The following is a 71720-nucleotide window of genomic DNA, read 5'->3' on the forward strand; positions in this document are numbered from 1 at the left end:
TGCTAATGAGATACCTCCTGCAGAAAGGAGTAATTCTTGAACTTGGGCCCTTGAAGAACTTAGAGAGAATTAACTGTCTACCTGGTATTCAAAATTAATAGGCTTCGCTCGAGACAAAACTAGAGACAGCTCTTTTGGCTGAAAGAGATCTAGTAAGACTTCAGCATAATTCAGAAATTTCACATAGAATAATTGAAGAGGAGACCTATAAACTCGCCTCTCTTCTTGACACTGCAGACTCTTCTCAAGGCTTTTAACGTATTTGACAGACTTCCGCTGAAGAAATGATGTATGTGGAAACATTTGTGGTTGTGACACTCTCTGCACGGAAGGACCCATTGACTGGGGAGCTGACATTTATCTACCTTTCCTTCCGATTATAATTAGTGTGCTCTCTGGCTGTGTGCTGCTTTAGCAAATAGCACAGCCCGCTTCCTCTCATCCTAATAAAACACGTGTTGAAGGGATAGACATTGCCCCTAGGGCTAGCAAGAAACAGAAGCAGAGGGAGTCACTCACACACACTGAGCACTCTCCCACCCCTTTCTGGCATTTTGCTGTAAAATCCACCCTAATTTCTCCAGAAAGAGGCCAGTTTGTCCCTAGGTCAGCGATGGGAGGACTCAACCCCAGCTTTGCTCATAGCCTTTCCTCTACACGATTTCAAGACTTCTGACAAACTTTGGGTCTCGCCCTCCCTCTTGCCTCAGTATTTACAGCTAACCCAGTAAAACACAGATGTGCTTGCATACAGATGCATTTTAACTGCTTCTGCCTTGTTTTGCTGTCATCATGAGACTACTTTTAGTCAACAGTGGGATGAGCAGAGCATGGGCACCTTCCCCAGGGTCTATCCCAGAGGCAACACTGTTGCTGCCAGCATCTCATCAACAAGATAAACTTATCCCAAGCCCCCTGGGGAAACCAAAAAACATGTAAATATTGTAACACATGATGGGAGGAGAGGACGCTAGAATTATTTTCCATCTCTTCCTTTGCATGCACTTCAGCTTTAGGGTATTCCATAATAGTTATTTTATTTATTTATGGCCTATGCCAAAGGCATATTTAGCAATATTTTTAATTGATTGATGTGTATTAATAGAGGTCTTCTTAGAAATTCATTATAGAAATCATAGATTATTCATAGACCAAGTGTATGGGCTGCCTATACAGATTACAGAAACAAAATTCTTTTAAGTAAATGTGGTCCATTTATATACACACGCATGTGTGTGTTGGTATGTTAGCAAATAGAAAATTCACTGGAACTTGGTCTTCAGACGATTGAAAGCCTTGAGAGTGATATCTTCAAGCTGAATCTTGCAGATCATTTCAGCTGTGGAAAAAAAAAGTGGATAGCAGCAGAAATTAAGAGCCCTTGCAGGATCCCAGCGTAAGGTGCTAATTTTCCTAATCTTGTTTATAGAAAGGGATCTGTTGGGTGGTCTTAAAGAGGAGGAAGGTTGGTCTCTCTGGAGACTGTGACAGAAAGTCTTCTACCCACCTCCCTTTTGCTTTCTCAGTGTCTTGTACTGGCACTAAAAAGGTCATATGAGACTGTTGGAGAGCAGCATCAGTGCTCTGGGAAGCAGAAGCTGTTGTATTTACTCTTGACAGACAGTGCATTTTGCCTTGGATTTTCACTGTGGCTGCAGTAACTTTTGTAAAGTGCAGAGAGAACTGCGAGGCCCCTTTGCTTCAGTGACAGGACAGGTTTAAATCTTAAAACATGTATTTTGATACATGCTGTGCTTTTACCAATGTGTCACAGTCATTAACTGGAGCAAGCATAGGTATAAATTACACAGCCTCTAATTATTTTTTTTAAATTACATACAGTTTAGCTCTAATGTCAATGCTCAACACTAGTAATGACAGCTTTATGCAGCTTTGCATTCAAAGATTTTGAACTTTGCTATTGGTGATTGTTACACATAAATTAATTACACAGAAATATGTTTTATGGGTATGAGTTTCTATACATGAAGAAGAATGCTCTATATAGAATCTCCTAAACTCATTTAAATGTTTTAGGAAATTTGAGAAATTTTAAGTAAAAATAAATAGAGATTTTTTAAATAGTGACAAGTGCATTTCAAAGTGTTCTGTCTTCCTGTTTTTCTAGTCTTTCAACATGAGAGGTGTATATGTAATACCTCTATATAGTACTGCATGCCTTAAGGATTGTCCCATCAACATAAACTTGCTTCCACTTTAAGAACTTATTTCTGATAGTGCTTTGCATGTTTTTCTAGGGAAAGAAAATGTGGCTAAATGTTGAAGAAGATGCTGCTTTTCTCTACGGGCTTTGCTAATCACTGTGCTAGAGCAATGGTGGAGGGTATACCCGCTGGGCACCTTATCCCTGGTAATGTGTCATCTCTTCAAGAGGAGATTAGTAGTCTTGACTGGGGTTCCGGGGTGCTCTGAAGATCTTCCTCTGTCCAAGACTAGCCCACAGAGCTCGCATTCCTCGAGCTGTGTTTTTCTGGAATGTTTCTTTACTCTGTATCCAGTGCTGGTATTGTAAAGAAAAGATGAAGATCAAAACGAAAATTGCCTGTGCCCAAAGCCTGTAGCCCTGGGACAGCTGGTTTAAGTGACATTGAATCAGGAAGATTATTACTAGTCAACTGTCTTTTTCTTTAGCAGTGCAAATGCAGAAGACATTGCCCTCTTTGGGCACGAGGAATTTTTGACTCTCCAGAAAAAGACAAAAATTTGCACCTTCTTTCTTTAAGACACGCTAGGGCAGAGGTGAACTGTCAGATTAATGGTGTCTCTGCAGAGATAACATAGTGCAGTAAAATGAAAAGCCTTTATAGAGACTGACAGGGTGTCTCTGAAAAGGCTTTTTTAAAAAAAAATAGAAAGAACATCAAAAACATCTTAGAAAACTCCTGAGGCGTTTGACTTGAAGAACGGCTGCAATGAGAGATGCAATAGTCAGCCATAACTAGCGCGGCTAGAAAGCAAAATAGACTTTGTAAAAAGCTTTCTTTACACTTCCATGAAAAGTCTGGAAGTCATTTCCCTTCAGGGAAGTACCTTGCCGTAGGGCATGGGGGACTCCAGCCTCTCCAGGGAAGTGAATTCCCTGCACGGTGGAGGCAAACCATGCAACATGTGGTGTTCCTGACACTGCCTTCCCTGGAGATGGAGCCCCACACATGGAAATATTCCCTCACTGCAAACTTGGCCACCTGATAGCTCCATGCTCACTGAGGGCCCTGCTTGAGGGATGCTCTGCAGCTGGAGACCAAGGCTTCCCCTGCTTGGTACCTTCTGCTGCTCTGATAAAGAGTCACTCCTGCAAGGAGGTTCCTGTGGACACTGTGTTCTTACCTGAGACATTATGAACATGCTGAAGTGATTCATTTTCCGAAAGGCTGCTGCTTACTTCGGCTATGTGGGAACAGTCTTAACCATGGTTTTACTATTTGAATATTGCCTTGACTTCTCCTGCTTGAGCAAGAATAATCCTCCATCAGAGATCCTCAAAACTCTGTCTTTGAGCCAAACAGCAAGTCTGGTGTGATCTCATGTTCTCCCCTCTAGACTCTAGACTACACCAGTTTGGACCCAGACCTAGATAGCTCTCATTAGCTGGAAGTAGGATGACATTTTATCTTAGCAGCTTTACTATTTGAAGTTTCCTCTCTGTCTGTGTATGTATGTGTGTCTGGCACAGGCCAATATGTCTTGGTATCCTCAGCAGAGGTGCAAAGGAAGCAGAGGCAGTGAGCTTCCAGATGTGGCTCTTTGCAACCAAGCCTCTGTGCTTTAAAGGGTCCTCTGTCTGTTGTAGGTCGGTAACTGCCATCAGCAACTACAACCCAGGACTTTCCCTCCATGTCTGCTGAGCTGTCCTGGAGAAGCAGATCTACAGGGAGGATGAGGAGAGTGGTCGAAATGAAGACAACAGGGGTCCTGTGATGCTGATTTTGAACAGTGTGAGACTGACAGGCACTCCCACCTGCATCCCTGGTCTGAACTGAGAAGCATCTTTTGAGTCTCCTGCTTCAGTTACAGGCAGATTTCAGCAGCATAGAAAATGTCCCTTTTTCACTCAATTCCTTTCCTCTCACTCTTTTATTTATTTCTCTCCTTGATACATGGCATGATCAATATTTAATTTCTCTCCTTAGTATTCCTTCCCATCCCACTCTGGCTTTGTTACTGTTATTTCTGTCTTTTACTCCTACTCAGAAATCAGGGGATAATTTGAAAAAAAAAAAAAAAAAGATGTTTTTGAAAATCTCCATTCTATTTACCCTCTTCTTTCCCTCAATGCTTTGAAAACTTCCCCTCTCCTGGATCAAGAGGGGCTGGGGCTGCTGCCTCACTGCGAAGCCCAGGCAATGAACCATGATGGCCAGAATCAGGGCAAAATTAACACCGACCTCAGTTTATTGCAATGTTTCTGACAATTGCAGTCATGACTTGACAAAAAGAATGAGGCTTCCCAGGCGAAGGGAAGGGTGGGCAGAAACACTTGTCTGACACGGCTCAGGCTGCTGTCTGCCTGTTGGGCTAATCGCTTGGAGTGCAGCTGGGTGATCATTATTTACAAGAACGGCACAATTCTGTGACAAAAGGGCAGCCTGTCCACGCTTGGTGCTTCCAGGTGGCCTGCTGGGTGTCGGGCTCAGGTTTCTGCCCTGGGGAAGGTATCCTGCTGCCTGGTGCTGACTCACTTCTTTTTCCCCTCTAGTAACACAGGGAGAGGTGATTTCTTTTTTTTTTTTTTTCCACCCACTGCTTTGGATTTCTTTGACCCTTGCTAATTGTTTTCATTAGTTGTGCTCTGTAATTATGTCTTTATAAACAAATGTGCTCATAACTGTGTTCACAGTCTCACTCCATCATGCACAGGTTATTTGCATACTGGGATTTCAGGGATTTTTCCCCATCAAAGTGTGTTTTTTTTTTTTCCCAGGGCTTATCTCTGGATGAACTGAGCTGTGGGGAGATGAATAGTTTATTCTGTGCAAGCTTAAAGGAGTTTGGTTAATCTTCTCATAGGCTTTTAATGGCCTTTTTTGCATCAACATACTGATTTAATTCTGCAGCTAAGCCCCATGTAATTCTTTTTCAGTTTTGAAATACGTAAAGTTTCTTTATTTAATAAATAAAAAATATGAGCAATAGGGAATAATGGAAATGCATCCAACTTTTTACATTGTGTTTTGATCCCCAAGAGATGTAATCAGAAAATGCATTGATCTGCACCAGCTAAACCGTTTGCTCCATTGGATGCCTCCTTGCAAGAGCCTAAACTAACAGCCCAGCAGCTCAAATCAAGAAATACAGAAAATGGGAGAGAGAAGGGAAAAAAACAAGCTGATAAGAGGAGAGAAAGGGTCTGAGAAAATGAATTCTGGAACACTGAACAGGAGCAGTGGAAGAGAGGATTGCAATGCCCACCAAGCATCAAGAACTGGCACGCACAGGAGCGGTGGGGAGAAGCGTGTTATGGACCTGCAGACTTCACCAGCTGCCTCCACAGTGTTTTTCTCAGGTTTCCTGATCTGCTAGAGGGTCTCGCCTCTTTTTAGTGAACTGCACACATGGAAAGGCTTTGGGATACTACTCTGCCCTCACTTGCTTGCTGAAATCCAGACACAAGTTAAATGATGGGAAACGTGACTGCCCAGCAAACCAATGCCTGATCCACCAGGAACATCTTGAATAGAGACAACTCAAGCACAAACTCCCATGTCACCTTTCTCAGCTGTGAACCTGGTCCTGTCAGTTCTCCATAGCTTTGGTATCACCTTCGCACTTTAGTTCTCTCCTCTCCTGCAAATCTCTCTCTTCACTCATTTCATACTTGTCGGCCCATGACCTTCTGCAACTGAAGTACTCTCTTGTTAGTCTTCTTTTTATGTCTGCTCTTCAGCTTACATATCCACTTGAGAGAGATGTAAAAAAAAAAAAAACTTAGATGTGATGAAAGTTCGAAGCTCTGAGGTCTGAAGGGAAATAAGCAAAATGAAGGAAAAGGGTAATAAAATAAAACATAACAATGAATTGAATTTGCAGAATTTCTGTCTGCATACGCTGTCACCTTTCTTCAAGATCAGACATGGGAGGCCCACGGGACCACCTTTAAAACTGGTTGTTTTGGATGGAGCCTGTGGTACTCACTGCTACAAGAAATTGAGAATTTAATCAAATTGAATGGCTGCAAGTCAGAATATTTTCATGGGAAGATAGGACAGCTGGAGAACGAGCACACATCTATTTCCATTGAGGGAGGGAGGAGAGGTGTCAAAATCCTTTATTTTGAGATTTTCATTTTCCCCTTTCTTTCCTTGACCTCAGTGGAAGTGGACGTTTTTTTGAAAATTCAGATGTGTTCTGGTGGCTGTGCTTTAGTCTTCTGATGATAAGTGTTTAGTGATGACTCTGAGTTTAAAGAGTATCATAAAGAGCTGTTACACTGAGTATTTTTGGAGTTGGTTCATCACATCCAAGGAAAGGACAGAGATTACTCTTCTCAAACTTCAGATGGCTCAAAAGCAACTTCTGTCACAGGTTGTCTTCAGGATACAGGATATCTTCATTGAGATATTGAAGCTGAAAGTTAACATTTGCCCCAACCTACGGGAATTTTGAATTCAAGGTTCAGTCCACCATCACAGGATCACTAAAGTAATTGCTCAGCTGTCAGGTAGGAGCTAAAGTTGTCATCTCTTTAAACGGTTTTCTGTGACATTCGTTCCTCTTGCTTATTTCAGGAAAGTCTTGGTGAATCTGACATTTGAGCTTTGACAAATGTCCACTTATTTCGCCTGTTTCACCCTCATCATTGACAGCTCATTTTCAGCCACAAAATAGCCCTAAGTTGCCAGAATGTCAAAGTCTTCTCTTACTAGAGAAACACAGAATTGAAAGATATTGAGGAAAGTCTCAATTTTGGCATCTTCATTGAAAGTTGACACATTCATTCCAGATGATTAAGTCATGGGAAATCTCAGGAAGGGAAGCAGTTCAGCACATCCATCCTTTGTTTTTTGTTTTGTTTTTTGTTTTTTGTTTTTTTTTTTTCCAGCTGATATGCTGTTTTAAGACTGGTTGAAGGGGCAGGGGGAAATGCTCTATAAATTTCTGACAGCAATTCAGAAAAAAAAAGCCCAGATATCTTGTGTTTCAACAGTCCCTGCACCTCAGTAGGAATAAACTTCACTTCTTTGTTGTCTCTTTCATTATCTGAAGAGGAATACATGTATGAGCTTTAATACACTCAAGCATTTATACAACATTATCTGAAACAGTAAACCTTAGTGATTACTGTGTGAATGAATATGACCAATTTCCTCAGATTTCCCCCTTAATTCCCACTGAGCTTAATTCCCACTGAGCCCTCCAAACACTTTACTCCAGTGCTTTTCCGCATTTACACTAGCTGTGCAAATCCTGCACTCCTGCCTGCGTTATCTTTCCGCAGGAAGCCAAGCAGTGAGTATATCATCTTCAACCATCTCTTAAATTCCAAAATAGGCATTGGGTCAGCTTTTGGGACTACATTTTAGCTCACTTTTGCTGCCAATGTAATGACTCCTTGCATTGCAGGGAGAAAGACATCTCCAACAGCGTGTGAGGTTTTCCAGCTTTAAAGATCTGGTTGACTTGCCCTGAAAGACATGTTTTAGCAATCATAACAAAAAATGAATGGATGATTTCCTCTGTTTTTATCCAGGATTTCAATTTACATGCCAAAATTCAGAAGATTTTTCTTCCCAATAGGAATTTTTTGATTCAGAAATTTCCAGAAAGATTGGCTGGTATCATCCATTCGTTAGATATATCTTTGTAAAAAAACTTCTTTACTGTGACAACTGTAACAGAACTTCTTTAACTGACCAGAACTTCAGAATTTCTAACAGAACCTCTTTCCTGTGAGGGTGACAGAGCCCTGGACAGGCTGCCCAGAGAGGCTGTGGAGTCTCCTTCTCTGGAGATCTTCCAAACCTGCCTGGATGCCACCCTGTGCCACGTGCTCTGGGTGTCCCTGCTGGAGCAGGGGGTTGGACTAGATGATCTCTAGAGGTCCCTTCCAACCTCAACCACTCTGTGATTCTGTGAAAACACACAATGGGATCACCAATCAACTGGTCTCATGAACCTTTTGGGATGCCACGCATGTTGTGCCTTTGTGCTTTCTTTTGAAGCTGTGTGACACAGACACTTGTCCATCCTTTTGAGATTTCCTGCTAACTGGAACTTTCAAGTCATTTCTTCTGACTTTTTATTTTTGTCATCAGCTGAATGTGACAGCTCTGACAAGCTCTCTGAGCTTGGACTTCCTGCTTCTGATCTTAGAGATCAGAAGCATTAAAATCCCATAATTAGTTTTTTTTTTTTTAAGGAATTTATTCCCTGGGCTGTCTCAACACTGTGAGTGTATCTAAATTACAATCCATGGGCATGGATTTCCGTGCATGCTCCACAGGAAAATATTGCAGGGAGTACAGCAGGCTGTAAAGCACAGGGAAATTATTCCTTTCTTCATCATTTTTTTGTGCACATGACAAGATGCATTTTTTTTGCTGTTGTGTGAGTGTATCCTGAACCAGGCAAGTGCTAGTCCTAAGCAGGAAAACCTTAGATTTTGAGTCCATTTTTTGCCTGCCCAACAGGTTCTTTAGGAAACACCTCAGGGAAAAGTCAGCGGGACAAGGAACAGTGCAGCTTTTTTGTGTTAATTATGTTATATCCAAGGCAGCAGAGATACTGCTCTTTCAGCAAAGCTGCAAAACAGATCTGTGGTTCTGCCAAAAGGCCATAGCAGTTTATGTCTCCAGAAGTGCACACAGTGCATTAATAGCAATTTTTCCTCTTTACTTTTTAGATTTTCCTTTGCAATTTAGTAGTCCAAATTCATAGAAAAGTTAGGTGGTTGGCACTGCAGGCTAGCTAAAGGAACAAGCTAAATTCTTACACTGTTTTCATGGGAATTTATGCTCCTAAATCTTTTAGGGGTGAAGAAAATCTGACCTGGCTTTCATGGGAAGCTCCACAGAGAAAGGACTGCATTATGGCCATGCACACCTGGGACAGGACAGTCTTTGCAAAATCCACCCAGCACAAAGATATGGGGCTCTCTGTGGCTGTGTCATTGTGGGAACAGTGTTAAATCCTTGCAGTGCTGTTGTCTATATTATACTTTTACTACTATTCAATACAGCATCTTATTCCAGGAGCTTGTAGCCTCTCCCTTGAGAGAAGACCAGCAAGCAGCATTTCAGCACAAGCACTTACTTTACCCTCATGGCAGTGAAATCACTGAGTGTTTTACTCTTGGGATCAACGGGAGGAGAATTAGGCCAATACTGAGCTCTTTTGAAAATCCCGATCCTTAATGAAGAGAAAAATGGGATGTTGATGACTCTGTTCTAAAAGCTCTTCAGAGAAGACAGAATTTAAAATGCACTGAAGAGAACAGAGTGCTGCAGTTGCTTGTCTGACCTGCCATTTCTTCCCCGAATGATAATATATGTTTTTCCTCTGAGAATGATACCTCTAATTGCCTGAGAGATACTATGCCTTATCTGTTGAACATTAATGTGACAGAGCAGGCACTGCAGAAAATCTGGTAATCGGCAACTAACTGAATTCAGTTATTGTGAAGTTGTCTTTTTGGTGTAGGGTGATAACAAAAAAAAAGGTTGTTTACCATTTAATATGAAGAGAGTAATTGTCCTATTTTATGTGTACATTTTGTTTAACAAAGGTTAAAGAAACAGTCAAAGCTCTCAGTAAGCAGAAATAATAATGAAAGCGAAGGTATTATCTCTTAAAATGAACATGAATGGTGCATGTATCATGTATTGATTAAGAGAAAAACTGTCTAGGTGAAACTGTCCAGATGAGTTCTGCAGGACTTTAGACTAAACCTAGTCCAACTTCAAAAATGCAACAGCATCCTGTTCTTCTATTGTGAAACAGTGAACAGAAGAACCATGCAACAGGCTGGACAACCTGGTAAGGAGAGCTTTAAGTTGGGAATGCTGGGAGAGAAAGACCAGTGGTCACGTACAGAATCAGTGGATGGTGCTGGCAATCCAAGGGTCTGGATTTAAACAGAAGGGACTTATTGACCAATAAAATGGGGCTAAAATACAATCATTTCAAGTGCATTCTTGCAAATATGGGACCATATTATGGGGAGAAACTCTTGTGCCCTTTCTGGGAAGTTAGCACAATGTGATGCCTCTCTGAAGTACCTGTACATTAATGTACAAAGCATGGGAAGCAAACAGGTGGAATTAGAGGGCTTTCTACAATTACAGGGCTATGATCTCACTGGGATTATAGAAGTTTTCATGACTGATGTGGTGCAATAGACAGATACAGCCTGGCATGGTAAGGGTGGGGGAGTTGCTCACTGTGTGACAGAGCAGCAGGAATACATGGAGCATAGATGAGGGCTCAGATAAGAGATGATGGCTCAGGACTGGTGGGCAAAACAACGTGGATGACTACTAAAGACCACCTGATCAGGAAGAAGTAGACCAGGCCTTGTTCAAAACATTGGATGAAGCTGCTTTTTCAAAAGCCTTGGTCATCATAGGGGACTTGAACCACCCTGATATCTGCTGGAAGGACAAGGCAGCAGAGCATGAGCAATTGAGGAGGCTTCAGGAGTGTGTTGATCTCAACTTCTTAACACAGGTCATCAAGAAGTCAATGCTAGGAGTTGCTCTGCTGAACCTCATTCTTACTAGAAAGGAAGAACTAGTCAGAGACATAAATGTCAGGGGCAGCCTGGGCAGAAGAGACCACAAGATCGTGGTTGAGGATGGTTGAACATTGGAAGAGGCTGTCCAGACATATTTTGTACTCTCCATCCTTGCAGATGTTTAAATCCAGAAGAAGATAGTCCAGGGCAATCTGATCTAGGTGTTTCTTTTTTTTTTCTTCTTTCTTTTTTTCTTCTGGTTTGGGGAAGATCAGTGGATGGAGCATCTTTGTCTTCCTGGTCCACTGAGCAGATATCCAGCTCTGCCTTGAATTCTTATGGTAGGGTCTTCTCATGATTTCTTTAGGTAAGTTCTATTTGTGGTAACTCTTAGTGCAGTGGCAGCTATAATGCTTTTTAGCTAGTGGTGTTATGTACAAAATATTTTGTAGTAGACATGAGAAAGAAATTGTTTGTGTGTGCATGTATGTGCATGCACAAGCACATGGTTATTTGAAGGTTTAAGTAAAAAAGCTGTACAAACTAAGAAGAGCACAGATTACTCATTACCAAAATAAAATGCTCTAGAAAAAGAATATTTTGCCACTACATTTCGGAAATTTGTTATAATACATAATGTTGTGTTTCCTGCTGTAATTCACCCTTAATGAGTGATTTCCTAGGCTGTCCCTGATCTTGCAGAGAGAAGCAGGTAGCAACTTGTACTGAGTGTGAAAGGAGCGTTTAAAAGAGAGTTCTTTGCATGGATTTTGATGAGTGTTTTTCCTGTTTTCCAACATATAACAACTAACCATACCTCTCTTGGCAATATTATCTTGAAAACATATTTCCTATGCTGTTCTTTGTTTGCATAACAGTTCTCTTAAACTGCGTCGTGTCACACCACCACTGCATGTCACTGTTAAGACAGGCTGGCAAAGAAAATTGTTAGCAATAGTTAAAAAAATCTGGTCAGGATGGACCCAGGGTTAGTTGTGTAAAATGTATCAGCTCCTGAGAAGCCCACAGACGTGTTTCCAGTCTGAGAAAGAAAAAACATGGCTTTGTTTAAAATATTGGCAGGTAGTCATGCCTGTGACCTTTCCTTGCTATGTGTGTGCAAGATGAAAAAGAGCAAGGAGCCCTAAAAACAGACCAGGTCTCTCCAGCTTTAGGATGAGACTCAGGCAAGATTATTTTGCAAAGTGTAACATAAAGTTCAGTCCTTCTTTGTTTTATTTTTATTTTTTTCCCACTATGCCTTTTGCATCTTTGCTTTTTGACACTGCCATGATCCAGCTGGAATGGAGACGGGGGGGCATGGAAAGATGGGAACTGCGTCCCCACCTGAGCTGTGATTTCTATTTTCAACGCTCGAGGGCACTGTTGGTTTAGTTTTGTCCCGTGCCGGGTGCCCCCACTGGCAAAATCCCCTTTCCAAATCCTGCCTGGAACTCACCTGCCGAGTGGCTTGGCCTCCTTCAGGAAGGACACCTTGCATATCTGCTTGTCCATACCCGTTCCAGATGGGCCATGGTCCCCTGAGCTGGTACAAGATCTCTGCCTGAGGTCTGTTATCCATGGCCGAGACCATAAAGTAAGAATTTGCCAAGCATCTTTGCAAAACTGGACCCATTACAGAGCTTTACACCTGATACGGGCTCCTCATTTTCTCAAGATGGGCCTCTCCATTTCAGAGTTTCAGAGTTTCTAGTCTTGATATATGCATCTTTGATGCTTCACCTCTGCTATAGATTCCCTGTGGACTAGCAGATACTTGTTTCGTCCCAAAATCTCAGTATGGGCCTGTTGCAAGCAAGGATGTTGCAGTGCTTTACTCCTTGACTTTTATTTTTGGTCCTTATGGAGGTAGATCCAATAGTTCTTTGAAAACTTACTCAGAGCCTACAGATGCCCTGTGCATCTTGAGGAGTACCATGCCTTTTGCGTTATCCATACCTCATCATTCTGAAAAGGGTGTTGACTGCTGCAGGCTGCTGATCCCAGGGAACCTGGAGCTGGCTGTGAGATGTCCCTGCGGCTTGAGCAATGGCATGGTTAGGAGCAGCACGTGGGTGACAGCACAGCACTGGTATCTGTAGAAACACCAAAAGCTGTATGGGTCTCAGAAAACAGCACAGCAACAAGGGATGGCTTGGCTGGGTGTTCTCTGGATGTTGATGCACAGGGATGCAACAAGAGGAGGATGAGCTTGCACACTGCTCATTGCTGCTGGGTCTGCAGCCCCTTAGCCTGGAAGGAGACACAGCAGAGGTAGAGCTCATTAGCTTTCTCCAATTAGCCGAGTGTCATCTTTGGTCTTTGGCCTTTGGGTCTCTGAAGAAAAGCTATGATACCAAAACTGTTTTCAACTACTAGAGGGCTAATGGAAATAGTGAATTTTCTTTTTTCCTTAAATCTGAGCTCTTTCCAACCAGATGTCTTGCCTCTTCCTTCGCCACCACCTCCCTGTCATTTTCTTGTATGCTTGGAAATACTCTTCCAGTTACCCACTTCCACTTTACTCTACACTGTTGCAAGTGGTGATCTTAGTACTAAGTGTCAAAAACAGTTCTCAAAAAATGCTTATGGGCATTGGGGAGCACTCAGTTGTCTCTGCCTTTTGTTTTCTTCTGGTGAGCCTACATTTGCATTTGAAGCCATCTGGGTGGCCTTATGCCAGTGCATCACGTAACTTAGTTATGCTACTGGAGATATAACAGCATATTTCTAGCTGTCGGAGAGGCCAGCAATAGACAAGGTAATTGCTGCATTTATGGATGGTTTAGTACCATTGAGCAGCAGGAGCCACAGAAAGAGGCACATGCACTGCATCTCTTCTACAGCTAAACTAAGCTGGGAACATCTGGTGTTGAGTTAGCAGATGACAGATCAACCAGACATTGTTATGAGCAGAAATGCGGCACCAAGTTAGCGCTATTAACAACACTTCACACTTCCCCTCCCTCAGGAAGATGCTTCAAAAAGCAAATTGCTGAAAATGTAAAAGTTGAAAAAATCAAAGCAGAACTGGAGGTCAAAAAGCTCAAGTAGAGCTAGTCTGTTTTGCTACTTGAAGCTGAGTTTTCTGTCTTTGTACTGTCTTGGAAATTTTTAGTAGGGAGAAAATTAGATATTAATTACCTAGAGTCCTAGAGTACAGGCTCTGACTCTTCTGCAGACCAAGATCCAAGCTAGTTGGTTTTTGTTGTTGTTGTTGCTTGTTTGTTTGTTTGTTTTTCCTCAGCCTTAGCAAGATCTCAAACCAGATGCTGCTAGTGCCAGCTCATAGCCATGGTATTCCTGAATGCATCATTCTTGGAGGAGCCAATGAAACTGAGGGCATAAATCCAACATGAAGTATTATCTTTTCCTTGTTCTTCAAAGGAAGATAAGGCTCTGCTATTCTGAATTTTTCTGAAAACTTGGGCTCAAGCCACATGGGCCTCATACAGCCAAGCGACTGATTCCTCATGATTCTGAAGGGCAGAGGAAAGGGAAACAATTCCACTCGTGCTCCCCATCCTGCTCCTCTGAGGTTCTTCTTTGACTCCCTCCGCCTCTTTTCTGTAGCATCAAAGCAGATCTCGATGCCTCTGTGATCCTCATCTCCAGGTAGGAGGATTTCTGCTGTCACTCGCATTTTATCGATGGGAACTGAACAGAGTTCACACTTGCCCACACTTTTGGTGGAAGAGAGAGCAGGAGCTGCCGTGCCTGGCGTCTGGCTCGATGAACAAGCTCCCCTCTGAACGTACATCATTTCATGCAGTCTGCTCTGCATTAAATCATTCCTCCTGCTGAGCACATTTTTACACAATTTCATCTTTTCTTTTTCCTTTTTTTTTTTTTTTTTTTTTTACTGATAATAAGTTATTCTGTTTTAGGCATTGAGACTGACTTTTCCCATCTCTGAGATACCCTGCGGATGAGCAGTTTCTCCAGCAGCTCTTAGCTTTCCATGGCCCCTCAGTGCTTTCACCTCACTGACAATATGTCTTTCCTTGGGCAGTCCACTCAGACTGTGTCCTCTTTGAAACTCTTATTTTTTCCTCAACAGCAGCTTTCAGGTTCTAGACAGACTGCAGTGCAAAAAACCTTGCTCATTGTCAGCCTAGCTATTGTAAAATTAGGAGGCATGACTTTGTAGAAGAGACCATAGAAACAGGAGAGTATTCCTACTCTAACTTGACATGTTGCTTATGTCAATTCCCTTAGTATTCACTCATGGGCTTCAAGCCTGCAAAGAGAGTCATATTTCTAGGCCATAAGGAGAAATGCTTATGCTATCATATAGGGACAGATGAAACCTCCTCCAGAATAACATGCACACCTCCATAGACACATCCAGGCAAGGGGAACCCTGCCTATGGGAGCAGGGAGTATCTTGTCTGAGAGCAGTGCTTGGCTTGCTTCACCTAGCAAAGTGGAGGCTCAGAAAAGATAGGTTTAGTGTATTGAAAAAAATACAGAGGAAGCTCTTCAAGCCAAAGGACAACACTAGAAGTAAAAGGTAAATAAAATAAAATAATAAAATAAAATAAAATAAAATAAAATAAAATAAAATAAAATAAAATAAAATAAAATAAAATAATTATTGACTGTCCCAGGATCCCTGGAGAAAAGCAGGAGAAAGGTTTCTGGTCTCAGAGGAAAGGTCAGATCTGGAGGAGGAGAGATGAGAAGTTTCTGTATTGCTTAGATGGGAGCAGAGCTGTCACTGGAAAAGCATACCATGTGCTAGCCTACGGAACAGATTCCTGGGCATTGCCAGTCTCTGGTCCTATGTCAGCCGAGCAATTTAGTGAAGGGAATGTCCCCGTTCTGCACCTGGACAGTGCCTGGAGCACTGGGAGATTTAAGATCTGGACAGTATTTGCAGCATGAAGGTCTGCTGCAGTCCAGACAGAAAATCTGCTTGCAGACGGGTCCACTGCATCCACTCTAAGAGAAAAACATGAGAGATCCTCATCATCCTCTCTCATGCATCTGTGGGGCTTGCCCTGTGCTTGTGGATGACTTTCCATTTTCTCTTGCTGTATTAGGTATCTTTGAGTTTGCACATTGAAGAGCCCTCCAAGAATGGGCTCTGGCCTGTTTCCATGGAAACTTCAGCATTCTGCTGTGTGAATTCTTGTCTTTCTAAATGGGGATGGTTGTATCCCACGGCACAGTGTGACAAATCCTTATTTTCCAGAAAACAAGAAAGATTCCACTGGGGAAGAACCAGCAGCAGAAATGTCTAAAGGCATCTGGCAGCACTGGTGCTGTCTTACCCTCAGTCCTGACATTAGCAAACGCATTGCACAACTAATGAGGGGGTAAGCTTATTGGCCTTCAGTAAGTCATGACAGCACCTTTGCCAGAGGCTTGTAAGAGCTTTTTTCTGAATATCCTTTATATTCTGGTTTACATGTGATAAGTAGGACTGGCCTATACTGCCCTATCCATTCTTCTGTAACTTGATAAAATCCCCGACTGGCCCTCATGAACCATTCTGCAGCACAGCAAAAAAGCACCTTATTCTGATTCTGTATAGAGGAACCTGGGAGATGGGTCTTCCTAACTTTCTGAGCTCCAGAGTTTTTCCTTGACTCTTTGTATCTATACCTTCTGACATCCTGCCAGTAGTATTGACTTGGTCTACTTGCTGCTTTGTCACCCTGGATTTCTGAGTTATCTCTGAATGATTTTTAAACAGATTTGACTTCTCTAACTGCAGATGGCAGTTCACCAAAACTAAGCATTCCTGTGGGAATTATATGACCCTTACGAATTTCACCAGGAGATGCAGGGAAAAGCAGGTAGAAAAGGTTGAAATATTGGGCTGGTGGAACATTTCTGTGGATATTCTAGTTCCTGCAAAATGATTTTTCACACACCTTGTTAGGGCTTATTAGGGCTGCTGGCTTCAGCCTTCGAAGTTTGTCCTTCAACAGCCCAGAGAGCCCACTATTTCCAAACTGTTTTCCCATAAAGGTACTTAGAGGCTGCAATGCAGCTACCCTTCTCTTCATGCCCCAGGAGTCTGTTACTTTAATGCTTCTTAACATCTAGTTGTTCTCAGCATCCTTTTCAGAAATCTCTGCAGTTAAAGACATTCTTCTGGAAACATTGTCCCTGGATTGTTCCCTACCTTTTTTGTTTATCGCATTCTTTTTTGCTTGTTAAGAGATGTTACAGTTTCTTTTTGTGCAGACTGTAAGGGCAATATGAATTTTATAATCATTTCATTGAGGAATGTCTCTGGAAATCAAGATCACTTCTTTTCTGCTGCTTTTGGTCTGCTGTCTATTCTTTTTCCTGTGTGTGTGACCTTTGATAAATCTTATTTTTTTTTTCTGTGCCTTTTACAGATGGGAGATAATCTTTCCTTCACAGGAGAGATTATACTATGTGCTTTACAAATACTTCTGTTGTACTTAAAACACCATATAAAGAAAGATAAAGGAATATTCCGCTAAAGCTGCAGCTGCACTACAAATGCCTCCTGGTGTATCTCTGTTGTTCAGGGCTTTGAAAAGGTCTGACTTTTACTCATCTCCAGTCAGCAAAAGCCAAGTCTGTAGAGGAGCTTTAATGGTAGTGTTTTATGCTTGGACAGCAGCTGGAACAAATTCCCATAGCCAACCCCTGCCCATGGCATAACATGGGCTGAGTTCACAAAAGAAGAAGAAGAAAAAAACATGCCTTAAAGCTTTCAAGCCCGTTACCCAACTCAGAGCATGCCGAGTTTGTATCTGCATCATGCGGTTTCACATCCGAACACTTTCTGTACAACAGATAATTTTTGTAGACCGTCAACCAAGTATTGTTGATGTGCTTGATGCTATATGTGATGAACTTGCAGTGTCTGCAGCAAAGAGAAGGTAACATGCCCCAGAATTCGAACCCTCACTTTTTCCCACATGGTTCTTTGTGACCAGGCTCCTTCCTAGGCAGCCCTTCTTTCTATTCCTTGTTTCATGCACGGAGTCCTGATCTTATAAACATTATGTTTCATCGCCTTCTTCTCTTCTCAGTGCATGGTGATGCTGACAAAATCTTCCACAGACACCGAAATTGTATTCAGACATTTCACGTTTTGAGTAAAAGTCTGCAGTGGTTCTTCCTCCCAGCTCTCCTCCTTGGCCTCTCTCTTTGAAGAGCCCTCCATTTCTGAAGCCATACCCCAATGTCAGCGACACCTTTGAAAATGTGAATGGAGAGTGTTGCCACATTTGATATGAAAGAACCAACATGGAGAAGCAAAGATCTGAAAACTTGAAGAGTGAAGCAGAGTGTGTGGGTTGCTTGTACCAGTGCACAAAAGGAGGGACACACGAAGTGCTGATGGCGATGCTATCCTGTTGGGTCTGAGTTTTGATTCATTTTTGCATCAAAATGGCATGTTGTGACTCCATACAACCCAAGAACTTTTCATGATGAAGCCTAGGTTTGGTAGGTTGGTGAGTTTTTCTGAAAGCAGGTGCATGAGGGTGCTCTCGAATTAAGCAGAGCTCAGTGCTGGCATTCAGTCCTAAGTCCAGAAAGAGGGAGAGGTCTCCTGTCCCTCCCTACCAGACAGCACAGTCATGGAACTTCTTCCAAGCATTGAGCTACTTTCTGAGAATGACCTGAAGGCTTTTGTTTCTACAACCCCCTGGAGGCTTTAGTGTCTGATGGCTTGGGATGCAGGTGTGCTGGAGAGCAGGTTCTTTTTTGGTCTTTTGTTTCTACAACCCCCTGGAGGCTTTAGTGTCTGATGGCTTGGGATGCAGGTGTGCTGGAGAGCAGGTTCTTTTTTGGTCTGCAAAGAGTCCTCAGGTGAGTCCAGAAGATGGATTTTATGGCCTTTTTGGAAGTTATCCAATTGTAAGGACACCTTTCAGATGAAAAAGGCTAAGGTGAACTGTTCTGATATAGTTACCTGGGTAGTGAGGCTCAGCCAAAGCAGCAATGTGAGGCTTCACCTTCACCTAACCAGGTTCATAGCAATCGAGCAAAGAACGACTCTAGGTTGCTTGGCCTCAGCTCTTGCCAAATCGTTTCTCATCTCAAGTCTTCCATGTTCCTTCTTCCTTGAAATCCCATCCCAAAACCCCTTTAAACTTCCCAATAGTGGATGACAAACCTCTTCTCCTTGAATTACCCATGGGCACGGGGAAGACAGTGCTCAATCCAGACAAGCTAATTCAGACCTTCTCTTCAAGAAGCAAAAGACAGTGTGATCAACACCAGGAGCGTCAGCTCTATTATCATCAGTTTACCTGGGGGAGAACCAAGGGCTATGACAGGAAAGAAAGTTGCCAAAGGTTGGTTCATTAGCAACACACTAAGGAAATCAACAAAGGCACAGGTCTAAGGAGTCCAAATACTGTCCCTTCCTGCTAAATAGTTTTTCCAGTCGCCAAAATCACTGCTTTGCTTTGTGAGAAAACAAAAACAAAAACTATTTGTTAGCTACCATAATTGTGCTAGGAAAATGTTCTGGCTGAAAATGTTCAGGCACTTTTAATATGAGCATATCACGTGTGTAATGTGTTTCTATCAGTTTGCTGTGCATATAGCATGTCATGATAAGGAAAGCATGGCACAGAAATTATTCTTGTAAATGGATTAGCAAGGCAAGCTAACTGTCCTTAAAATAGATTTAAAAAAATCTCAGACACTTTCAGTATCTTTCTAAAGATATTTTTAGCAAAAAGTTAACAATTCTCTAAAGTTAAATATTTATGGACATATGGGAACACCAGTACTGCCCTTCATCAAGATGGCTTTGGAAAACGTTATTTGAGACGACAGATCTAAAAGTTGGTGTGTATGACATGACAGGACCTTGGCAAATGACATAACCAAATGAGGCAGGGCACATTTAAAACTGTTGGAATGATTTACTATGTTAAGAAAAGGAGCCTTCAGGCAGACTGGATCTTTTGCTTGATTTCTACTATTGCCTCACTGTGCTTTCATAAGATAGGACTCTGCTTTCTCTGAAGTGACTGAGTGCTGCATCCTGACTGCACCAGAGTCAGTGATAAATGTCCTTCCAGCAACACAAGAAACAACTGGACCATTGACAAGGAAAGTCTGAGTGTCACTTCATTTGAAAGACCTATATTGCTGTTTAATCATCCTGGCAACATCTGTAGAAATATGGCGGGAAGATGATGCAGAGAGGTCTTGCTGCAACCTGGAGGAAGGACCCTTTCATCCCAAAAGAAGGATTTCTACAGCTTGGTGACCTGCTGAGCCCATGAAGTTCATGAAGGCAGTAGGAAAGGCTGAAATCTTGCTGCAGAGAAGCTGCTTGCTGAGTTCCCCACGAGCCAAGGGCTCTGAAGGTGGAGAGCATGAAAAAAACGGAGACCGAGGCCACACTTCAGCTACTCTACATGTGGTCAGTGGACTGAAGGGGTAGAAACCAAAGGAAGAGGTACATCGCACAAGCCATCACACATTTCTCTGGTCCTGCCGGACCCAAGGACCCTGTGCTGCACAGTCTGCAGCTTAGGACTAGTTAGATAGATGCTAGTCATGGTTGCTCTTGAAACAATGTCTTTTTTTTTTTTTTCCCCCCATTGGTGACAGATCCAGCCACAGTGTGGACTTGCAGACACTGTAAAGCAGTCGGATACAATGGGAAAAAGAAGAGTGTAAACGCCAAGACAGATTAGAGCAAAACAGACTGTTTGCAAAGGGCTGAAGCATGGCCAGGCAGTGCAAGGCAGGGCTGAGGAGCAGTGAGGAAAGACTCACAGCTCCTGGCTCTCTGTGATGCACCCCGTGAGGTGCATGGCATCCCTGTGGAGCATCTCCACGTTGCTTTTGCAGTGCTTTGCAGCCATCCTGCCTGCTGTGCTTCCTCAGGGGCAAAGCAGCTCTCTGGCCCCATGCCAGGGCCACGGTTCAGCATGGGATGGAGCATTCAGCCTCGTCTCAGCAGAAACTGCCTCATGGACCATGCAGGGAGCCCTGGCAGCAGCAGAGTTTTTCATTCCCTTAAGTATTCACACTTTCCTTCCCTGCCTTGCTGCTGTTGTTTCTAAACATGACAGACAATAATCAGAAAACAAAAGCATTTAAGTTCTCTCTGCTGGCAGAGCAGCACATTCACAACCAACATCAAAGGTGGAGTTTAGCGATCATTAGTGCAATACCACACTTCAGCGTGATCAAAGCAACCAGTGCCCAGGCTCAATAAAGACGATGGAGCTCTGATTCAGCTGCTCCATAAAGGCGACAATAAAGAGATCCGGGGAGAGGGTGAGAGCACAGTAAGGATATGAGGGCACGCAGCTGAGATATCCTTTTATATCAAAACCAATTCTCATTTCATATCCAATTATACCTCTGAGCCGTTCAGCCCTTCATTGCTGTCATCTCCAGCTTTCAATTGACATTGCAAATACTGGAATAGAAAAAGCTATCACCAAGCATGTCTCAGTTGAAATTCTCCCTGAAGTATGTGCCTGCAGATGGGTAACTCTTTGAGGGCTGTGATATTTGCTCTGGCCTCAGTGATGCTGCCAGCATCGCACATGGGAGAGGGGCCCTTTAGTTACTGCATAATAAGTGAAAATGTCCTTCTTGCGTCGTGTCTGCAACGGGGTGTGATGTGGGGAAGAGAGCACGATGTGAACAGAGAGAGAAATGAATGCAGGTGGAGGATGTCACTCACCGGGCTGCCACGAGGTCCTGTTCTTTCTGTCTCTTGAACTTGCACATCTCAGAGTACAAATTTGCACCTTCTGGTCATGCCGGAGCACCTCTGAGACACCTTGCTCTGTCCAAAAATCTTCTGGGCTCCTCTGTGTGCCTAGGGTGTAATTCCAGGCACTAATGAGAGCAGTCACATGTTTGAACGCTGTTCTCCGAGGTAAGGATTGAGCTTATTCATTGCAGGCAGGAGAGAGACAGCAAGGGCTTAGGTTATTTTCTTGTGAGTGTTTGTTTTGTTTTGTTTTTCTCTGATTAACAAGACTTCAGATTCTGGAAGTCGGCTCCCAAAGCACATAACCTGTGACTGCAACTGAGTCACTCTGTCTTCTCTTGTGTAAACTAAACAGACTGAGCTCCTTAAGCCTTTCTCTGGAAGACAGATTTCCCACATTCTGAATGGCTTGTAAAGAAGATGTTCTGAAACCTACCTCAGGGTGAGACAACAAAACAAAAGAACAGACCCAGAGAAGGCAGAGACATTCAGTGATACTTAACAGGCCAGGGAACCAGTCTGGAAGCAGTAAAGCATCAAGGAATACCGGCATACTGTGTAGATTGAATGGGTGTTTGCCAAAGGTAAGGGAGCAAGAGAGAGAAGTGACTGTGTGAACATGTGCTAAGAAAAGGAGCCATCACAAGACAGAGGAAAGAGAAGAGTTCAGGAACAGGCTAGGAATGGGGCTTAAGGGAAGCACTTTACTTCAGAGGGTGGGGTGGTTAATAAAGTTTGAGGTGAGAAGGTGCTTGTCTGTGTATAAGGGAGCAGAGGTTGATGCTGTTTCCTTTACTCAGAGAAGCTCCAGCACTGCACACAAGTCAACAAGGCGGGTCTTCATCTACATCCTGAAATAGCTTCATCTGGATAAGGAAAAAAAAGCCTAAAGAAAAACAGTCCCTGCTGGTAACTCCAGTCCTGATGGGAAGAGCATCCATGCCAGGATGCTCCAGACTTCCATGGTGCACAAGACACACCATGCTTAGCAAGGCAGGTTTTAACTGGGTCTTCAAAATGGGTCAGTCTCAGACTGGAACCTCAACCCCAGGGGGGATCAGGCATCCAAGTGCTGGCGGGTAGCCGTGCAAGTTCCCTGCTCAACTTTTGGGAGCATCAGCATGGAGGAATTGGGTCCCCTCTCATCTTCATGCTGGGATGTCAGTCGTCCAAGATGCTGGTAATTCCTGAGGAATGCAGCCCGGGCTCTCTGCAGGGTTGGACTGACACAGCTCCTCCATCCCAGCGTGATGCTGGCCTGGCACCGCATTTCTGTGTTATTTACTGCTCTGCTCCACACATGCCCTGCCCGCAGCCAGCTCGCCTATTCAGTGTGTGCTTGGGGGAAGGAAGTGCACTGTTCTGATTTATAAGTGCAAATCAGGACGAAAAAATGCAATGTTAAATTGTTCTAGCTCTACACAACAGGCATTGTCTCCTTTCCACAACTATTTTTTTTTTCTCCTGAAGAACACCTCTCCCTTTAGGATTCTGTATATGTATAGGGAAGCAAACTGTAGGTCAAATGATGTGACCTGCCAGAAAATATTCTGCTCACGTTACTCACTGGGATTTGTCTGTTCCACTCTGCTCTCCTCTGCAGGAAATATTCAGTTAATATATTTATATGATCATCTCAGATGATCCATTTGCATTTGCAACTGGCTGAGACTGTGCCTGGGATTTCATTTCTGGGCAAAGCAGTAATATGTCCCCACTTTGATCAGCATTACTGCCTTTTCTGTGGAGATCCTGAGCACAGGCAATGAGAATTAAAGGAAAAAAAATCCTATTGGTCTTGAAGGTCTTTTCCAACCATAATGATTCTATGATTCTATGATTTCCTTGCTGCAGGTAGGTAGGAATAGGAGGATCACTCATCCTGCATATAGTTCCCCTTTCCTTCCTTCACAGAGTAGATGAACCTGAGAGAGATGAATTTTTATGGGTAAAACAATATGCCTCAAATGAAAGAAGCAGCAGTTGTCCAGGAGGCAGCAGTTTATGTGCCACCACCTCCTTAAGATTGTAACTGAAGCTGCCTTCATATTCCATCTGGGAAGAATCTGAGTCATGCCCAGAAGAAACATGAGAGTTTCCCTGCCAGCTGATCATTTCTGTGGATATAACCACTGTCTGACAAGAGATGCAATAGCTATGAGCAGCTCACCTTGCAAAGGAGGTGAGTAGTAAGGAAAAGGCCACATGGTTTGGTACAAGCTGTCGTGACCAGGAGATTGCCCTGCTACTCACTCCCTGGTAAGTAGTTTCATCTGTCCAACTGGGTAGATGGCCTGAGAACTGTGGCTCCAGCCCATGCATACATGCTTAGCATGAACACTACTGGTGTACCCAAGGGTGATCATTCTCTTATCTGCTGGATACCCTCTTTCAGCTCTCATCCGTCTTTGCAGACTACCTTCAGTACCACGCCCGCAAAACTGACCTTTTCCTTGAGTTCTGCCTGTTTCCTATTTGATTTATGTAGCTGCTGGGAGATCCATCAATAGATCTGGGGAATACAGTCAAAGGCCTGAAAGCATCACCTTCTTCTCAGCCTCCTAAGGAAAGCTCTAAACATCTGGATGTTTAGGACAAGTCCAAGTGGACAAGGACAATTGTCCAAGTGGACCAGGAGCACATGGCAGAGACCTAAGCACAGAGAATGTATCGAACACAAACCATAAATCTGTGAGTAATATCTGGATGAAGGCAGCAAGACCAGAGGTACATGGGGAAATACACATGTATGGGATGCAAAAAGGGCCTGTGTGCCAACCAGGAGGTGCCGAGGCAGCTGTGGTCCTGCTGGAGCAGGTGAATGTTCTCCATACGGAACAAAGGCAGGCCAGCTGGGAATTCCTGGGAAGCAGAAGCGCCGCGATGGGAGGATGACGTCACTAACTGCGGTTGTGCATTATCTTTCAGAGCAGCGGTTTATTTGAAACCTGTTTCCAACTGACCTGACAAATTCATTTCCAAGGCAACAACAGATGGCAGCAGACAGATGGCTCGGTGATTTCAAAGAAGCTCCAGAGAAAGGAAATGTCACTATAAGCCTATACTATCTTGGCATTAGGAAAGAATGGGATCTTAACATCTGCATTAGCTGCAAACAGTATTAGGAGGACACACTGTAGGTTTGATTTGCCTAGTTATTCTCATGGTTTCCACTGGCATAGCTCCATGTTTCTCCTTATCTCAAGATGGTATTTTAAGCAACATTTAAAGCAGTACTACAGGGCTGTGGATGTTTTCTCTGCATCACCTTGGTCAAAACATGTTGCTCTGTGCTTCAGTTTCATATTTGAAAAATGTAGACAGCTAATGCTTACTGGCCTTGTCTTTTGGTGGGCTCCCAGGTAGGGAATTTTTCCATATATATGTATGAACAGTAGGCGCTGTACTCTGTTTTGGTTGGAGCATAACACCATCCAAGAACAAGAAGTGACAAGTGATTAAAGAGTAGGGGGACCTCAGCTCATATTGCTTTTTCATTGTCTTTTTTTTTTTTTTTTTTTTTTTGATATATGCTATTAAAGATTTGCCTTTCCTTGTTGCGGATCTACTGCTGCTGACTCCTCCCAAGGTTCACCTGACTCATGTGATGGTTTCTCTATTTTCCTCTTCTCTTGGATATTTTGTTGCTGGAGCTCTATGAAAGAAAGAGCTCCAGCTTTTTCTCCCCTCTGCATCTTCGTCACCTGGTAGAAATCCCATCAGATGCTAGAACCAAAAAATAAAATATTATTTCGCTTTACCAGAAGCAGTCTCTTTTACTGAAGGCAGGTTACATCCTTTTTCTCTCTGACCCGTCCTCCAGAGTACACATACATTTCTTGTCTTCTGGGAAGGTGGTAGAACATGACTGAAACGAATCAAAGGGCTGACTCTGACACTTCATCTACTGTGTATGCATTAAGCAGATTCGGGAGATGGTGGGCTTGCGGCACAGCATAAATTCTGTTTGGGATGAAATGATGAAATGGAGAGATAAAGTCACAGGCATGGATAAGCATCTTCTTTCTTTCACCTGGCATACATCAAAGGGAGCTATGCTATTATGAAATTTGTGCAAGCGAAATGAACATCAGACCTGTTATCCTTGCTCCTGGAAAAACAGTTCCTCCGTAGTCACTGCAGCTGTATATCAGAAGACACTATCTGGCTATCCAGAATTTTCTTCTGGTAGTCAGATTTACAGAGAATCAATGGCCTCACCTCCTGCCGATGAGGTTGGGAACTTCATGTGGGGTGATAGTTTGTGGTCAACCTTGAGTCAAAGGGAAAGGAATAAGCTGTTGAGGGAAAGAGGAGCCTTGGAGAAACAAATGGAGGTGAGAAGACTGTCATTGTCATTGAATGGACAACGACATGGGACATGGAAGGGAAAAGAAAGTAGTGTGGGACTGTTGTGCTGTAGGAAGATGGAGATGGAAGCAGCAGCAGATTTAGGATAAGACAAGAACCAGCTCTTAGGATGATGCCAGTGAACAGGGATTTCCCCTGAACACAACCAGATATCAGTTAAAAAGCTGAAATTGAAATGGTTGCCTTTCAGTTTAAATATTTAGTGAACTTGGCATAGACTGTGCCCTGGTAATGGGCAGGATTTGGGGACCAATGATTGCATTATGTCCTCACAGCAGTGGGCCATGATTGGTCCTACCTGTGGTCTTCCAGGTGATGGTTTCGGTCCTGAACTGGTGCCTGCCACTGTGATATCCCCTGTAAGATGTAGTATGCCAGTTTTCCAGTCAAGGGACAGACAATGAGAAGGAATAAGGAAGTCTGTGGAAGTTGACCCAGGATACTGCAAACAGAGAAGACCACTAACTAATCCCCATGTGGAGCAAAACCCAAACACTAGAAGGAGCAGGGCTGAAAAGTGCCCTCTGCGGCAGGTAGGCTCCTTGCAGCATGACCTTCAGCACTGAATAAATTGCAATCTCAGCTCTGGAAAGTCATCAGCTGCCTTCACACAGGCCGTGAAATTAAAGAATTAATTGCTGGATCAGTCAGAATGATTCAGTGTGGAACAGAGACATCCTCAAAATGTTTATTAAAAATAAATGCAGACTGTCAATGTAAATATGGACTTCATCACCAGAAACAAGGAGGGAAAGCAATATAACTGCTCTATAGTTGCTGGCAAAGCCACGCGTCTGAAGCCAGATTATTTTTCTAAGGTAAATTATCGACTTCTTGTCCCCTGAAAATGAGATTTTCCACCAAACATCTACTTCCAGCCAGCAGCCTCCCTTTGGCATGTGGAGAATAGTCTCTGCTCTTGCAGACACCTGGCTGTGAGAGTAATTGAATAGTGCAACAGAGCAGGTCTGGGGCTCACCCAGGTCTTGAGGGTTTTAAAATGAGATTAGATAGTTCTTTAAAAAGTCAGCTGTAATCCAGCCCCTAAGGAAAGTGCTATCAGTGGATGAAATTCTTCTGGATGCTTAACAGGCAAGGGAGGTGCAGGAGATACACTGCCCCTGCAGCAAATAGGTGTTGGTGTTGGCAAGTCTTGGCCATGTCTTTAGGGCCACAGTGACTGCCAGGATTGGGAAAGGGGAGGAATTCATTTAGGGTTGGATTTAAGAGGATCTTGGCAGTTTTTGTTTTCATTTGAATGACAAGCATAGCTTACCTGTTGACCAGAGAAGCTCACGTGACCCCAAAATATGTTTCTGCCACTGAGAAAATTTCCTGTTTGGAGGACTGTCCTGTTATCTGCCTGTGCACAGTTTACCCTTCCAAGGCCTGAAATGCAGAATTTTGAATAGCAGAGGGAAGGGCCAGATGAAACTTTTAATTGCTTGTGATCCACAGGAGAGCTGACGAGATAATCTTACTTTCTTTTCTGGTCTCTTCCTGTGTGAAAGCTTGTTTAAACATTCAAAGGGCTGGAAAGCATGCCATGAAACCTACAGGAACTAATGGGCCTGCTGTTGAGGTGACAGATGCATAGATCTCCAGGCAGCAGTGGAAATGATGAGTAAAACGAGAAATAGGCCATTATCTTTATAGTTTTCTTCTCTTCGCAAATTCTAATTAGGAAACAGATGAAAAGCCCTAATAAAATAAGAGTTCTTGTTGCTGATGCAGAACAACCGGATGCTTGGTATAAATCTGGTTTAGCTATGTTGGGTTTCTGTCTTAATTTTGTACTGCTTCTGGGCACAATGTTTGGAAGCTGAGAAGAATCAAAATGCAAATATTCTCCTGAACTTGACCTTCGCCTTTTGTTGTTGTTGTTGTGGTAAAAGGGGTAATGCACACCTGGTAAGCCCAGAAAAGAGCATTTGGGTCTATTTAAGGAAAGGGGAAGAGGAAAAGATTTTCCCAGCTCTGGACTAAAAATTAGACAAGAAGGCAATAGCTGGCTTTGAGAAATCAGCCCTGTATGAAGAGGTATCCATGCTCTGGCACACCATCCTGAGGTGTAAGTTCTTCCCCTTTGGCAAAGAACAAGTAATCATCTCTTCCTTCCTTCCCATCTGGGGAAGGCAGCACGTTTTCTGCGCGTGTCCAGATACATCATCTCCATGAACTTGCCTCTTAATTCTGATCAGCAAGGACCAGACATCGCCTACACAGGGGGACTGTCACGGTGGGTCAAACCAATGGAGGGAGCTTCTCCCAGTCCTAAGAGCAGTCCCGTGGGGGTATGTATGAGGACAGGACTTCCAAACAGGGTCTTTATCCATAGAAAAGCCAGCGAAGAAGACTCCTGTGCCAGCTACAAGCAGTCCTGTTCAGCAGATGGGCTGGAGCCATTGGCCGTTTTAGGCTCGTGCTGGGAAGAGGGAGCTGAGGACAGACTGTCGCAACCCTTCCCGGGGCAGCAGACACAGCCCAGCACACACAGCTCAGCTGTGACACACCACCCCTCCCCTGCCGTGTAAAATGTCTCGAATTAAGACTCAGAGAGGCAGCATGTATTGCCCAAGGTCAAGCAGATCCCGTGTCTGAACTGGAAATGGTGTCCAGAGCCCTTGAGACACCACATCTGCACAATACCAGCTTAGATTTCTTCTCCTTAAATGCTAGCGCATGTTGCTATTGCTCCCTGTAATTAATTAGTGAGAAAGAGTTTATTCTCTCTGAGAATAAATACGTAGATATTTCTCAGCCTACTGTGTGTGTTTAGACAACTTCCAGTCTCCCGAATAAACAGATGCAAAGTCTATGCTCAAACTTAAAAACAGTATGGAAAACAATAGTTGCAGTTTGTGGGGGTGTGTGTGTTGACTCAACAGCATCCAGGGCAGGATGACAGCTAGGATCAGCCCTGTAAGGACACTTACTTGTTTCCAGGACTGCTTCCAGGGCAATTTCCAGGATGGGATTTCTCAGTTGAGCCTGGCTCACTGAGCTCTCCTGCCAGGTTACAGAGCCGTCATTTCCCAAGACTCTGCAGCTCCCTTAGCTCTGTGAGCTGCTTTTAAACTAACCACAAAAAGTTCCGTGAAACAGATGGTGCCATCTACCGGGAAACTGGATTTTTACCTCTGTCTAACTTGCCGGCAAGACCAGGGAGCAAGAGAGCAACCAGTAACTTCCATCAGAACCATCTGTGGGACACATGGCCCCTGAGATCCCTGCCGGCCTCGTCTGGCATCTTGGCAGCGAGGTGTCCATGGGCAGGAGGCAAAACCCAACCCCCCTGGACCACTACAAATTAGAGACAACTGGTTCCAGTTTGCCTGAATGGGAATTTCTAAGGGGCCCCGGTGCCACATCTCCCCACTGCAAATGAACCATGCCATAGCACTTGCAAGGGCTAAGAAAAAATGCTTCCTTTTTTTGGATCTGGGAGAGTCAAATGTCCCTCAGAGGAAAGCAGTGAGTTTGCAAAAGAGCTTTTGGAGAGGTTCTCCACTGTCCTCTCCTCCAACGTGTTTTCTAAAAAGCTTGATGGCACACGGTCATAACACACACTATAATTTCATCATTTCAAGCTCTGTCTCAGAACCTGGAGTAGCTGGGGAGTAGGAAGAGTTTGGCAAATCTCCCACCTTTTTTTTTTTTTCCTGCTCTTACCTGTACTAGCGTGCCTTGAAAGCTGAAATGTCCCGTGAACTTCCTGCAGAGAGGGCAAGAGAAGAGCTCATTCTGGAGCCTGGGACAATTCCTCCTGGAGACCCACCTGGGACATGGCATGAAGCTGGTTCATCACCATCCATTTGTTGATGGATCCATTCCCTGCACACTGCTCAGCATCTTGTGGAGTCTTTGAGGAACAATTTCTCGACAGTGCTCAATGAGATAAAACTTTCTCTTCCATAACACATGCAGCCAAGCGCTGAGCCAGGCTTTTCTGCAACACACTACCATTTTGTCAGTCTCCTGAGTGTATAGAAGATTTTCTAAGCAGTTTGCTGCTGGCCATACTCCCTTCTAATTTAATTCAGGGTGAGTTTCATCACTAAATTTCTGTTGGAGAATTATGGTGAATAGCTTATAAAAATCTCATTTGAATTAGCTCTTCATAATGTTGGAGCCTTCATCCATGTCCAGATAATGCTAGCAACCTCTGTCTAACCAGCTAGAAGCAACTAATCCGCTGTATTTCAAACACTGTTTCCAGGAATGACCTTGGATGAACAGTTTGCTATCTTGGAGTTGCAGAGCTCTGTTTTGCTCTCTACAAAAACTCAGGAAATAATCAAGTTGGCCTAACCACAAGCTTTTCTTGGGGCCCTCCCTATAAATGTGTAAGTGCTCTGCAGAATAGATGTGGGGCATTTCCAGAACAACAGATTCATAAGTGGTTTTCAGCTTGGCTGGACCCACAAGGTACTTTCACTCGACTTGACGGGGACTTGAAGCTGAATTTCCTCATAAGGGGGCTCTTTGATAAAAATGGGACATTCATACTTCTCCTGGTTTGTGTGTGTGTTTTTTCTTTAATCCAGCTATCTGTCTTCACTGCTTTTAAGTGTGTTTGAGGTAGGGTCTCCTCTATGTCAAAGAGCATGCTTTGTGTTAGGTGGGCTAGAGAAAAAATGACACCAAACTTCTTTGAAGACAATCTTTTTTTTTCCTCTTGGAGACAGACCACAATTGTGTCTTCGATGGCCCAAATGAAAACTGAGCACCCTCCCGCTCTGTAAATCTTTTAGAGTCTTGTCACTTTTTTATATATAAGCAGGAGCTGAACCTTTTTGAAATTTCTTACTTTAAATTCCCAGCCTGAAAAAAATTCTATTCCTGGAGGGAGCAGAAAGCACCTAAAGGAAAATCTGAAGGATCTCTTTTGAAACTGCTTGATGTGAATGGCTGCTTAATGGAAAGAGGCAATACTGTGCTGGTTCCAGTGCTGCCAAGTCGTCCTGAGAGCTTTAGGGATTTTTATACCTAGGACTGGTTTTCCTCAAAAGTACTGTGACCAGGATTTCTCTTTTCTGCAATGCCCAAACACACACTTCAGTGCACATAAAAACTAAGCATGCTCTTAGTTTTCAACTTTTATGGAGTTTAAATCTGTCAAATCCATCCATGTGTCCTTGAAAGGAAGGGCAGAGGAAAGTTACTGATTTAGAGAACATAGAAGGATATGCAAGTTATGCTCCCAGCCTTATAAAGCAAAAATGTTTTCCTGAGAATCCAGAAGAAAAGTTAGGAACAAGTAGGGATGTGATATTTTAAATGATTTCCTGCTTAACCATGATGTCAGCCTGTGTGTCACAAGTTCCCTTTGCATAGGATTTTAAGTGAAAACAGTCTGAATAGTTTGTGTTCTTTCTTTCAGGAGAAAAAGTAGTCTCAGTGAGGGAAAAAAAAAAAAAGGAAAAAAATGTTGTTCCTGCCAGGAAGAAATGTTTTATTTTCAGATTATGAGGCCCAATGGCATTGTTATTCATGTTGTTCTAGCATTTACGAAAATAGCTCCACTGTCTTTCACATCGTTGCTCCGGATAGGCACAGGTTTGGAGCATCCCATCCAAAAGTGCATTAGTAGGGAGGAACGGGAGGGACAGTGGTGCTCAGTGGGAATGGCATTTGGAAGTTAAAGTAATGTAAAGCATATGTCATATCCCCAGCCCTGTGAGCCAGTGACCTCAGGCACTCCTGTTTATACACCTTCACCCTTCATTTGCTAAAAGGCAAGGGAAAAGATTGTCATGGTACATTAACACGAAGGCTGCGAGTGGCTCTGAGGGGATTTATTACCATGAAGGTTTCTTTACCAACAGTCCCTGAAATAGCACTTCGGGAGGGGAAAAAGCAAGCTCTCCGTTAACACCAAATGGAAAATAGCTGAGACTTTTTTTTTCCCTCCTTTTGTGCTCTGAGGAAGGTGAGGTTGGATTTGCCAACCTCATGAAGGCAATACTCACCCAGCTCTGCTGGTGTCTTAGTATCCCAGGAGAATTTTCAGGGGCAGAAGAGGCTGTTGCTTCCCCCTTCCCCTTCCATGAGGAATGACTTTAATTAAATATTGCTGAGAAGAGCAAGCAGCTCAGAAAAATGCGGTAGAGAGTAAATAGGGCAGCAAAGACTTTCGGTGTGTTTGGGCTAAGGACCTAATTCAGTCCAGTGCAGGCTGAGTTTTGCATGCATACCGCAGCCCAGCTTTTTGACAGCTGCTTCGGCTTATCCAGGTAAGCCATCGTGACCAAACTCAAGATGCTGATTAACTCTGTGTCTCCCATGGCCATGCCAGCTATGCCTTTGCTCTGTGTGGAAAAGATCATAGATATCCATCTCTCCCATCTCTGCTTGGTCGTTCACTTGCCTGAGAACACGTTCACTTCAGGCACTGCCTTAGGGCTGCACAAGGCGAAGAGGGAGGGCAACCACAATAAAAATGAAATTGTGAAATAAATAAAATTGTGAATAAATTTCACTTACACTGAAAAGTGCATGTACAGCCTGCATAATCAGAGGAGTGATAGATTGACAGTAATATAATACCCATCAGAAATATTCCCCTCTTGGCTGATGAGCAGCTCCGCACACTGGCTATGTTACAACAGAGGAGAGGAGAGGTGTGTGGCATTCGCTGTCCTTCCCCACATAAACAAACCCACTTTCCTAGGACCAGAACACAGAAATACCACTGAACAAGTCTAAGTGAAGCTTCATTGGCCTAGAAGTGCTTCCATGCTGTCCTTAGGATAGTGTCCCTTAGCATGATAGAATCATGATAGTTGGAATCCTTTGAAATCATCAAGTCCAGCTGTACATAGTGTCTGTTAAAGCAACAGGCAACTAGCTGAATATAGTGAACAGTGTATAGTGTCATCTGAACAGCGGTGCCAGAAAGATAAATATATGACCTGCTTCAAGGTGGTAGTTGTTTGATGAGGAAGTGATTCCAGCCCAGTCAGCAGAGTTGAGTTTGGTCAAGCGCAAGTAGCACTATGTTTTAGAGATCCCTTACTTCTCTATAACTCTACACTGCTTTCCATACCACACTGGAAACTCAGAAGTAGTCCTAAAATGCATAAAACAAATAAAAACACTAGGCAAAAAGTATAGCAAAAAATCAATTAGTGTCAAAGAGCTTTTATATACCTAACAATCAAGATATAACAACTTGAGAGAATTTAACTTTATGAAAGCTGTTGAGGGACCCTACTAGATATGAGAGAATGCATGAGAAGGAATCTATTTGCCTGCTCTGGTAATCATAGAAGGATGGTTATTCTCTTTTCCTTGTCTATCTTTCAGGTATAGCAAACTGATTGAGGCCCAGATTAGGATTTATTTTTCCAGGTGGAATTGGGCTACTTCTTGTTAGTCCTCTAGAAATGAAAGTAAGATTATGTGTCTCCTTTTTGCCCTTTTTCTTGAACTCTGTTAAATATTAGACACAGCAGAAGTCAGTTTTGTGTCTCTAGAAGCCTTTCAAGTCAGGAACTAGTCTCAATTTAGGGACTACCTCAAAAATTTCCTTGTGATATTCGTGGCCTCCGGATGAAAGATGTGGCTTGCAGAAGCTGTTCATGAAGAGCTTCTTTGGGCAGCTCCTGACAATCACCCTGAGACTAAGACCTTAAGAGTCATTAAAGTCCAGCAAGTTTTTTCTATTCCCTTTCAGAATGCAGAAGCTATCACAGAGCCAGTGCTCTTGTTAGTTCAGTTCAGTTTGTTCAGTTTTAGAGAGATTTTTGGAGAGTCTTTACTTATTCCCAATTATTCTCTTCCTGCTCTTGTGATATGATGCATAAAGACAGACATTCTGGGCATAATCCAAGGTTTTTTGATGTCAGTGAGACATTCTGCTTGATTGTGGGATTCAAGTCAGGCCAGAAGACCTTCATCTAAACATTCTCTCAGACTTAGCATATAGGAATTTTCAGAAAATCCTAATTATCTTGGCATGTCTTTGGTCGTTGTGAGTGGTCAAATATCAAGGAAGTCTGGAGAAGTACCCCTGCCTGTGAATTACTGGCCTCTTCTTTGAGATCAAGAAGCTAGTGCATATCTTTAGACCTTATAGCCCTAGGTTCAGTAAAAGCAGACCCTCAGGCTAGAGGCCTCCTCTTTAGTTGCAGGTTTGATGCTGAAGCAAGGATCTACCTTTCCACGCATGATGGCTGTTGGTGCAAGAGTAGGCTACAGCCACAACAAAACACCTTCTCCTCACCCTGAACAAGGTCTAAGCCCAACCTATGCCTGTCTGTGTGAGATTATTGCCTTAGGGATGCCTGTCATCTGCAAGTGTATGGGATGAGATGATAAAAAAGCCATGTTTGAGAGGAAACTGGTTGAAAGGAATGCACCACATGTTTGAAGGGGAAAGGCTTGATGAAGCAAATTTCCAAATGGCTCATTGACTGTTTCAGTGCAGGCTAACACTGCCTGTTTGCGGCCCTTACATGCTGCAATGGGCAGGAGTTGAATTTTCAGTGCTAGGACTCTGAGTTTGCTAAGGGAATGCAGTGAGAGCTGGGAAGGCTGGCAGGCCGCCAGCTACAGAGTACAAGTAGGAGACACCCTGCTTGAGTTCCTGAAGTGGTTACCTTCTTCTTTGCTAATGAGGATGACTATGCTCATTTTACATTCTCGTTTACACAGGTAAATAGTTTTGATGATATTTGTTTGATGTTTGTTTGCTTGAAAACTCTCCATAGCTTTTTCATGCAGAATCTGACAGTTCCCATGGAAGCAAATAAGACTTTGGTTTCCTATTCCCATGCCTAACCAGCAGCCTCATAGTCTCCACTGAGAAACACAGTTTTCATTATGCAGAAACTGGTAATTTTCGTCATCATGAAGAAGACTGTGAGAGCTGGATTCATAGAGCCTTCCTACACAGTGTCCTAAAAAAAATAATATTTCACCTATCTTTATTTTTCAATTTGATGTCTTATGGCCTGTCCAACGATCTTAAGGAGCTAGAACTGATGATGGAGGTATCAGTGCTAAGGCGATGAGGACAGTGGTTTTAGCACTGTTCCTTGCCTGGCAGCTCTGATTGATGCTGCCCCTTGACTACGCAGCTCTTGGACATGCTCTCCAAGGGGTTGGTTGATTCTCTCCGCTGAAGGGAAAAACAGTTTAGCAGCTGTGACTTAGATTTCAAACACAGCCCTGAATGCTGGCAGTAGTCAAAGGTGCCTTTTGAAAAGCTAGAACAAAGCTCCCCATGCTTCAGAAATGGCTTCAGGGATTTTCATTTCAAAGGAGCAACAGCCACAATGCAGAGCCCCACCATCCTATCTGTGAATCCTGCTTTGCTTTCGGTAGGAGACTGCTGCTGTGCTGAGCAAGTGTCAAATGAATAAATTTATTTGCAGTGGATGGAGTAATTTCTTTCTTTTTTCTTTTTCTTTTTTTTTCCAACATCTGTGAGTGATCAGCATCAAGATTCTGTCTGATTGCTGGATAACCAACAAATCCAAGTTGAAACATCTGTGCATCAGATATGCATCACCACTGATCCATCTGGAAAACACATCAGATGCCATTTGATTGACTTGGATTTGATTGGACTGGATAGTCAACCGGTAGAAAAAGCAAAATTTCACAGTGCAGTTAGAGTCATTCTCTCCCCACCTTCTTTTTAGCTCTACAATTTTGTTATTCTGTTCACGTTTTTACTATTGTTTTTCTTACAGCTGTTTCTTACAAGTTATGGTGCTGAGTATGGATAGGAGAGTGAAAGCCCCATATTCAAAAAGGGCAGGAATGTAACTCTCCCTGGCAAAAATAACTGTATCTATAACTACCATCACTAAGACTGCAAATTAAATATGCAATTAAATCTTTCAGAAGCAGGTTTGGCATCTTTGTGGAAATATTTGGCCTTTTGGGGGCTTGTTTCTGGAACAGACTTTTGAAGAGATTCAGATGTCTCCTCTTATCTCTCCATTGGCTTTTAAATCTTATTGATTGAAACAGAGTTGTGACACTAGAATTAGCTGAAGCCAAATTCAATATTTCCTGGATTGCTGATCTCTAAACACATCTACATTGACCTCCCTTCTGCTCTCAAGTTCCTACAGTCCAGCTTCGTGTGTCCTGTGCACATGTCTTGCAGCTTCCTTGGGAAATGCTCTTGCTCTTCTGGCTTAGATAGCACTGAAGCCCGTGATGATGACTAAAAGTTATTCTGGTTATTTCATGGTTATTTCTGAACATAATTTGCAAGACTCCTTGGTTTGTATCCCTGTTATTGCACCTGCTGTGTACCCTGTGCTGAAAAACGAGCCTGGATATAGGGCTTGTCCCTGCCCTTCTGGATAACTGTGAGGGATTTGGGCATCAGTGTCTTGGCAGCAAATTTCCTCAAAGTACATGAAAGGACAACATACAAAACTGTCTCCCTCGCATCACCGGGTGTAGCTCCCACACGGTCCCGGCAGTGACAGGGACATGTTGCTGTGAGGTTCCCCAGAGCTGTGACCGTCCCAATGTGACATGGGGAGCAGGCGGTATATGAGAAGGTGACAGTTTCACACAGACATCTCATTGACTCTAACTGCTGCTGACGTGCCTTGTCCGGAGAGCCAACTACCCAACACTGCAGCTGCCGTAGCGCCTCACTCCAGGTCCTCAAGTGCATCGAGTGCAGTGGGAAGGGAGAGCAGGCCACTAGCAGCATGGCAGGGCTTGGGAACACAGAGACTTTTCTTTAAAGGACCAACAGCATGTATACCATTAGCAGAGCTGTCAAGAGCAACCACAGAGGATATGAACACTTGATGTTTGGCAATGAGGCCCCAACATGCTTGTCCCAGCATGCTCTCTGAACCCCCGCACAATAGTGGCAGGGCCCATGGAGTAGGAGCAGCAGCGACCAAGAGGTCCATAACACTCCCCACATCTGACTCCCGGGCGGGGAGTCTGCAGCTGTGGTGGTGCATTGCAGTGAAATGCCTTCGCCACAGTGTTGTGTTAGTAGCAGTGCTTGCTCTTGCACACCCAGAGATATGGTAGAACATTGGCAATTGCCAACATCTAACACCTACGGGTAAAAATGAAGGCCTGGAAAGTTGAAATCACTCACTTGAGATCAGCTAAGTCTGAGGCAGCTTCAAAGGCCAATCCACTGTGCAATACCACTTAGTGCATGAGGTAGTTTTGCGGTGCAGTCCTTGGGAACAAAGAGGTAATAATGCATTCCAGCATTTTCTCTCAGAAAATCTCTGAGATCTCATCCTTTTGCTCCTTGCCTTTATGCCTGGGAACAGTTTGACTGGTGCCCAACAAAGGGAAGGCTGCTGAAAGCATGGCCAGCTCGGACCTCATAAATCACGTGTAAGGAAAAGAGGCACACAACTGGAAACGCCGCTGTTTAACCAGCAGCAGTAACAGACGGCTGCAATACATTAAACTTGAAACACCGGTGGAGATTTGGTCAGCTTTATCTCAGACCCGAGCAGTGCAGTGGCACAGGGAGAGTGCAAAGCCAGCAGGAGCATTTCCTTTTCATGGTGTAGGGGAAACGTGCTCCAGATGCTCACGCAGTCACTTGGTAACAAAGAAGAGCAGTGCAATGAACTGGATGGATTTAAAATGATGCCTCTAAATTATCAGAAGACTAACTAATGATAAAATCTGCAGCAGCTGAGTAGGTGCTAACAATAAGAAGACTACAATCAAGGCTTCAGAGACGGCTTTCTCGCTGTTTCATTTTGGGGGACTTTTTGGAGGCCAAATCCAACAAACAGTCCATGATGATGAATGATCCATTCTTTAGATGTGCTGATAGAAATAAGGACGTTTTCCCAGTGTCTTCCTGCGCTAAACTCTATTCACTGCTTTGAAAATCAAGAGGAGCAACTTTCCTGCCAAGACAACTTGGAGACTGCTGCTTGTGGAAGGCAGCTTTGGCTCTGCAAGAGCTTTTGGCAGTTTCTTCTGCAAGAATAACCCATTTCTAAGCAGAAATAGAGGCACTGAGAAGAGGCATGCAAAGCATCTATAGACATGATGTTTCTTTAGCTGAATCACAGGTGAACTTGACCCCAGAGCACACGTTGCACAAGAAACAAGTGCCATGGTATGGGAGGTAGATGCCTGAGTTAGCTGATGGCTGGTTCCTCCTACAGTTAAGCTGATCACAGCAGTATGGATACTTGCTCCCTGACATGGTTCCTACCATCCTGTCCTCTCTCCTGTTTGCGGAAGTGCAGCTGTGGGCCTACCACCATCTCTGCCTACCTAGGTTTAGCCTGAAGCACTGCTTAGATGAGGGCAGAATGTTCTGTCATGCAGGTAAGAAGGATGTTTTGGGCAGGAACTTGGGGAAAAAGAAAGGCCAAGACTAACTTAGCTGAGAGTATATGTTCTCTGAAACAGTCAAAGTCTTCCTGCCCAAAAGTGAGCTTCAGCTTCTGAGAAAGTGAAGGCACAAGTTGCAAGCAACCCTACTCAGCATCTCATCTGAATGGAGATGAAACCCACAATCCTTCCTCTGTATCAGTCATCACCAGGAGCGGGAAGTGATAGACAGTGAAGGGTAGCATTCTGTCTGCAAAGTCTTGGAAATTTCCATTAATTCCTTTGGGGAAGTATGAGTAATTTCCATTAATTCCTTTGGGGAAGTATCAGTAAATGTAGAAAGATGTGAGAAAGCACTTGTCTCTCACTACTCCGATGTACAATGTGACATGAAGAAAGTGCAATTTCTGTTAGATTTCTATTCACACTGGCCCGTTTTCTGCATGGTAGAGGAGCAATATGATTTTAGAAGCAATAATTAAGTCACCCAATAAAGACAGATAGGACATGGAACATAGCAGTGGAAATTTTCTGTATAAAGAAATAGAAGTGTATTTAAATCAATCTAAATTGATGTAAATCTTTCCTTTCAAAAAGATTTACTCCTTTTTGATCTAAGCCAAACCAGAGTCGCTTCCTGAGACTGAGCTGTCCTCGTTTCTTTGTGCAATCACTTTCAGAGGACATCTTTATGTAAGCTGAAGAAAGTGTGTTTGGGAGAAAGACATCAGTGTTAAATGTATCAGGCAGTAATTTAGCAGTGTTGATTTCAAGTGGAGGCAAGATTTGCAGGTTGCAAGATTTATCTTCTGTCGCGCCAGATGATGCAGCTGGAGTAGAAGACAGGCAAAGGTACACAGACTTGTGAGATAGTTTGCTGAGTAAGCATGAGCATAATACGAGATTATTGTAAAGACTTCCTTCGTATTCCTTATTATTGGGTCTAGCAGGAACAGTCTCTGTCCTGGTAATATTTTGGTGAGGTTATTGTAGAAACTGCCAGTTACGGTGATAAACAGAGACTAAACAGAGGAAGCTCTTGGATTCAGCCCCAAATCTCCAAGGAAACCTTGGAGATTCCCATCCTTCCTGCCAGGTTGCCCATGCTCAGAGGGCAGCTTCTCTCCTCTGGGTTTGGGAGGTTAAGCTTCCAAAAAGAATTTTTTTTTTGCATTTCTGGAGTGCACCACCTCATCACCAACAAACAGGGGGTTAACGCATGCTTGCTCTTTGCCTTGCTATTGGAAACTTCCTACAGCAGAGCCCGGAGGGCAGTGTTGGGTGAGAAACCAGCCTCCAGGTGGGTATCTGGGAGAGATGAGGATGCATTAAACTTGACACCGAGGGCAGGAAGTGACAGTGCATAATTGTACCCAAAGGGGACGAGTTACAGGAGGCAGAGTGTGGATTACGCCATTTCCTCCTCTGGGTCCTGGCCAGGGCTTAACACCCTGATGGCTCAGGAAAGGCTTGTGGTGCACTCAGCTGCTTTGATGGCCCAAAAGATGCTGTTATCTCATGAAAAAAAGACTTGCAGACTCAAAAAAAAAATCAAAAAGACAACACATCATGAACCAATACGCATCCAGGATTCTTAAGGGAAAACAAGCAACCGTCCCTCTAACCTTTACAGACAGCCTGTTCACAATTTATGGTTCCCTCACCCCACTGCACAGTTGGTGAGGAAGTGAAGTCTCCTCCCCACGTGTAGGGTTACAGTGTCTCTGCCCACGGGACATTTTTAGACCTGGTGGGACTTTGCCCTGTGCCAGCAGAGGAAGAGCATGTCTTGGTGAAACTGGACCTTGCCCTGGTCTCTCACTCTGATGTGTTGGCTGCCCGCGATGGGAGACCTGAGAGAGCTTCCTTGCGGGCTCTCCAGCACAGCAAGAGACCCCCTTGCCTGCTCAGACTGGGACAGCATCCTCTTGGGTGACTCAAAAGCCAGTGTGGCAACACTGGTGGTGATTCTGCTGCAGTGCATTTGCCTGCATGCTTGTTTACATAAGTGATTCCCTTTTGCTGGGTGTATCCGGCTTTTAAGAGGCCCCACTTTATAGAATACCAAATGAAAATCGTATTCATTTTTAATGAGCTATGCAGTGCCAAATATTTGGAGAAACCTCATGCAGTCTCTTTTTGCCCTCACTTCCCCATCTATTTGATCTTCTGACTTGAGAGTAACTAGGCTCTATCCTCCAAGCCTTGGTATCCAGCTGAAAACATGAAGTTCTGAGATGCTCAGGAAATGTCATTTTCTCTGATGTCACCGCTCCCTCAAATCACACCATCTTCAAAATAGAGTCTCTGCATTGTTGATAATAACACATTTTCTGTCCACTTATGCACTTCATTTGCATGAATGCCACTCCATTTCATTGCTATACCTGTCCGTAGACACATATTAGACACTGATAATTCCTGCCTTGTTCACAATGAAAAAGCTGCAATCAAGAAAAGAGTAGAAGAAAGAAGCATTCTCAGGTGGGATTTAAAATGCTAGCTGTAGTTTATGGATGCTTTCCCTAATGCCTTTACAAATGAACGACATTTACAAATTTGGTATTTACAAACTAGCTGTAGGACCAGGAAATTAGAGTCCATCATGCAGGCAGCTATGGAGTAAAATGACTTAAAAGACTCAAGTACAGATGGTCTGTATTCTTTAAGAGAGATTGGACTATCTACTGAGGCCAGAATCTTGCTAAAGTGGCCTGATTCTCATGCAGATGAATAGCAGGAAAGAGACTCACCTGGGAAAGCAGGATGCATGCACAGAAATCATGATATCCATAAAGGTATCAGAATATCTTTATGGATCATAAAAGGAGCAAGAAACAAGAACAACAAGAACAACAATATCCCCAAATCCCTGTTTCTGCAGATGACTTGTCCTCTTGCATTTTTGCAAAATCCAGCTAGGGAGCAGTTTTTGCTGTTCTGGCTGAAGGTAGTGCTTGATGAGGCACTTAGGTCCTGCTTCTCTTTTCCATGTCAAAATTAGGCTTTTCTGCCCAGGAGTTACATAGCATTCCCAGCAGAAGTGGCCAGCTTACCTAGTGATATCTCTGACAGGAACTGTGCATTTTCTCAGCTCCTCAGGATACCTGTTCTAGAAAGCTAGGTGCCCCTGCCTCCCCCCGCCCAAAAAAAAGAGCTTTCAGGAAAATTGACTCAACATTAAGATGTGCAAGAGTCGTATGTCAGGACAGAGTTCTGACAGTAATGGGAACAAGCAGAAAGCACATTTATTGGCTGATTTTAAAATATATGTATATTTTAAAACATATATATATGTAATCTCAATGAAAAACCGAAGTCTTTTTTCTTAATATTTAGAGAGGAGAAAGAAAAAAATCCCATTGGGCTAAAAGCAAAGCAAGGGCTGACTGGAAGAAAATTACCAATGAAAACAGAGATAGAACAGAAACTTAATTTCAGCTCTGCTGCACTGATGTGCTGTCAGAAAAAGAGGTATCTTTATAGTCAAGTATAGCATAATCGCTGAAAGACTCATATCCAACTACTTTGGCTCTTGAGAGAGCTCAAGGCTAATCTTAATTTGTGTGAAACATTTTCAGCATGTTGCTTCTCTAATTTTCCTGGGACCTTTTGCAGCTTGTGAAGTAGAGTGTTTATGTAAGTCAGGATCTGAGTTTGATGTAAGATGTAGTAAGAAAGATGCAGAATCTGCAAGTAAGATGCAGGATGTGAGCCTGAAATTTCTTGGGACAGGGATGGTCATTTGCTTGTGTGTCTGCATAGCAAATAGCCCAGCGGGTTCCTCAGCAGCTTACTGCAATGCCAATAAATCACCAAGAAAAAAACATATTCAGGTTGATGATCCATTTCCAAAGAGATTGCCCAAGCCCAGACCTGAAACGGGCAGCTGTTCACCTGTTTCTGATTGAAAGCACATGATACATTCATTTTGCATGAAACTTAATTATGACTTCAGTGCAAGTTGCAGGAGGTACCCAAGCAATAAGAAAATGCAGTCAACACGAGGAAAGTCATTAAATTTTTATATTCTTCCCCAAATTTGGTTCTAGGTTATTTTGTGCAGACATGGGAATTCTGTAGTGTCATAAATGTCATGAATGTGACCACCAGCACAACGAGAAAAGCCCCAGCCTCACTGAAGTGAATATCAAAATTATGTGTTCTCACTCCTGCAAAAGTTTAACTCCCCCATGCATTTGGAATGCCTGTTTCTGCCTTAGTGAATGTATGTCCATGTATGTCCATAGAGAACACTCTAACTTGTTACAAAATGTAGTCTCAGCAGTATGTAATGGGTGTTTTTTGTAAAAAGATATAAATATGTGGTACTCTATAGGGTGTCTTGACCTCTAACAATTTGCATAAATTTTATTTAAGTAAATAAATCTTCAATCATAAAATTTTAACCTAAGTTGTAAAACCAGGAAAAAATATTTCTCTTACAAAAATTCCTCCCCTACTGGTGGAAACTTTCCATTCCAACTGCTGAGAAAACAGCAGGACTCCTTTACATCCCCAAGGATGTCCTGAAATATCGCGTCAATGTAGGCGATAGACTGAATTCAGTGCAATTCTACACCTTTTAGATTTTTCTCAATTATTCCACTGGGAAACCATGCTGAAATATCCTGGAAGACATCAGAAATGCTCCTACGTAAACCAGAGGTTTCACATGTGGTGGATCCGTCCCAGAGGGGAACAAATTCCCCAGCTCCTTCTCCCGTGTGGAATCTCTGTGCACAGGATCCACCTGGTGCTCCTGTATCTCCCTTGGTGAAGGGCTGGAAAAGGAAGTGGGTTTGGGATGTCCCTCCTCCCTGGGGCCCAAAGAGGCAGTTTTCCACCTCCAAGGCTAAGGGCTCTTTCAGAACAGCACTGGAAATCCATGGTCCCTTCCCCAGCTGCTGTGACACAACCTTCTCTTTAAGCACTTCAAGGTACACAATACTTTATTTCATAAAATAATGCATTAATATTTAATAAAATAATGCATTAATCATGCTTATTTTGATAAACCCTTATATTTACCCTCTTAAAATAACGAATTAATAACAGAATAATTTGCTCCCCTTTTGCTATTCCTTATTCCCAGCTTCTAAAAAGTCCTGCTTTTCAAATTGGGCTCTTTTAAAGAATGTTTTAAGAGCAAGGGCAGGGGATTGCAAACCGACCTTGTCCTTTGCAGCCTGACTTCAGGCAATCCTCTGCTTTGGAGTGCCGGGGCGCCAGCAAGATTCAGAGCTCCCTGTTCTGGTCATGTACTTTCTCTTCACCTCCTTTCAATGTGTTAAGAGATTTATTTTTGTTTAGTTTTCTCTCTCCATTCAAATTGAGATTACCATTATTAGGATGTGTTTAGAGAACAGAATTCCCCTCTTTCCTCTTTATTTTTGCCTTCTGGCTGACTATGCTTGGTAATTACATGTAACCACTTCACTTTGTAATATATTCCCCATATTTCCCTTCCAGCTGACCTAACACTTTCATACAGTAACATACTACAAAGTTCACTAACCCTTTTTATCTGCTGGCATAATTGGGGCTCTGTGTTTCTGAATCTCTGAAGTCCACATCAATCCTTCTAAGCAAACTTCCTTTCAAATGCAAATGCTCAACCCAATGAAGAAAGCGCTTCTGCCTTCTTTATCATCAGCTTTATGATATCTGTTCCATAATTTTAAATGGGAGCAAATCCTCATGGTTAACTTTCGTGGTACTTAAAAGGTGTGTTGAGTCTGAAAATGGGTTTTTGGCAGAAGGTGAGTCGTGACTGACCAGCCTGATTGCAGATTTTGAATGCAGGCTGCCGAAGATTTGTGCAAAGCTCTTTTGGGGCAGTTCTCGCCCAATCCTTGCTGTGCTTGGTATCCAAGGTGCTTTTCCCTTGCACTACCCATTGGTGCGAGGCAGCTCAGGGGGTGCCAGACGAGCCTGTGGTGGTCCAGCCAGGTGCCTGCTACCAAAATAATCCCCTGCAGAAGGTCTAGGCTGCAAATTTTGTGCAGGGGACACCTGCTTTGGGGACCTGCCCTGCGCCTCCTCCCGACCTCTCTGCAAACCTCTCCTGTTTTTCCACAACATGCAGCTGCTCCAAGTGCATAAGCACACGAGCTTCAGCATGCGCTGAAGTTGTTTTTGCTAAGGAGGGGAGCAAACAAGCCCCAAGCCTTCAACGGGATTTTACTTTCAAAAAAAACCACTGTGTTTATCCCATAGGTTTCTGTTAACAGTACTAGGATGTGGTTTTCTATGTGAAAGTATAAATTCTTTGCAAAACTTTATGGAGCATTCCTTTTGTCCTTCTTCTTTCCCTATTTTCCATTAGCAATTCACCACAAAGAATGCATTTCCCACCAGTGCAAAAATACAGCCAAGCAGCATCTTAATCCGCATTGTCTGTACGCCCGAGAGCCGCATCTTTCAGCAGGCATCGTTTTGGGGTTTATTTGGGGACTTGGTAGCTAAAAGGAACTAAAAATAGTCACACAGAAGGTACCTAATCAATCTGGCAGCACATCTCTGCACCACAAAGGATGTATTATAACTCTCTACAGTTTGACCTAGGTAGTGGGTGTGAATGCTACCCAAGCCCAGAAATACATACGACCAAATAGGGGGCTGGTTTGTCATGTCCCAGGGCAGAAAAAATGTTGCTGCGCTTTGCACCTAGCTGCTAAGAGCGATGCTGGGCTGGAAAAACCACAACTTGCACCAGAAAAGTAACTCCTTGAACATCCTATGTCATATGAGGGATTTTCTGAGAAGATGTTAAAGAAATACTTCACATCTTTAGTTCTTGCCCTCATAACTACAGGAGTATCTGTAGTACTGGCAAACGGCAGGTCATCTTTCCTCCTGCTGTGAAAAAAAAGCATTATAATTAAAATAAAGATTGTAACTGCTATATTCTTTGTTAGATAAAACTTTTTTCTTCTAAATAGTTAGCATGACATAATATGAGAAGATGCATTACGCATTTCATGCATTACTGGTCTCAATATTCTCATCAAATCTAAATGTTATTTAGAAGTACAGCACTGCATGTACGAAAAGCAAGCTACACAGTGAAGGTTTGGTCTCAGTTGCTGTTTTCTGAAGGCAGTTAGTTTGTAGTACAGAACTAAGCTTTCCTAGAAAAAGTGAAGAAGGGCATCTTTGCTCTCTCTGAGTTGCTAGGAAGTTTGAGCTTGGTTCTGAACACGAATTTAAGCCAAGAGCTAGAGGTTTGGCTCTCTGAGCCAAAAAAAAAAGTAAAATTAGAATAGTGCAAATACAAAGAAATAGTGGCTGCTTGAGTCTGCAAAGATCCAGAAACAACTGGTCTGCAGTTTGCCTATTTCTGTGCACATGGTATTTTCTCAGATGCCATTTCAGAGTGGATGTCCAACATTATAAAACCCTTTAAGCAGTTTTTTACTCCCATTTTTGTCCATTTGCACGTGATCAATGTATCCAGTTCAGGGTGACACAATGTCAAGTTTACTGGCTATTGAAAATAAAAATTATTAAAAAAAAATATTTCAGCAAGCACACTCTAGTTTGTAGAGTGGTATAACTTTTTCCCCTACATTTGATCTCTCCTGTCATTTTAATTATTCCTGCAAAAGAATTCTGACTTTTTTTTCTGATCTGGAAGATCTTTAATTAAAACAAATAGGACGCCCTAGGAGCGAACATACCATGCAACAGCTTCATATACCATAATGAGCACCTCAGAGAGTTAGTGTCCAAACTTTGAAGGTTTTCTTACTTCATTAACTTAAGCTCTAAAAGCGCTAACAGTTTTGTTCTTTGTGAACTACAAGGTCCATATTAAAACTATCAGGGAGTTTCCGTTACAGAATATATTGAGAGGCACAAATGTTCACTATTTTCATTCACACAAAACTGACACCTTCCCCATTTTGTTCAATACTTTTAAGACTGGGGTTAATAATAAAATGCATTTTGAGGTTTCAAATACTTTGGGCCTTATTTTTTTTTATTTTATTTTTACTATTTTAGAGCTAAGGGGGCAATTGTTGCCTTTACCAATTGCACGGCTCGTGCAAAGGGCACGTGATGCCCAATCTCAAGACGGTGGTGCTGGCACCAGGAAACAAGGGGATGAACGTGAGTTTGGAGCAAGAGGCCTTTGGGAGGAATTAGAACCTCCAGGGCCAGGGTTGTAACCCCCTGGGACGGGTGGTGTAGAGCCGGGCTGCGGATGCTATACCTGCTGCAGACCAGAGACCAGGGGGATGGCCGCCATGCAGGGGCTGCAGTCAGCCTTGCGTTCTGGGCGGGCGGGATGGGCAGCTGGGGATGGGATGGGAAAGGTGGGATGGGAGCGCATGGGATGGGAAAGGTGGGATGGGGCAAAGGGTGGCAGGGAGCAGGCAGGATGGGGCAGGAGCGGGAGGAATAAGGCAGGCAGGATGGGGTGGAGGCAGGAAGAGTAAGTCAGGGGATGATGGAATGTGGTAGGTGCTAGGAATAGGCAGGATGGGGCAAGAGCAGGAGGAATGGGACAGGAACAGGAGGGATGGGACAGGAGGGATGGAGTAGGAGCAGGAGGGACAGGGCAGGAGCAGGAAGGATGGGGCAGGAGCAGGAGGGATTGGGCAGGAGGGACGGAGCAGGAGGGATGGGGAAGGAGCAGGAGGGATGGGGCAGGAGCAGGAAGGACGAGGCAGGAGCAGGAAGGATGGGGAAGGAGCAGGAAGGATGGGGCAGGAGCAGGAGGGACGGGGCAGGAGCAGGAAGGATGGGGCAGGAGCAGGAAGGATGGGGCAGGAGCAGGAGGGATGGGGCAGGAGGGATGGGGCAGGAGCAGGAGGGACGGGCAGGAGCAGAAAGGACGAGGCAGGAGCAGAAGGGACAGGGCAGGAGCAGGAGGGACAGGGCAGGAGCAGGAAGGATGGGGCAGGAGCAGGAGGGATTGGGCAGGAGGGACGGAGCAGGAGGGATGGGGCAGGAGCAGGAGGGACGGGGGCAGGAGCAGGAGGGACGGGGGCAGGAGCAGGAGGGACGGGGCAGGAGCAGGAAGGATGGGGCAGGAGCAGGAGGGACGGGGCAGGACGGGGGCAGGTCCGCCCGGCCGCCGCTACCTTGCCCGGCCCCCGGGCTCGCTCGCCCGCCTCCCGCCGGCAGCGGGGCCAGCGGCGCCGGCCGCAACGTGTCCCGCAGGGCAGGTGGCCGCGGGGCCGGTGCCGGGGGGGGCGGAGGGGCCACCCGCCCCCGCCGCCCCATCGCCCGCCCCCGGTGCGGCGGGGCCTCCCCGCCCGGCACGGGACCCTTTAAGAGGAGGGGGCAGCGGCGGGAGGGCTTGGCCAGGGAACGGGGCCGCTCGGGCGACAGCCCCGGGATTGGGTCGCCGGGCAAGGGGAAGAAGAGGGGGGAAAGAAAAAAAAAAAGTGAAAGCGGGGCGAAAAAAAAAAAAAAAAAAAAAAAAAAGGCAAGCGGGCAGCCCAAGCGGTGCCAGGCAGGGATGGTGACCCCCGTCTGGCTCTGCTTGCTGCACAGCTCCCTCCTCCTGCTGGCCAGAGCGCGGCAGAGCCGCGGCCCCGCGGGCGCCTGCCCGCTCCGCGGAAAGGTAAGCGGCGCCGGCCGCCCCGACGGCGCGGGGATGGGCGGCGCGGCTCCCTGCGCCCGCAGCCGGGACCGGGGCGCCGTGCGCGGGGCGCCGCGGTGCTTTTCCAAGGAAACGGGCGGTTAAATCCAGCGTTTTGCTCACCTGGGGCGCAGGGGAAGCGAGGACACGCTGGGGGTGTGAAGGTGGGCACGGTGGGGCTTGGAGGGGTGGGATTTGGGGGGCAGCTCGCGGATTGGAAGTGCTGCCACGGGGCTTGGTGTGTGCTCATGGAAAAGCGCAGTGGAGACAAACCCACTATAACTTTTGCACCTGAGCCTGCTCCCGTGCTTTACTTTCACCTTCCCAACATCCTGGGAATGCTGATGCATTCTGGCTCATGTGAGATCTATGAAGAGGGTGTGATCTCCTCAAAATAATGAGAACAAGCTGTCCTCCTTGAGGTTTCTCAAACACCCCATATCATTTTAGAAAAGTGTACCTGAACTTACTTAGTGGTAGACAAGTAAACAGTTTCCGATTGTCACGGGCTAGAGCCTCACTGACCAGAGGTGCTGTGGGTACAAAATGGTCCTGGGATGCAGCTCACCCTCCACCCATGCTCCATTCCTGGACCAGGCTGGCTCCTAGGGGAGCGCTGGAGAGGAGCCACATCCAGCCCACAATGTAGGGCAGCAGTGAGGAAGGTTTTATAGCTCTGGAGCAGAGCTGGGATGTTCTGACCTCTCTTCTGTGTCCTCCCTGCAAGCACTCCAACACGTTGCCCACCTCCCTGGTAGGGCCCTGTTGCCTCCAGATGTGCTGCCCAACACCCCAAATCTAGGGCACAGCCATCTTAACCCCATACCAAGCAACATGTACCTCAGCGGAGGTGCCCACTCAACCTGGGGTTAGACAGCACTTGATCCCTATGCTGGGGAGGGTGCCCTGCGCTCTACTTTTCTCTGGATCCAGAAGGTCAACTGGATTTCTAAGCGACATTTTCTCTGGGTTGGTGGGACATGCGGGGAGTTTTCCTCAGGAGCCAAAGAGGCTGACCGGGCCTGTGCTAGTCACCAGCAAGACTGGAGGTGGAATGTGTTAATGGTATCTCATTATCTGCTGATTACTCTGCCGTTAAAATGCAAGACCGCCTGTAGCTTTCGTATTGGCGGGCTGCTTCCTAGGGTCATTAGGGCAGTGGCGGCAACCGGCAATGTCCTAGAAATGCCTTGTCTGCAAAGGTGCCGGGTGTGAAGGCAGCAGCCTTGCAAAATGCTGTAGTAGCGTTTACTCCATCCCCTTGGGAAGACTTCTTCTTCATTCGTACCTTCTCCTTTTTCAGGAACTTTTGTGCATTTTCTTACCTCTCTGATTTCACCATGGCTTTCCTCTGGCTGGGTCTTTTAGAACTTCTGTCTTGAAAGGAATATTTAAACTCTGTGCCTGAAAATGACGTATGAGTGCACAAGAATTTCTGCTGAGGTCTTTTTCATCACCACTCCATATTATAGTTAAAAATAATATGCCCCATAAGTATGCTTTGAGAAACAGACTGGAAACAAAAAAGAAAAAAAAAGAAAAGCTTTGAAGACAGTTAATCTGAAAGAAAGAATGCCGGGATCTTTTGGGTCATATCCCAGTTACTAAGTAATGTGTCCTTGTGGTACTTTCTTTTTGCTAAACATTGGAGTATACTGAAAAATTTAAAGCCAGAATCCAAGGATTAACAGCAGAATGCTTGCAGTTATAACTGGTTAATAATTTATGACGCATTGTTCATGATAAGAGGCCAATTAATTCCAACAGCTATTTTTCCCAGTGTATTTAGTTTGCTAGCGCAAGCAATCTGTTTGCTGTCAGTCCTTGGCTTTTTAGCTGAAAATCTGATTCTTATTTTTCTCTGTTGGTAAGTGGAGATTGAATTTGTGTTCTTTTAATAGCCGTAGCCAGTGCAGTGTTTATCCCCAGGCAAGCTCTGCTTACAGTCTTAAATTGAGTTTAGGAGTGTGTCAGTAATGTAAGTGGGCAAAAGCTCAAGAGAATGACTATTAAAAATGAGCTTAGCATTTCTGTGTGCACTGCTGTAGCTGCGTGGGCCACTTTGTGCTGAGTTAAGGCACAGTCTTTGCCTCGAAAAGGTATAAATGAGCAGGACAAGATATGGCACCGGCATAGATAAGAGGGAGTGAGAAAGCCATATAGGGAGTATGTGCCTCTGACTTCTGCCGCAGGGAAGAAAAGAGAGAATGTTGTGGTCAGAGAGAGCATAATCCTGGGATAAGATTTGGACCTGAGATGTTGAGAGGAAAGGCGAGGGGTCCTGGAGGAAGCTGCAGGCCCAAGGCTCATGTGTTGCGAGTCACACGCTCTGTCCTGACAAGTCCATAGTCTGCATAAATGAGATGGAGAGAGGGTGGACAGAAGCAGAAGTGATGTGATTTGCTTCATCACATGTGCTGGATGGTGCCAGTTGCTCATTCTTGAAACCCCCTCCTCTTGATTTTTCTTTTTTAAGTTTCTTTCACTCTGTTGTTCCTTTCCTAGACGCTCAGAGTGCCACCAGTGGACACGTTCTGTCCCCTTACTCACCACCTCCCACCTCCTTTTTCTTTGTTATTTATGTATGTATGCATTTTCTGGATGTTTTCAGTGATTTTATTTGCCTTAGTCAATGCATCATCTGGGTCATTTTGAAGTCGTTTCTCGGAAGAAAGATGTTCATTCCTCTGATCCCGTTTGGCATCGGTCTTCCAGCAGAACCACTGTCAGCACCTGAATGATTCACGCTCTGGAAGTAGGAAGTAATATTTATGTATTTGAAGATGACAGGCTGCATCTATAGTGGTGCTATAAACACGTCTGGAAAAGCAAGCTGTTGGGAGTAGCAACGTCTGTTTAAAAACGAACGAAGAAGACTACTGGGAAGGAAGAATATACATAGCCCTGAGTCAGAGCTTGTTTTGGGCTGAGGCAGGTGGAAGCCCATCCCCGAGCCCCTGGGCTTTCCTGTAAGGCACAAGACAGAGCACCCGTGTCTCAGAGACATCCCTGTAGCTGTAGTTTATGCTGTTTTTTAAACCCCCTTCCGATGCAAGAGTCACATAAAAGGACTCTCCTGTAAAGGGAAACTGGGTCCAGGCGCCTTTATCTGCCCTCAGTGAGATGAGATGCGAGGAAGGGACTGCCAGCCCTGCTGTGTAACGTGGTGCTGAGCAAGCCATGCCCCTGCTCCTGTGCTATCTCACAGCCACCTTGCACACTAACCGCTCCCCTTTTACAGCCTTGGGGGAGATGCACCCTCACTTTTTCTTCTCTGAAGCGAGAGCCAAACCTGTGCAAGCTCCAGGAAATGCACAAGGACTCAGGGGTGGAAGCTGCTACCACAGGAGCATACAGAAGCACTTGGGACACTGACTGCAGCCACTGGTGTGGAGGTGCTTGCAGTATGCCCGGTGGCACCTTCCTGTAGGATCTCAATCTCTTCGAGGAATGTGAGGGCTTTGTGAGGATTTTTGCTAGGCTTCAGCTTGTTTTTTATTTTTTTTTCCCACTTGTTGTGCTGTAAGCCCTCTAAAGGAAGGCTCATCTGCTTTCTGATTGATGGCTCATAGCTAAGCAGTATAGCAGTACTGTCAGAATCTAATTGCAAAACCATGGGGATTTGCAGAGAAAATATGAAAGCGCAATGCCAAACACCCATCTAGCTAAGCTGTGTATGAGGGTCTGGAGCAGCATGGGCACCCTGCATAGGACTCTTGCGCTAAACCTGATCCTACCCCCTTGGGCTTGCCCCTCCTGGCAGGATTTATTCAGGAGCTGAGCTGGTGGCGACTTGTTCCTGCAGATTCCTTCCCATCGCTGCTCCGCTCACACACCGCCTGCCCCATGCACGATCAGACTTGTGCGAAGCGAAGGAGTGTTGACCTCCCAACCTGTCCCAGGTGGCTCTTCCATCTCCATGTTTACCTGAAGGTAGAAAGCAGCCCTGCTGGTCATTCCTCCCTGCTGACTGCCATCCTCCTCCAGGTGATTTCTCGCCACGGCAAAGTTTCCTCCTGTTTCTCCCTTGGGGCTAGTGACTGCACTGGTCATCTGTAAAATGCTGGTGAATCAAAGCGTCTGCTTCTTAAAGGGACTTCATTAACTTGAAAACTGCACCGAGCTTAATGAGCGTATTTCTTCAAATGTGTTCACCTATTTAGGCAGGCCAGTATGACTGATTTGCCTAAATTTAGAAACCTGATTTAAAAAAAAATCTCAGAAAAAAAAATTAGGAACTTTGAGGTGATGTAAGTGAAAGAAGGGGGAAGTTGCATGGAGAGGCAGTTGCACGCTCTTGTAGAAAAGGTACATTTTATAAAGGGAATATTTTCATGAAGGTAGAGACTGTGCAAGCTGAGAGATGAGTCTGCAGCATCTCCCTTACAGCAAGGAATATGTTCTGGGCTCACGTGCTCAGCTTTTACATTGAATCCAGAATCCTGCCTGGTATCCCTCTTGTTTTCCTTTGCATATTATTTTCCCTTTGTTCTTTCTAGGTCTGTGTCAAGTCTATACTCATTTGTGTCCCTTATATCTTCTTCATCTGTCACAGCACAGTTTTCACCTTTTCCTTTGCCCAGGTGGTGTCCCAGTTGTTTTAGCTTTTATAGACAGCAAACAGTATCAGTAGGGTTTGTTCAGCTTTAATAATGTTTTTAAAGTCTGTTGTTCAGGACTGTGTGCCAGAACTGTCTTGCAGGATCCAGAGATGCCACACAGTCTTAGCAAGAGGGATACTTACCAAAGCTCAGGTCTCTGGTGAGTTTTTCAGACCTCTGACATGCCACAGAAATGTCTGAAGAGCTTGATGGGGTTTTCCTTGGTTTGTGGGCCTGTGCCAGTGAGCCGGCCAGTGGCAGCAATATTTTGCTGAAGTGCTGCCTGCTCTGTGGCCTGGGTTAGATGAAGGCTCCTGAAGAAGGCTGTCTGGGATGAGCCATTGCAGAGCAATCTTTACGATTAACCTTTCTAACCTCTGTTCTTTGCTATCAGAAATTTATAGGCAATGTGTTTCCAATAAATTCCTCCAAGCAGCCTGTCTGGCATTTGGCAGTCAGGCAGGCGTCTTAGATCAGCATACATGCACACTTAGCCTCAGAGCCGAGGTTAACGCTATCTGCTGACTAAAGCCTGGCCAGATGTTTCAGTGCATCTGGAAGCCCTTCCCATCTGTGCAGACAGGACGTGCAAAGGACTTAGACATGTAAAGGCTACCTCTTCCTGTCTGTGCAGACAGATAGGAATTGCTTGTGTTCATCACTGCTGTAAGAACTGATGCTGCAGCAGCAGTGTGCTTCCTGAAGGCAATGTAGATCATGGTGGTGGTGGAAACTGACTTGGTTCTACAGAATAAGCAGGGCCAGTTCTGCCTCATCTATTCTCTCCTGGGAGATTGCTATGGGCTTGGTGCAGCCTTGCATTTGGGACATCCTGAGGATGCTGTGAGGCACATAACAGCAGCAAAACAAACATATAAAGTCCCCTTCTAGCTTCCTGGTAGCTGTGCTTTTTGAGAATTTCTTTTCGAGGGGTTTTGAAAGCTGATCTGTAAAAAGAGGTCAGTGATTTTTTTTTTCTCTTCTCTGCTTAAAAAAGAATGTCCTGAAACCATAGGCTATTTGACCAACAGAGTTTCTTCTTCCCTTATTTCCCAAGGTATTGCATGTGATTCTCAGTCTTCAGAAAAAAAATGAGAATTTGACTATATGTCTGTCTGCCATGTGCCACATCCACGTAAGACATTGTTCCTGTTGTCCAGACCCAGTCTGTCGGGTCTGCCCACTAGTTATATTTTGTGCTACTCCTTCATTTCATGTCCTGTTCAGAGCGGGAAGTTCTCCAGCGGTGCTCTAGTACCCGGTAAGTATCAAGGCAGTTTCCTTGATTACAGGCGCCTTGTTGTGCTGAAGTGAGAGGTGTCAAGGTGAAGGTGACTGGAACCCTGCTGTCCTGCTCAGCTTCAGCAAACTGATGCCAGCTTTTGACTCATGACAAGGTGGAAGCTGGATAAGTGCCTTGCCTGCAGCTTAGCCCACTTGGGCTGAGCCCTGTTGCTGGTGCTGGCAGATAGCTGCTGCTGAGCAGGGGTAGCAGCCTGGCTGTTGAGCAGAAGAAAACCAGGGTTATGCCTCTTACGTTTTTAGTTAAGGAAAAGTGAAATTTGACCCCAAAGCCTGAGAAAAAGATGCTCCAGGAATACCCTGTGTGAGCAAAGAGTCTTTAGGAAAAGTCAGTGCTGGCACGCAGCTGGCCCAGATGGCTTGCTTACCTAGCGCTGTGTTTCCCTTCACCCTTGTGCTTCTGTGGTAAGGTGGGAATGATGGTATTTATTCTGCTGCGTCTCCCTCCTCCCCAGCAAAGTGAGCTGAACTCCTTCCTGTGGACTATCAAGAGGGATCCCCCATCCTACTTCTTTGGTACTATCCATGTTCCGTACACCCGCGTGTGGGATTTCATCCCCAACAACTCCAAGAAGGCCTTCCAGCAGAGCCACATCGTCTACTTCGAGCTGGACCTGACCGACCCCTACACCATCTCTGCGCTCACCAGCTGCCAGCTCCTACCCCAGGGGGAGAACCTCCAGGACGTGCTGCCCCGCGACATCTACCGCCGCCTCAAGCGGCACCTGGAGTACGTCAAGCTCATGATGCCATCGTGGATGACGCCGGACCAGCGGGGCAAGGGGCTCTATGCGGACTATCTCTTCAATGCCATCGCTGGCAACTGGGAGCGGAAGAGGCCGGTGTGGGTGATGCTGATGGTGAACTCTCTGACAGAGGTGGACATCAAGTCCCGAGGCGTGCCCGTCCTCGACCTGTACTTGGCACAGGAAGCAGAGCGGCTGAGGAAGCAAACGGGTGCTGTGGAGAAGGTGGAGGAGCAGTGCCACCCACTGAACGGGCTGAACTTCTCCCAGGTAAGACTGATGCCTGCACCACAGGGTGCCGGCCTGGCCGCTGGAGCACAAGGAGCACACTTGGGATACGCACTCCTGACGCTGAGTGTCTGTGGTGGTGGTGTTCACGTTGGCTCTTAGAGGGTCTAAGAGCTGTGGGGCAGTGTGAACTGTGTCCTCAACCCCATTTAGGCCTTGTCCAGGGAGAGCCTTCTGCTCTTCCTTGGCCATAGTTGGGCAGGATCCACCCTATGCGACACTGGATATCCCCACCCTGGTCCTGCTGGGCATGTTTGTGATGGGGTCATGGGGCAGGCTAGGCCTTCTTGTCTAATCTTGCTTGGGTATTAGCTGCTTAAGAAGAAAGAGCTCATAGCTCGAGGGGAAGAGGGGCCGAGTGCTGCTTATCGGAAGAGGAAATCAGTGGACCAAGTGCCCTGAGGAACAGGGGTCCCTCCTCTCCATTTAGAAGAATCATTTTTTGCTTGTTTTGCTTGAGGGTTGCTGAGTAAGGGTCAGCAAACCCATCAGGCAGGGATTCCCACAAGCTAATATAGGATCTTGTGAAAGTGTTTGTTGTTGTTTTGTTATTATTTTTATTTGAAAGCTACTTTTGCACAGTTCTTCACTTAGTGAATGACTCCTGTGTCATCCTTGCGTTGGGCTGGCCCTTCACAGGCTCTCCCTCCTAAATGGGATGTCCCTGCAGAGAGGGAGCAGCACATGGCTGGGGATGGAAGCTCTGGGTCTAGCATCATCATGTGCCCTGAGTGGCGGAGCTGGTGGCCTTTCATCATGGGACCGGGAAGTTTCACCTTATGCCCACTGGAAAGTTGTTTGAGTTGGGAATACGCGTGTGATGTCCAGGGCTGTCCACCCTCGTGACCCTTACATGGGAGCCCTCACAGAGAGTCCAGATGAGGGTAGCCAGAAGTAGAAAGTGAAGTTAGCCCTTTTCAGGAAAACCAGAGCCTGTTTCTAACAAGCAAAGCCTGGAGGCTTGATCCAACCAGATGGGGCCATGGTAGGTCCAGGTTGGGCCACTGACCAGGAGTCCAGGTAGGGAAGTTGGGTTTTAAGCCCATTTCTCGTTTTTTTTTTTTTTTTTTTTTTTTTTTTTTTTTTTTTTTTCTAGAACCTGATGTGTGGATTCTTGCAGTTGGCAGCTATGTAAGTCTTTGAGTTAAGGGTTTCCCCCTCACTGTTTGTTCAGGCAGTTGGGTTAATTATGTGTTTAATAAAAATCAAACAAAGACTTTGAAACTGTCTGTCTGAACATCACTGCCTTCCGTGTTGTGTGGCTCTGTGGGAACCTCCAGTACCAAGCTGCTTCCGTGTCCACCTTTCAAGTGAGCAAACATGCAGGGAACACTTATAAAACTCTCTTGGGGAAAACGAGGACACATAGTTGTAAAGAATGTTCTCATCCTTTGCAAGCAGTGATTCTTGTAGCAGAGAGACTACTTGCTCAGCTGAGGAGCGAATTTAGTGATCCCAGCCTGTTCCTTCACAATGTATGCTCTGCCTTCTACCTACAATCTGCTCTTACAACTGTACAACCTGGTGACAAGGACTCCCAGCCTATTTACGAGCAATGCAGCATTATTAGATAGGTCTTCTTTTTCATCCTTTTCTCAATGCATATGACCAGACAGGACTCTGCTGGTGGTATACTATTGCAATAGAATGTCTGGAGCATCTTGTCTTTGTTCACTTCCCTGGGATCGCACACACTTCAGAAACTAAACAAAGCAAACAAACCCAGGGTAGAAACTGCCTTCTGCCCCTATTTGCAAAAGAAGATCAAAAAAAAAAAAAGAAAAAAAAAAGAAAAAAAAAAAGAAAAAAAAGTCAGTTAGCATGACTGTAAAAGGGCTTTTTGGCGGAGGGACTATATTTGTCCTAATTTTCACTTTATCTTTTGTTTTATGACTCTTGTTTTATGACAGGTCTTATTTTACCTGCCAAATATCTCTGTTCTTGCTCAACTCAGGCTCGCTGCCCACATAGTCAGGCCATAAAAGTATCGTTTCTGCATAATGTATAATGATTTTTATCCATGCATTTATCCATGTATTTTTCTGCCTCCTAAATCCCTCTGTCTTGTTCCAAGAGCTATGTAACTTCTGGGAGTATGGAAAAATTAGTTCATCTCCACACTTGGGCAAGAGCATCTGATTCCCCATTTTATGCCGTTTTTATGCTCATCTTACAGACTTTCTTCTCCCATCCTACCTTCTTTCACTAATTGTGCTTCTCTTGTTAAAATACTATAAGGATGCAGAATTCATTTCTAATGGTATCGAGATACTTTAGTATCCTAGTGGTATTGACGTACGTCTGTCCTCTAGTACGCCAGCCCAAAGCCTGTCATTGCTTTGCTGTAGGTTTCAGCTGTAGAAGATCTCTGTCTTGAATACCAGTTGGCTCAGAAAATGAACCTGGACTTGCACCTACCCTGTTTGTGGGACCAGAGCTTAAGTGTATGAACATTGCCCAATTTATATCGCTTGCATCACCATTGCCTAGCCAGTCTGGCCTTCCAAAACTGGGACATTTGGTGCTAGTCACTCTTGATCTGAGAATTTGTTTCCTCACAGTCCTTCCCTGTGTCCAGAGATTTCCAAAGAGTTTGGTTTCTACCCGAGCATAAAGAAGTGACCATGTCTTCAGAAGTTCTCAACTTGTTGAAAACAGAAAGTGGGGAGCCACTAAGCACTGACTATTTCTGAAATCTTGCCTCCAGCTCTGAGAATGAGCACTTGAAAGCTGTCTTTCTGGCATCTCTTTCTAGCACCCACTTCCTCATTTGGTTGTTTGCAGATAAAAAATAGAGCTGAAGTTTCTAAGAGTGACCACTTTGCATTAATTAGGACCCGTTTCTCTCACTCCCTGCTCAAAACAGTAACCTGTTGCTGTCAACAATGTGTTGAGATATTCTTATCTTTCTCAAAAAAAGTTTTAGTGTCTTTCAAATTCTGGACCTATGCCTTTGTCAGAGGTGCAGACTCTTGCATAGCAAATATAATCCTCCTGACATGACAATAGGAATTGCTTTTCTTACTGGCTTAATGCATCCCCCTGGGTACAAAGGCCACCCTTGATAGGCACAGGTATAAAACTATCATTGGGAGCAGTCTACATCAGTATGGAAAGTATGAAGTACCTGAGAAGCCAATGCCTTTCTGTGTATGGAGGGAAAAGTCGTTTGTTTTTCTATCTTTTTCTTATTAAGAACTTAGACTCAGCAGTGATGGCTTGAAGCTGAGCATTTTTTTTTTTACAGATAAGATATGAAATTGGAGATAACTGTGCTAGTCTCCTAATTAAAAAAAGGGGGGGGAAAGGGGGATTTTTCATTCTATCCATCCTATATTTGGATGATAAATTATAGTGTCTGTCTCTGATTTTCAGAATAATGAGGCCAAATCCTGCAGTATTCCCATTCCTGAGACACTGGTTCAGGATCACTTTTGGAATAACAGCTAAAAAAACCCCACACACACAAAAAAAAAGGAAGAATGAGGAAGAGTATCTATCTGGTGGGAGCTCTGGAAGAAGCAGCTTATAGACAAGCTTGAAGCTAAGAGCAGTTGGTTGATAAAAGAGTCTCTGAGTGGAGCTGAAAGGCTGAACTAGAGAACAGGTTAGACAGGACACTATTTGCAGTAAGGTGATTGTATCTTCAACCCTGAGGGTGCAACTTAGATGTATGCACTTCAGTAACAACCCCCCCTCCCCAGGTGATGGGAACACCAGGCTTTTCTGCACATGAACTGCAGCTGAAACAGCTGAATTGGCCCTGTTTGCATTTTTTGGCTGTTGCAGTCTGTGACCCAGATTTGTGCGTTTTGTTTTCAGTTTGTATGTAGACAAACCTGCAGCCTCCATGTCTAGATGTCAGGGATGGGGAGGAGTTTGGCTGCTGGGCACCAAAACAGCTAAGGGTTTGCACTTTTGCACTTGTATTGGCATAATCACAGTTTAGTTAAGATGTTCTTAACTACACGGTGAGTTCAAGGCTGTTTTTGCTGTTTCAGTAAAAGCAGAATTCCCTGGCTGATCTGATGTCTCTGCAAGCAGGGGGGTAGAGACTTTACCGTGAAAGACTGGACTGTGTGGTAGGGCTTTGACTGAAAACCAAACTGTGGATTGCACCATGGCACAAGTTTGCACAGGCCACATGCACTGAGAGAAGCACCTTGCACTTACACTCTGCACTGTTATTCATTAGCTGTAATTTCCTGTTAAAAAAAAAAAAAAAAACTGTTGGTCAGCATCTTACACACTGGAACGGACTTCAGAGGCAGTAAATGTTGCTGCCCGTTTGTCCTCTCTGCTCCTGACAACAACCCTCTGCCTATTGCTGGCTCCTTGTGTTATACCAAGTGCGTGCCAAGAAATTCTGCTCTTTTCACAGTCAGCAAGAGCTGGGTTATCAGTTCTCTGTGCTGCTCTGGTACCACTCATGCCCAGATTTACCTGGCAGACCCTCTCAGGGTTGCAGAACAGCTTGCTTACCTAAAAACTGGAAGGCATTGCTATCCCGTCCTGTCCTGGGGCTGTGGGACATTTTCATTTTGGCCCATAGTGCCTTGTTGGTCCATGGGGATCTGGCTTGGTTCCTAACTCCCTCTCTGTCCTATGGCAGCAGTCCAAAAGGTGCATTTTTCTTTTCTTTCATTCGATTTGGTTTGTTAACAAACCTAGTCAAGTTCAGCATAATACAGCCTAACTTCAGCCTTTAGCCATTTGCTTTTTGTTATGTTTTGTATTCAAAGAACCTCTACTGTCAAATTGCCCTTACTTGTTTGGGTGCATATGAGCTGTGATCAATTCACCATTTTATTTACCTTTACTTTACCTTTACTTTACCAAAACAGATAGAACACCTTGAGCCTTTCCCATTAGGGCACATCTACATATTAACCATCTCTCAGGTCTCTGAGGTCTTTCCATAGTTGAGCAGCACCTGTCTTGAATCACATGCCCTAAGGACAGTGCATTGCAGTGGGCACACTGCTCCTCTTCCCTAGTTTATGCAAACCAAATTTTTCACTTGGCCCTTTTGGACATAGGGCCCTTCTGAGGGCTCATGCTTGGGTGACTGAAAGCCCTTGTCAGTCTCATTGCTTCCTAGGAGAGTGTCTCCTTGTTATTATGGACAAACCAGCCTTTTAACAAGAGATCCAGATTATGCAGGGCCTCTGCTCTCTTCTCATTATTTTGCTCCCCTGGCCTTTGTTTCATCTGCAGACTCCATGACTCCATTAGTGATTTTTTTTTCCCTCTGGAATTTTGATAAATATGTTAAATACTGCAGGGCAAAGAACTTCCCCTGCAAAGATCATCAGTAGCTTGCACAATTGTTTCTCATTTGCTGTTACATTTTCAGGTCCACTGGCTACTGCTTTTTTTTCTCTCTCTCCAGTATATGTTGTGTTGATTTTGTATTTCTCTGAATTCTTGTTGCCATATGCTTGGATTAATAAGGCAAACATTATTGAGAGGTCTGTTCATTGATGCTATTGCTTTTACCAAGTGAACTTGAAAGCTCATAAAAATTTATCTTCTTTTTTTTTTGCACTGGATATGGTTTCCATATATCCTTGCTGACGCACCATTTCTCTCTCTTCTAATCTTTATGGAGGCTTTTATTAGCTGTTTCGTTAGAAAGGTTAATTGCATGTAGGAAGGCAAGGCAGAAACTTAATTTTCAGATATCTGGTGCTTTATCTGGTCTAAAGTGGAGGGGGAGCAGAGGGAACAATTAATCATTATTTTATAAAGCAGAGGAGGGATGGCTACTCAAACTCGTCAGGCAACAGGCTCAGTAGGTTGATGTATATTCACGTAACACAGCAACCAGGTCTAGCACACTTGGATGCAGTTTGTTCGGTGACCAGAAACGTGAACAGTTTTGAAAGGAATGGAGCAGATGAAACAGCTGGTGTTTACAACAGTGACCACCAGAAATGCCCCAAGTATCACCTGTGACTCGAGAAGTCCCAAGGCTTTTGGCTGCTGGAAGTGAAGGGTGGATTTTGGGGATGAATCATTCTGTGTATGCCCTGCCATGAGCTGGGGATGAGACACAAAGCAAGAGCCTCGGTGGGCACACAGGGGATGGTCACTCTTCAGTTTTCCATTTTCTGCTGAAAATCAGCTCCAGGTGCAGTTCCCGATGAGCCCGAGGGGTTGGGGGCACAGTCTGGCTGTCACTTGGTGTCATCATGGCTTTTGCTGAGCTCAGCTGCTACAGCAAACGCTCAGTCCACAGGTGTGAGCGTGGCAGAAGTTTTCTGCAGGGCATGTCTGCTCTTCTGTGTAAATCTTGATGCTCTCCTTGAACCAAGTGGTAAAACACATGATTTTATGCTCTGTCCATGGGATGCCAATTGGAGGTCCAGTTTACTCGCTGAGAAGAGGAGGTGACCTTGGAAATCGATGAGGAATAGATCAGTCAATCTAAACTTGTCAGGACCCCTCTAGAGTTCTCAGAAATACATATTTTCCTCTTTTCCACAAGGCTTAACCATGTCTATTTTCAGCATGTAGAGGTCAAGTGTGGACAGACAAGCACTTGGGGAGCAGTTGGCGTTGCAATCTGAAACCAGTGAGAGGCTTAGGAGGGGATCCAAGCAACTTAAATCCAATCCTGTCAATTAAAACCAAGTACGTAACAATGTTTAGGTCTGCAATTTATTGTAATCACAATCTTGTTATGGAACTCTGTAGGGAAGATTTAGGTGGCAGGTTTTGTACATTTCTCACAGTGTCTTTATGCTGTTCTAACAGATTAGCAGGATTGCTAGGTTTGGACAGAATTTAAATTAATCCTTGGCAAAAATATGCACTATTTTAGACTTGACTTATATGAAGCATCTGGTCAAGGCATTACAGGAACTTTCCAGTGAAGACCATTTTCTAAATGGCATCTTTTATGTATTTTTCTGTTAACCTGTTTTGCTTTCTGAGCATGGTTCAATCTGCACAGAGACTGCATCACCGGTGCACTCTGTACTATGAGTCTGTTTTTCATCACGTTCAATCAAACCATCAATTTTCGTTTGGGCCATTTTAGTTCTTTCTGCCAATTACAAGCCTGCTCCCTCTCAGCCCTGCAAACAACAGCACATGAGAAAAATGGCTAATACCTCCGTAGATTTTGAGAGATGGAGCCCTGATGGATACCCTGAGGTATCTGGTAGAATCAGCACTGAGTATTTCTAGGGCTGAGATTTCTTTATCCAAGTAGTTGTCGACATCCTTAGATCATGTATGTGTGTTTTCTCCCTAGGACCATGGTAAGAACCCAACAGAGAGGTGGTACCTTATAGTGTGCTTCTGCTCCTCTTTCCAGTAAGTTATGGACAAAAATAGGAAAATAACAAAAAGTTATGCACAATAGGCAGGTCAGGTGCAAAACACCCTGACTGACCTCCTACCAGTGCTCTCTTTGATGCCATCAGGCAGTGAGAACGTGGCTGAGCTGTCAAGGCCTACACGGCACCGCTCCTGGGCAGTGACTGCAGTTCAGCCAGCGAGCAGTCACTGGTTAGACTAGGGTAATTTGATCACGAATTTCAGCCCTGTGTGATTTTACAAGGCCTATTTATTAAAAAAAAAATCAGCAATTGTTACTGGAGTCTGGCAGAAGGAGCTGCATGGCTGGAGTGTTTAAAAATAGAGAAGATACATGCCTGCTTTCTAGAAAGGATAAAACGGAGAAAGAAGAGAGGATGGTGCTGCATTTTGTTTTGCTTGCTGTGGAGCTGTTGGTAAGTCAGAAGACTTGGAAAGCTCAAGGCTGAGGTTGATAAACAACAACAGAAAGAGGTGAAGTTGTTAATACTATCACATAAGGTTCAAGTGAGCAACTTCTTAAATTCCTGCTGGGAAAAATAAATTTTTAAAATTGGAGGAAAATAATTACACTTCCTTTTTGGGCATTTCAAGTGCATTTTTGCGGCACTGAAATAAACTTTCCCTTGAGGTTCTAAAGAGCCTACGTGAATAAAAGCCTAGGTGTGCCTAAAAGGTTTAATAGCTTGCTTGGAGCGATGCAATTTCAGACCTTATCCAGGTTAATAAAAATGAATTGGTCACAGAACTAAAAAGGATGTTTGCTTAGATATGAGCAGTCGTGACTGAACTTAACTTGCTATGTGAAAAGTCACAACCAATAATATATATGATTGGTGCTTTAGAAGGCCCAGTTTCCCCAAACTGAAAATAATTATAGGCCACATCTAGTGGGAGGAAAAACTTAGGCATAAAAATGAGAATGATTATTGGAAGTTATTCTGGAATTCTTTATTAGATGCCCAAGAAGCCACAATCCTGCATTGGTAAAAATGCTTGCTTTAGTTTTAAAAAAAAAAAAGTTATTTTGATTAACAAAGGAGATGAAAGCAGCAATAAAAACCCCAAAATATAACAAATAGAAAAACAGAGGAAGCAACATGGACAAGTAATCTGAAAGGAAGTTCAGGGAATTGATGAGAGAACCGAAGAGTACCAGTGAAAAGCCTTTGGGCAGTGGGTTTGGAACAATACGAAGGGATTTTTTAAATGTAGCCGGGACTCAAGAAATCCTAGCAGTGGCACAGGCTCCATTCTGAATAGGGTTGCAAAATTGTTGCTTATGAAAGAGAAAAGGCTAAAGAAGTGACCAGTAACTATTTCTTGGTGTTTGGAAGGAAGACGACTTGGTCTAAGGGGATATTTTCTGTTCCAGTAGAAAATCACTTCCGGTAATTAGGAAAGACACTAAATGTCAGTGTTTTTAAACGTACAAAACTGGTTCACTTACAGTCAAGACTACCTACAGAATAAGCCAAGGAGCAATTTGAATCATTAATGCAGGTACTCGGGAAATTGCAGGGGAGTAGAAAAAAAGTTATTATATCCGCAGTATTCTGGGACAGTGAGTGGGTGCTTGTCAGGCCAGCCAGGCTTCAGTTTACTGAAAACTCATAAAGATTGATAGGCGTCACATCTGGTAAGGAGTTGAAAGAAGTCTGTGTAATGCCAGGCAATTCCCCTTGTATGGCAAACGCACCTTGTCAGACATTACGATTCCACTTTTTGATAAGAGCATGACTTTGGCTGATGAAGGTAGTCGTGTTGAAGTAGTTATGCACAGCTAGGAAGGCTTCTGACTTTGTTCAAGGTGATACTCTGATTTAAGAGCAGACACCATGCAATACTGATGTTTTCTGTTGCAGGTAGCCTAGAAACAGGGGAAGTGATCGTTCTCATAAATCAGCTGCAAATGGACCATCATTGCCCAGCAGGAAGGGAAATTGTTTGTAAATAAATACTGAAGGTATCATTTCCTGGCCATGCATTACCCAGTGGCTTTGTCAGTGCTATAAATGAAAATACTAAATAGTTGCTTTCACAAGCAAGGAGGTCATGGAGAAGTGAGTGAAACAAAAACTGGTCAATGATTTCTGAGCCGAGGCATCTGGAAAGCTGGGCTCCCGTCATGCAGCTAAATGCAAAGTCTTATACCTAGAAGCAAAGCGTTCTGGTCAAGCTAGCAGGAGCAGGGGTGATATTGGGAATGCACTGTCCCTGTGGATGGCATGGGAAACAACTGCGTTAACACGACTTTTGAGTGCTGTCTTGCTGCTGAGAGAGAGAAAACTCAGTTCTCAGCAAAGCGAGCAGTGGGAGCAAGGAAGAATGGTGCCAGAGAGCCCTATGCTCCACTTAGTCCTAGTGCCAGCACTTCAGAATCTGCTAGAAAAAGTGAGAAAAATTAATGAGACTTCTGAACAGCTTATCTGTATAGCAGGAGAGTGCAGAAAATTGATCTACAGAGTTTATTTGTAGGGAAATGGAGACATCATCTAATGAGTATGCTTGGGTGTATGCCTGGGGAGGAGGAGCCCAGCTCCAAAGTCCAATGGCCTCGTTGCTGAGGACATGCGCTCCCAGGCTGGAAAAGAGCATGGATTTTTTGCAAAGGCAATTAGCCAGCTGAACAACTTTCCTCAGGACCTGGTAGAATTGCCATCCTTCAGGCTTTAAATCATCACTGAATAGCTCTCTGAAAAGCAATCTTTCGCTCAAACAGAAAAGATTGCTAGGTAGAGTTCAAGGACTGCTGATTCATACATAGAATCAATGTACATTTTGTTCTCTTTTATAAAATACTAATTTCAAGCATTTGGACACCTACAATTAAGGTTAGACAAGCAGTTTCAAGTAGCTTCCACATTATTTTGCTTTTTATAGCTCTTTATTATTCAGGTCGAAGTTTGTTGTCAGTGACAGTGTGACTTTCCCCACGATGACTTGCAAACAGATGATCAATTTTTGACAACGAGAGAGTGGAGAGGAAATAATTATGAAATGTCGGCCAAAGCTTTGTGCCTTCTGCCACACTTCCCCTGTAAATGGGCACTGAAACAAGAAGGAGGCATTCTGGAGGACTGTTAGTGGGCTGAAGCAAGGGCACTGAGGCCAGGAGAGCCAGCCCGGGGCAACTAGAGTGCCAAGATGTGGTGCTGTTCCCATTATGTTCACAAAAACTCTTGGTGGTGCTGTCATGTTCAGGGATTGTTTTGGCAAGTGACTGCAGCCCTTCTGCCACTGAATCCACGGACTTGTCATTGGTTTGTGCCACCAAGAGCAAGGAACCCCTAGCAGATGAAGAATGATTTAAAATATATTTATGTTGTCAGGCTCCCTTTTCTTTCCCACAGGATCTCCTGAAATTCCAGACACTTTCTTGGATGTTCTTGTGAAGAAGGCTTGATTTGTTCCTTGGGGCAATATCTTGTAGTAGTTACTGGGATGATTCCTCTGAGAGTGATCCAATTTATTTTGACAAAATTTGTTCTTTATTTTAGGCTGGGCCAGTTTAACATTAGGATTAACATTTCCAGGATGTACTCTTCAGTTTACCCTGGATACTGGGCAGCTGGTTGAAGCAAGGACTTCAAGCTCATTATTGCCATCACAACACTATTACTGAAATGCCACTATCATGGCATGGATAGATGTAGATGCTTCCCCTATCCTCCACTAACTCTGTGAGGACTGCAAATCTGGCCCAGTGTGCTGTCCTGCTCAGGCAGTTCTCAAACTAGTGACGTTTCACAGGCATTACAGCATTTTGGAGACTTGCCTTGGACATATCTGTGCATAAGGGAGGTCACCTGCATTGTCCCTGGGTTCTCTGTGCCCTCAAAGTGTCATGTTTTCATAACTCCAGTGGTTGTGAGCTCCTGGGGGGAAGACCTTGATAAAAGACACCATTTTCTATTCCCAGTGCCACTGGTTATGATGTGTGCACATGCAGCAGCACCTAAGCCAATATCTAAATTTACAGAACTTTTTTTTTTTTTTTTTTTGGCAGCTCAGGAACCTAAATAGCTCGGAGGTTTTGTGCTTGCCTCTGGATGTGGCACAATGGAGGTCTTTCCAGGCACCTAAAGTGCCTATGATCCATTATTGCTGCTTCTGTTTATCCTCCTGCCAGTGATATCTCTCTAAAAGCCATCCAGATGCAGTCAAGCATTTGTGGTCGCCTCCCAAGTTGGGATTTGACATGCTACACGCCTTCCTGTTCTTGCACTTGAGATATAGCTGGAGATCTCCTGGGTTTTTGTCCAAGGCTGTAGAAAATGGCTCAGAGGCTGTAGAGCTGGTTGCCAGTTTTTGGTGTTGGAGTTCCCCAAATGAGGGGAATCACCATTTCATGTAGATCTAGAGCAGGGGATTCACATTGTGCCTGTCCACCTCCAAGGATGCAGCTGACTGAAAACAGAGTGCCAAAAGGGCTGTACATTTTTCCAGCAGTCCCTGGAGAGGTCTGGACAGCAGACAGAAGGTGAGCTGCTGCAGAGCTCTAGATTTGCAAGGAAGCTGGTGTAGATTTGGTGGCATTACCCTTTACCTCATCTGACAAGCCCTGATGAGGCCCACAGCCTGGCAAAGAGCTCCCTCTGCAGACTGATGTGGCTCAGGAGTGGAATTGTCAATGAGCCCATGGACCAAAGGTGACCAAAGGAGAAGAACAAAGACCGTGGAGATCACAAAGTACTTACCTGCCTGCCTAATCTTAAATCCTCTTGTTACGAGTCAGTTGCTGTTTTCTGATGCAGAGCCTGTGTGAGTCAGGAAGGGGACTTCTATAGACACCAGGGGATTTCTGCTAGCATCATCCTAGGAATAAATACTGTCTTTAGGCTTCTTTATGTCAACATGAGGCCCTTGGGCCTTTGGGAAGTGACCTCCCTCTGGAAAACGCAGCCTGATCACATTGAGTTTTTAGCACTAACATCGCGTTTCTGTGGAGGCGATGGGGTGAACCTCACTTCTTACGCTGGCACACTGCTTTTCTGAAACGTGCCCTCGCCAGGTGAGGCATCAGTTCTCCAAAAGGAGTGCAACATTGTAAGGCATTAGTACCATAGCCAAGCACTAGTGCCGTAGTCACACTGGCTTACATCCTAAAACAGTTCATTCGGTCAAATTCTGAGTGATTGCAAATCAGCATAGATCTGTTGGTTTTATTACAAATATACCAGTTTGTCACACTCTTTATTCCTATTTTTTATACAGGTACTTCAGTCTATATTGCATGAATTTGAATGTGGCTGGGTGAATATGTTTTATGTGGTAGAACCAGCCCAAATGATCTTAAATCACTGTTGAACTGACTCTTCTCTCTTCTGATATTGCAAATCAATCAACACTCCCCTGTTTTCCCTAAAGCATTACTAATGCTCCTGGTTAATCTAAAGGCTAGCTTTGAAAACTCTAACTTTAAGAAAAACACTCCAAAAAGTCAATGTTCTCGCTTGAATTTGTTCTCCCCGCTCCAAATCGTAATTCAGATGTAGTCTAGAACAGACTTTGCCACTGATGGAGAAGCTAAATCTTATGATGCACTTACTTGTTCATATTTACAATAACAGTCCCCAAGACATGTGTGCTGTTTGTGGGAGGAATCTGGGAGAGGAAAGGCAATTGGGAATGTGAGCAATTCCCTTAGCCTTGTGCTGCAGTGGTTCTTCCCTCATCCAAGGCCTACTTTCTCAGAAACCTTCAGTCAGGTCCTCCTGCTGACCCTTCCCCTCTCCGTCTGGATGGCACAGGCATCGGGATTTCATTCCTGTGCCTCTTCAGGGGAGGAGAGTGAGGCTGATAAAATACCAGGCTCATCTCATGCCCTTTTTTGGAGTAAGCACAAGGGGGCAGAACTAGAACTGAGTTTTAGCTGTATTAATGCCTTTTTTTTTTTTTAATATCATACTTGGCCAGAATTTTCTTCTTCCTCTGTTTGCTTGTTTGTTTTGTTTGATTGCTTTTCTTTTTCTCCTGGAATTTGTAGACATACTTATTCCCAAGAAAATTGCGCAGCTCTAATGAGACCCCAGCACTTTGGTCTTCACCAGGATTCATGTTTAAAAACAAAGATGGCAGTTGTTAACAAGCAAACATTCCTGGACTACCAGCTCACAGGCATCTGCCCCATGAGAACATTACTGCTGGTGCCAAGATGCTTGAACTTTGTGCAAGAGCTCGGCAGGCCCCGCGAGCATTGGCATCCATCAGAGGTGTCTTCCAGCATTGGACTCGAGCAGATGTGAGTTCTCTGGTGAGGAGTGCTGAGCAGAGGCAGCAGGTTTTCCTGCCGTGCTCTTGCCTGCTGTGCATGCACCACATGCTTGTCTTTGGTCAATGAGGAGGACTGAGAACCAAAACCAGATTGCTGCTGGCCTGCCTGCCTGCCTCCACTGCTGTAATGGGCAGGAGGGGACAGGGAAGATGGTTAGGAGAATGGCCTCAGAATTACAGTCTTGGCCTGACTCATACCTCTGCATACTCTGCAGATTGTTCAAGGACATTGCTCAAGTTTCCCCTCATTGACATCTCCTAGTAACTTAAAAGGGAATACTGTGCTGTCCAGCTGGGAAATGGGTGCCAGAGAATGAGAAGGTAAAGCCTGGGCTCATCAAAGCGTGTGGTAGAGACAGACTGGGCTGTCACAGAAAGGGTTCAAGAGCTGCTGGACCCTGTCTCCCAGTGTCTACAAGGGCAGGAGCTCCACAAACAGTTCATGATTTCTGCCTGATAGAGAGAGCACAGATAACGGGTGCCAAGGCTTGGAGCAAGGCAATGAAACATAACTTGTTCAAAGGCAGTTGCTCCAACATGGCCATTTTCCCTTCCCAGCTGAGGTTCCTGCTTTCCGTGATAAGCTCCCTTTCTCTAGGATTTCCACCGTGAGGTTTTCCATGACTTTGGTGTCGCAGATGAGGACCACAGCAAGACCTCGGTTCTCAGCATCACTTAGGGGTCTGTCCTTAGGGCTTTTGGTAAAGAGCCACTCACGCCAGGAAGAGGAGCAGCACTGCTGAACTATGAAGAATTTCTGCCCTAAAGGTGGCATCTTGCACCTGTGCATGCAAACTTACTTTCAGCCCCAGGACCATGGATTGCGAAGGCGTTTTTGCTAGCCTCCCAGAGCGTTGTTGTCTCCTTCAACATTGCTGTTCTGCTCCAATTCCAGGTCATTTTCTGTTTCTGCTGCCTCTTAATACAGCTCCTTAATCATAGAAAGTGCTGAGTTCATCATTCGAGGTCTACCTCAGGTTGTGTGATGGAAACCTGGAGAGCCACCAATATCTGAGTCTTCGCCTTTGATATTCTGAGTATTATGTGGGCCTTTGAACAGCCTGTAGATAACTTGTTCAGTTTCCAATTGCATTTGCCCTAGCCGGGGTTTCTTCCTCTATCCCCTCCAACCTCTAGAGGAGAGAAACTGCAGATTAGTCAGCTGATACCATTATTCTTATCTTAGGCATAGAAACTTCCAGCAGAGGCTTTTATTGATGGGCTCTCATAGCTGAAATTTAATGCTGCTGGAAAAGCATCTCTCTGAAAACTATATTGCTCTTAATGGGAGAAGAAACTGCACTTGTCTCAGACTGATTTGAGTATACTCAGAAAAGCCATCCCCTATCTTTACTATGATTTCTAATAGGAATTGCAGGGGAATATTAAGGTACTATCTTGTTGCCAAGATACTGAAAGGAATAAAAATCAGATAGAGTCTTTAGATGACAGATAGTGATGTTTGAAGCCAAGCCATTTGTCAGCTTTACCTCATTCCAGGAAGTTGATCTTATTTTCCGTCACATGGATCTTATTTATTAAGGAGCAGAATTCTGGTAGAAAACAGTTCTCTCCCAAAATGAGCCTTAAAAGCAAAGGGATTGCTGAGCTGGGTTTCAAAGCTGCACAGAATAAGCATCAATAGGAGGAAGGATTATGAAACAGTTGGTGCAGGAGTGGAGAAGGCAGAAGTTAAATTCCTGAGGGATAGAGGCTGCAGAACTGGAGAGCTCTTGCATGGAGGAAAAATAATGCAAAATAATGCACCACTGCTATCCTTGCTACCTTTCCAGTCTCCAGGCAATGCCAGTGGCAGTTTCTTGGCATGTCCTATAGATGCCTTGTTGGTGTTAAGTGTTCTTACTTCAAACTTTTCCATGTTTGGAAAAGTTTTGGCAGTTATTTTTTTCAAGCAATGTGTAACCTTGCAGAATTTGGCTTTAAGGCTTTTCCAGGCAGTTCTTCTTGGCTTACTGTAGGTTCTGATACTGAAATGCAGTGGAGCTAGAGGTGAGTCACTTCATTCTGTTGCACTATGCATCATTTGCCAAATGGTCTGGCAAGTAGATAAAGCAATGCATATTTACAGAATTAAAGATATGGGGGAAAGCTTGAGATGAGTGTTCAATTTTGCCCTTCAGGTATCACATATTCTTTAGGATTTCTAGATGTCCAGGTGTTTTGGGGGTTCCTGGGAAGAGCCTCACAACTTGTCCTAGTGTAACAGTGAGAACACCATGGAGCTTAGCTAGCCAGCAAATCCCTGTCCTAATATGTAAGGCAGGGATTTGTTGAACTCAGTCTGTCAAGGGATCCTTTGGAGACACAGAACAGTTCTGGTGATGAGAGATAGGGCTGGGCTTACTAGAGAAAGAGATATGGAAAGCTGGCTGGAAAAGTATGCAAAAAGTCACCTATTGCCCTATCAAAGGGTAGGTTGATGTAAAGAAATTATTCCTTGTGCATGGGATTAGTATACAAGTAGTTTTTCTACTGCCTTCGGGAAGGAAAACCCTGCTGACTGGTGCTTTCACTGTTGTCTGCAAGGTTTGGCAGCAGTGAGGAAGCCTCCTGCATATTCCTGGTTCATCAGACTGGGCAGGGAGCATTTGTGACAGCAAAATGTACATGACACATTTTATTTATTTATAGTCATTAACAGTGAAAAATGAAATTCTTGGACATACAGGGAAAATATTAGTTGTCACTGTCCTAGTTCATTGATTCTTCAGCAACAGCTTTGAGTTCACTGTTTAAATATAAATATATTAAAATCAGCAGTCATGGTTCCAGCGAGATTTAAGTACCCTCACTGGGTACCTGGGAAAAGAGCATAAGAATTAGTGCATGAATACATTTTTTCCCACTGTATTATCTCCCTGCTCTGGCTGTCAGAAGCTTGGGGACTTCCGGGGCTGTGGGTACATTACTGCTGAAGGATGGTGAATGCATTATGGAGGTGAATGCTCTTCTGCTGAACTTGCCTTGCACAGAACAGATGATGCTGTTTTACCAGTCAGGACAAGAACAGGTCAAGACAGGATTGTGCCTTGGAGCCACTCACCAAAACCATCCCATGGTTTGGAGATAGATGTTTTGTACCTCCATGTACCGGATATCTTAGGAAAGGAGAACTCCTGAGAGGAGGCTGCAGGCAGAAGATGGCATGTGTTCCTGCACTCACTTGTGGGATGGGGCATACATTGGACTCAGCCCTTGCTGGCTTCTCACTGTTCCCAAATTACATAGAACCACAGGATCACAGAGTGATTGAGGTTGGAAGGGACCTCTAGAGATCATCTAGTCCAAATCCATGTGCAGGATTGCTTTGAAAATTTTGAAGCCTCATTGCTACTCTTGTGAAGAGCTAAACTTAAATAGCATAAAACTAGAGAAAGGTCCAATCATGACAGGAATAGAAAGGGAGAATGATAATCGGATGTAGAGAAGAAAGAAGGAAGTGGGAGGTAGAGGCAGGTGTATATTTTCAGCAGTGAAATATTAATATAGATATTCTTGGAGA

The 71720-nt window shown here is 44.3% G+C and overlaps 1 protein-coding gene across 1 annotated transcript; it reads left to right on the plus strand.

Moving 5' to 3' along the window:
• Positions 1 to 47481: 47481 nt before the first annotated feature.
• On the plus strand, positions 47482 to 54697 carry LOC148592294 (metalloprotease TIKI1-like). Its single transcript, XM_088535256.1, has 2 exons — positions 47482 to 47640; positions 54017 to 54697. The coding sequence occupies exons 1-2, from the start codon at positions 47536 to 47538 to the stop codon at positions 54695 to 54697; spliced, it is 786 nt and encodes a 261-aa protein (XP_088391382.1). The 5' UTR covers positions 47482 to 47535.
• The last annotated feature ends 17023 nt before the right edge of the window (positions 54698 to 71720 follow it).

This window comes from Tinamus guttatus, unplaced genomic scaffold (genome assembly GCF_059628265.1).
Source record: "Tinamus guttatus ecotype Peru unplaced genomic scaffold, ASM5962826v1 Tinamus_guttatus_pri_ptg000625l, whole genome shotgun sequence".
In the NCBI taxonomy this organism is placed as follows: Eukaryota; Metazoa; Chordata; class Aves; order Tinamiformes; family Tinamidae; genus Tinamus; species Tinamus guttatus.

Bases quoted from the DNA above. Each gene is read 5' to 3' on its own strand.
- LOC148592294 (XM_088535256.1), top strand. From the start codon at position 47,536: ATGGTGACCCCCGTCTGGCTCTGCTTGCTGCACAGCTCCCTCCTCCTG. The intron at 47,641-54,016 runs GTAAGCGGCGCC...CCTCCTCCCCAG, and splicing joins CCTGCCCGCTCCGCGGAAAG to CAAAGTGAGCTGAACTCCTT.